The 54,037-nt window shown below is 43.6% G+C and overlaps 1 protein-coding gene across 2 annotated transcripts; it reads right to left on the reverse strand.

Moving 5' to 3' along the window:
* Window positions 1-23,486: 23,486 nt before the first annotated feature.
* LOC116004259 lies at window positions 23,487-25,111 on the reverse strand. 2 transcript variants are annotated; one of them, XM_031244230.1, is made up of 4 exons: window positions 24,989-25,111; window positions 24,614-24,736; window positions 23,947-24,063; window positions 23,487-23,777 (listed from the first exon to the last, which is right to left on the reverse strand). In XM_031244230.1, exons 1-4 carry the CDS (start codon window positions 25,005-25,007, stop codon window positions 23,767-23,769), a joined length of 270 nt encoding a protein of 89 aa, XP_031100090.1. In that variant the 5' UTR covers window positions 25,008-25,111; the 3' UTR covers window positions 23,487-23,766. The 2 variants fall into 2 exon arrangements, with proteins under 2 accessions (XP_031100090.1, XP_031100089.1); XM_031244229.1 differs by having other exon boundaries at window positions 23,487-23,802.
* Window positions 25,112-54,037: the final 28,926 nt, after the last annotated feature.

The following is a 54,037-nucleotide window of genomic DNA, read 5'->3' on the forward strand; positions in this document are numbered from 1 at the left end:
TTTTAGGGAATAAGACCGACTTTGGATTGGTGCACCTTTTGACCGTTTGTGGTGGAAATCTGACGTGGCATCCACTTCCGCCCATTTTGAAATCTCACGTTCAGCACCTCTTCATTATTTTATCTCCATGATATTCTTCTTCTCCAATCTTAGAATATTTTATCCACACATGTTGACTGCCATTCAGCCTCTTGGAGAAGTACCGGTTTATCGAGACCAAGAACGATGTCTCGACTGCTTGATGTTTCGATCCCATGTATCGAGAGGTCTATCTCTCGAACATTTCTTACGTCTCGAACTGGATAGTTATATCGAGAGGTCCTTATCTCTCGAACTCGGCTTATGTCTCGAGACTTAGTTGATGTCTCGTAGACCTTATTCCTCCAGTGTTGTCTCGTGCCTTCTTCTGATCTATCTATTAGCTTACAACACGAAAACTTCTAAGTTGTTCAAACAAGTTTACCTTAAGCTTAAATATTTTCCGAGTTGAGCTCAAGTTACCCGGTTGTATTTTCGCTCTTAGTTTACTTGTTGAACTTACAGCGTTTTGCCTATGTATCGAGACTTGGGGATTTCTACTTAACAGTTGGTATTATCAAAACCTATTACATGATGTTTCTAACAATTCCCCCTTTTTGATGATGCCAACACTTATACTTACTCTATATGGCTGATTTGATAGAAAGAATTATCATAGATTTTATTTTTCAGCGCATATGGTAAGTTTGACAAATACTCTACTAAAAACATGAATAATAGAACTCACGCAACACCCCCAGCAAAAGATATATATATGATTATAAAAGGGAATGTTTACATGATTGAGTTTAGTAGAAAGATTTAAACAAAACAAATAAGATCAAGAACAACATAAACAGCAATAGACTGGAATGAGATGGAGTTTGGACCACGAGAGCTTACTTCTTGTTGGCTTTCCTCTTCTTGTTGATGGCCTCTCGTGTCTTGATGGGGTCTTTTGGATTTACCAGGCTTATGTATTCATCCGTAACATCTAGATGCCTGTAGTTCCTGTAAGCTTCCCCCACGAACTCACCATCAATTACTCCATCTTTCCACCAGGCAATGCATTCTTCTGGAGACATATTGCTGTGAGTAGATATCCCAGTGATTTTCAGAAGATTGAATATCTCCAGAGTCAGAATTTGTTCAGTGTCTTCTCTGTTCCCAAACTTAAAGTTTGTCATGAGAAGATCTATCTTCCTTTCTTCTTCTGACTGTTGTTCTTGTCTTTTTCTTCTTCTTTCTCTGTCCTCTTCTCTCCTTCTCTCCATTTCCAGTGTACGCTGGACCCTTAGATTTTCTGTTCGTTTAGCATCCTCCACTGCTTTGCTCATGATTCTTGGTATTTTTGGAGGTGGTCCAGCCGGTTCACTTGCTGCCCTTTTCTTGCTTATTGATGTCCTTCCTTGAGTGTTTACCCCCTTTCCTGTATTTTCCCCCTTGTTGGCATCATCAGCACGGGAAAGGAGGATGGACATACCTTCGAAGATTGCTTGAAGTTGGGCAGGCACTTGGTTCGACAGGTCATCGAGTATGGCCTTCATCACATCCTGTCGAAGTTCACTGGAATGTTGAAATGCTCGAAGCTCTGCTCGCATCTCAGCTAATTCAGCCCTCGCACTTGCAGCCTCTGCTCGAGCTACAGCAGCTTCATCAGTGGCTTTCCGTGCTGCATCCTCTGCCCATACTGCCTGTTCGAGAAGTTCGGCATGACGGCCTTGGGATTCACTTGTGCCAGCAGTAGGCATTGCAGCATTGCGGACAACAACGAGTATTCTTTCGAGCTGAGCCATCTTCTGAGATTGATCAGCCATGAATTGACGCACTTCGCCAATGAAGACTTCTTCGGCCTGTTGATCATAGTTAGAAGTAGGAGAAGGGAAGTGAGAAGTACCTTTTGTCGGAGGGGACTTGGGTGCTTCCATATTTCCACCCATGACTTGCAGTTGCGAGTCCACCTCTCGAATAAGTGTCTGAGGAGCTACAGGGACATCGGGTTCAGAGCTCGAAGGTAGCTCCATGTCAGGCGCTTCCCGGTTTCCACCTGAGGGATGGATCACTTCTTGCTCTTCACCTCTCGAACCTGGAGCCTCAGCTTCAGCAACTGTGGAGATTGGATCAGCCGGGGAGGGTTCTTCGGTATTGGACGCTTCCCGATTTCCATCCAATAGAAGTTCCCCCTCAGCATCACTTCTCGAATCAGTGCTGGGAATTTGGTCATCTGCTGGTGAGGTTGGAGACGAGGTGTCGACAGGTGCTTCCCGGTTTCCACCGTCGATGGTCGCATCATCCTCCTCAGTACTTCTCGAACCAGCAGGACTTGGAACATTCTGCTCATGTTGCTCATTATGCTCCTTCTCAGGTGAGTTATGGATCATTATAATTTCAGGAGCACTCCATCGCTGTCTGTCAACCATCCTGGCAGCAAAGGTTGATGCTGTATCATCTGGTAGCAGGAATGGTGATGGCATTTCCATATCGATGGGAAAGCCTGGAAGTTGGAGCAACGGAACTTCACCCTCTCGAACTGTGTGAGCTTCATCGTTGTCAATCGAGGGTGTGGACGCAGGTGGTGGCAAAAGTAGAACGGTGTTGGGTGCCACTTGAAGTGCTTCAGAGGTCTCGGATTCACCTCTCGAAGCTTCTACCTGTTCGTCCAGAGTAGAGTTACTGACTTGGGACAGTGGGATTGCGGCTGTTGCAATATCATCGTGAGCAACCCCAGAGGTCTCTCCTGGACCTCTCGTGAATTCAATGTTTTGTCCCAAGGACATAGCAGTGGCGAGCCTGATATCTTCTCGAAATTGGGCATCAAGTTCTGGATCCTCCTCAGGCTCAACCTCGGTTTCTTCAGCTATGCCTTTACCCTTATCAGTTCTTCCACTGTTCAGCTTAAACACTCTTGTTTCGTGGGCAAGGTCTAGGAGTTGATGAGCTGGGATCTCTGAGATACCCAACCACTGGAGTGCAAACTGTTCTTCTGCCTCCATTTCAGCTGCTTGGGCCATCAATTGAGTGAAAGGACTGGTTCTCCAGTTGATCCACCTGATCACCCTAGAGAAGTCATCAAGAATAGGTGCTTCCAACTGAGTAGTGACCTCTTCTTCTCCATCATTCTGTCCGTCAGACAGAACCTCTGTAGTAGTGATCTCTCGACCATTATCCGAGAGATCATCTTCCAATCTGACATCTGCTATTACTTGAGCAACTGATCTATCAATCTGAGCAGATTCAATGGGTGTCAACTCAACATTCAGAACATTTTGCACTGGGTCCCTGACCACAATGCCCTGATCATCAGCAGCTACCATGTAATCCTGAGCTTCAGCTGCTGGAACATCTATCTCTCGAACCACCTGTCGTGGTTCCACATCATCACCCTGTACTGGATCACTGATCCCAGTACCTTCAACCTCTCGAACCTCCTCTCGAGGTTCAAACATAGATTCACCAGTACCCTCAGCAATAATATCATCATGAAAATCATCACACAAACCTCTTGACAGGGACCTGGTAGGGGGCACTCTCTCAACCTCAGTGGCCAGTGTAGCCTGAGGTTCCCCCTGGGCTTGTGCCCTGTCCTCGAAGGGTACTTGTATAACTGACGGTGTCACCTCTCGAACCTGGGTGACAGCAATATTTTTGGCCCTTTTGGCCCTCAAAGCAACTCTCTGAATCAGAGTATCCAAAGGCTCATCATCAGAGTCCTTCTCCTTGGCTGGGGCTTTCCTTTTGCCCCTTCCTTTTGGCTGTGAGGGAGAAGGTGCAGCCTTAACACCTTTAGCTTTGGGGACCAGAGATTTCGTCCTACCCATATAGGTATTTCGATGAATCTCTTTTCCTTCCCTCAGTTCAAAGCCCTTCAGGCTTAGGAGAAATTGAACAACAAAGCCGAAACCAACCTTTTTACTTATCGACAGGTTGGTGTTGGAGACTGAGCGCATCATTTGCTGTTTGAGGAAGTTGAAGATAACGTGTGCCCAATCCAGTTTGTTGTTGTTCCAAATGGCATGGAGGATTTTGAGGAGGTCTAGACTAACCTCGTCAGTTCCAGACACCTTGCCGAGCACAAACTTCATGATTAGGTCGGCAGCGAGAGCAAACCTCTCCTTTAGGTGGTACTTGCGGAGGGCTGAGGATGCTCTTGGTGGTGCAGTCGTTAGTCGGATCTTTTCCCAGAAGGCTTGCTTATCTAACTCGTAGTCCGACAGGTGCTTGACTGCGTCCTCCGTTGACGCGAAATCGAATGCCGCTCGGAGGTCACCTACGGAGGTTGTGATGGGAAATTCATTGAATCGGCTTTCGATTTTCCCTTTCGTGACCTTGGCATTCGCGAACCATTCTGTGAAGTCGAGGGGGTGAATGGTCCGGTAGTCATGCGTCATGTATTTCATCAGTCCTGCTTTCTCAAACTTCTTCAGGACCTTTTCCGCCATTTTTGGATTTGAAGAGTTGGTGATGAAGCCGTTTCTGTCAAGGATACTCCCCGCCTTGACTTGTTTGATCTGAGAGCGAATGTGTAGCAACTCCCTCTGATATGCGTCGGAAGATGAGGTTGATGTGGAGGATTCGGACGCCATTGTTGACAGGTTTGAGGTTTTGGAGGGAATGTGTACAGTGCTTAGAATTTGGGGGTTTTGGGTATTCGGTTTGAGCTTGAATCCGGGTAAGGAAGAAGAATTTGGCTTTTATATCACGTGGATTCGGGTTGGATATATGGGTAGGGTTGAGAGCTTGACCCGATAACGGATCCCGGTTAATTTAAAAGAATTTAAAGGTCAAAAATACCCCTAATAACGGTCATCGTATATATAAAAAATAAGGGTATTTTTGGTAATATACAGGGCGGTTTTAGGTTCAGGATAGTGGGGTATTAAAGGATAATAACTATATGAGCATGCTCCCGCTTATCAAGAAAAGATTTTAAATATGGAAAACCGTCATTAACCGGTGACCACGTGGCTAATATAACCGTTCCACTTATGTTGAACCCATCAGTTTTACCTCTCGAAGGTGAACTGTCTTCCAAATGAGTTTAAGGATCTTCCCCCTGAGTGATTGATCCCTAAACCTCCTTATTCCTCCGTCTTGATCTGGTTAAGGATCTTCCCCCTGAGTGATTGATCCCTAACCCTCCTTATTCCTCCGTTCAGAGATATCAGTTTGTTATCTTTCGAAGTGACCTCTCGAACTACCCTTCTTCGAGATATAACGTATATAGACAAACTGATCGGGTATCTCTCGAACTACCTNAGAAGAACAAGTTTGATTCATCTAAAAGATATCACTTGGAACATATCCTTAAGTTCATTTAGTGATTTCCAGATACATTACATATGAATCAATATCCTATTAGATTCCCTAGAAACTTTTGTTTGGCCTTGGAGAGCCATGTAGGAATCTATTGTTAAAGCAGGAACTAGCCATCTAAAGTCCTAATTTTCTAATAACAGAACTAGGGGTGGCTACTCCCTTTCTTGTTCTTCTCTCCGGAGCTGCTTATTGTAGTTGGGAGTGACCATCTTCATCGCTAATCCTCTTAAGGTCTTTGGATTAGGTATGATCACCCCTTTGACTGCTGCTGACCTCAGAAAGTCCCATCTGGTCTTCCTCTCCATTTCCCTTGGTTCTCCATTTGGTTGAGGAAGGCTCTTTTTTCCAGAATGTGCAGCAGTAGGAATCCCACTTATACGGGACTCTTCTCCTGACTCCAGTATCCCATCATTGTGGATCTCCTCGTATTTGGGAATCCATTCACCTTGGATGGGAATAGGATGCTTGTTTGGATTATCAGGAAGCTCCGCAATCTGTTCACCCTTCGTCAGTTCTGGATAGTTTTCTCCTTGGAAATCTTTGGNGCTGTGTTGATTGCTTCTGCCCAAAATCCTTGAGATATGTTAGCTTGCGAGAGCATGGTCCTTGCGGCTTCTTTGAGAGTTCTGTTCCTTCTTTCAGCAACCCCGTTCTGTTGAGGCGTTCGAGCAGCTGACAACTGATGATGAATACCCTTCTCGTTGCAGTAGTTCTCGATAACTTGATTAACGAACTCTCCACCTTGATCTGACCGAATCTTTAGTATCGAGACATCCTTTTCAACTTGAACTTGCTTCAAAAGATTTGGCAGGGCAACTTTTGTCTCGCTTTTCTTGGTTAAGAACACGGTCCATGTGAATCTTGTGTAGTCATCTACTACCACAAGAGTATACTTCTTTCCCTTCAAGCTGGGTGGATCTACTGGGCCGAATAAGTCCATGTGAAGAAGGCTTAATGGTCTAGTGGATGATGTCTCGGCTTTGCTCTTGAAAGAAGATTTGATCTGTTTGCAACGTTGACATGCCTCACAAATTTTATCCTTTCGAAACGTCACTTTGGGCAGTCCTTCCACTAGGTTCCTCTTAGTAAGCTTGTTGATAGTCTTGAAGTTCAGATGACTAAGCTTACTATGCCAATCCTAGCATAAATCTTCCTTGCTCCTTGCTAGCATACATAGGGATGGTTTTGCAGACCTCCAATCCACTATGTACATGTTTCCTTTCCTTGCTGCTTCCAAGACGACTTCGAGAGATTCCTCGCTCATAATCTGGCATTTGCTTTTGGTGAAGACAACCTTGTAGCCCTTGTCATAGAACTGGCTTGTACTAAGGAGATTGAACTTGAGCCCTTCAACGTAGGATACTCCCTTAATAACCAGCTCATTCTTTTGAATTTCACCAACAGCTCTTGTGCGTCCCTTCTTCTCGTTGTCGCCAAATGTCACCAAGGGACCTTCGATAGGTTGGATGTTCTCTAGCAGTGTTAGATTTCCCGTCATATGTCTCGAACATCCACTGTCAATGAACCACACGTCCCTGGTGTCCTGCAAGGAAATTAAGCAAGTTTAGGTACCCAAACTTTGGGTCCTGGTGGGTTAGTGCGTTTAGGCATCCATTTATACCTTGTGCCCATTATTCCAGGCCTAGGCGCAATGTAGCCATTATACGTTTGATAATCATAAGGAATGCTAGCAGAAGCTCGAGGCCTCTTGGGTGCATAGGTCTGTTTTGGTTGAGGCCTGACCTCGGATTTACGCACCATGCCCTTCATTGCATTTTTGGTCATATGAAATTGCTGAAAGTGAGGTTTCTTCCAGAAATTATGATTCGATGACCAATCCTCACTGGATGGATAGAGTCTGCCTTTCTCCATCCGTGAGTTCCTAACTATGTGGATCTCAGACCTTCCATATTTGCCTTGAGGCGCATTATATGGAATGTAGCTCTTTTTGTACTTGGAATGGCCTTGCGAGAGATAGCAAGGTGATCTCTCGATATTGTTTACCCGGCCATTCTTCGTAGCTTTCCTATACTTTCCATTGCTGGTGTATAGGGACGGTTTATGAATAGCTACTCTGGTCTTTTCTGTTGGTAACTTTCCTATACTTTCCATCTGCCTTTCTCCATCCGTGAGTTCCTAACTATGTGGATCTCAGACCTTCCATATTGCTGTTTTCTTCCCTGATTTTGGCATGAGTGCTATTAGCGACTGCGAGATCCCTTTTAAATGTTTCAAGCATCTCAAAGGGATCTTCATCGCTTCTGAAAGAAGAACAACGAGAGGTAGAAGTAGAGCAGCGAGATGTGGAAGTAGAGGTTACCTCATTGTCAATGGCCATTAGGCATTGATTCTCTTCTTCCTCGGTGTATAAGCAGATGAGTCCCCTCTCATCTTCTGAGCTGCTGCTGCTTTCACTGGAGCTCGACGTCTCGGACTCCTCGATTGTTCTCTCGAGTTCCTCAGCAACAAGCGCCTTTCTGCGCAAATGTTTCTTTGTATCTCCCTTGAAGCCACTTTGTGCTGGCTTCTCTTTGGATTCCTCCTTTCTCCTGGAGTCCCTGCCTTCTTGGCCTTGATACTTGCTTACCTTAGGGTAAGGACAGTCAGCCTTGAAGTGCCCCGGTCTCCTGCAGTTGTAGCAAAGACCTTGATCTTCCTCCTCCATTCTTCTGAATGTGTATCTTTCATTTTTCCTTCTTGAGGAGGGAGGTGAACTTGTATTGCTTTCCGGTGTCTTCTTCATGAACTTCCTGAATTTTCTCATGAAGAAGGCAAACTGTTCGTCAGATAAAAAATCAGAGGGGTTTGGGTCTGACCTTGAGGATGTGGATGGTTGATCAGCAACAAGTGCCACGTTTCGTCGATCCACTACGTCCTCATCTCTCGGGAACATCTCAAACTCGAAGGCTTTGAGGTCTCGAAAGAGTTGGTTTGTGGAGGTATTCTTCAGATCTCTGTGATCACGCATTGTGATCACCTTCATCTCCCACTCCTTGGTTAGGCCTCGTAGGACCTTCAGGTTTAGTTCCTTCTGTGGGATATCCTTATTGAGATCATTGATCTCGGTTATCAGCTTCATGAACCGAGATTCCATGCTGTCGACGCTCTCTCCTGACTTCATCTTGAAGTCTTCGAACTTCTTCATGGCCACAGTGAGCTTGTTCTCCTTCTCCTGTTCGTCACCTTCACCAATTAACATTAAAGTGTCCCATACCTCTTTGGCTGTGTTGCACTTCCTTACTCTAGGGAAGATGGTTTCGTCTATGGCTCTGAAAAGGATGTCCTTGGCAATGTTGTCAAGGTTGTTCCTCTTCCTATCGTCACTCGTCCATTCTTCCTTGGGTTTGGGGATGTATTTTGGTGAATCCCTGGTTTGCTCAGCAGCCGTATTTACCATCATGATCTTGACTGGTCCAGATGTTATAACTTCGGCCATCTCATCATGGAGGGCTGATAGATACGCAAGCATGCGTGTTTTCCAGTCATCGAACCTGCTAAGATCAAAGAGAAGGTGTCTCGACANGAATAAGACCGACTTTGGATTGGTGCACCTTTTGACCGTTTGTGGTGGAAATCTGACGTGGCATCCACTTCCGCCCATTTTGAAATCTCACGTTCAGCACCTCTTCATTATTTTATCTCCATGATATTCTTCTTCTCCAATCTTAGAATATTTTATCCACACATGTTGACTGCCATTCAGCCTCTTGGAGAAGTACCGGTTTATCGAGACCAAGAACGATGTCTCGACTGCTTGATGTTTCGATCCCATGTATCGAGAGGTCTATCTCTCGAACATTTCTTACGTCTCGAACTGGATAGTTATATCGAGAGGTCCTTATCTCTCGAACTCGGCTTATGTCTCGAGACTTAGTTGATGTCTCGTAGACCCTTATTCCTCCAGTGTTGTCTCGTGCCTTCTTCTGATCTATCTATTAGCTTACAACACGAAAACTTCTAAGTTGTTCAAACAAGTTTACCTTAAGCTTAAATATTTTCCGAGTTGAGCTCAAGTTACCCGGTTGTATTTTCGCTCTTAGTTTACTTGTCGAACTTACAGCGTTTTGCCTATGTATCGAGACTTGGGGATTTCTACTTAACAGTTGGTATCATCAAAACCTATTACATGATGTTCCTAATAGGAAGACGTACGGTCGGGGGGTCTGTTGGTCGGCAGGCCGATGTTGGTCGGCCGTCACGGGCCGAACAGTGCCCCGATGGGCCCTGGCGCGGCGTGCCAATGACTGCCACATACTCCTCCCCGCTTGGGCGTAGAGTGGGGCGGGCGCATGAGCGCCACGTTCCCGTCATGCCGGAGGTCCGGCAACCGTACCTTTTCCTCCCTTATAAATAGCGCATTTATGAGAAGAGAGGAGATCTTTTGGCTCGGACAATAGGGAAGCCCACTACCGACCTGCCGAGCACTTTGAGCATTTATTGACTTGCAACCGGGTTTGGATCCTTGAGTTAATAAAAGATCGTAGTTTCCGGTTTTACTTGGTGCACGTATTTTACTACATCAAGTCTATAAAAAGGCATGAATTTAATTATTCAAGATACTTCAATGAGTTAAGTGCAAAAAGACCACATTGGAAAATGAGAAAATTTCCAAACAGTGGAGTTAGGAGATTTTATCCTACAGAGTCATATTGGGTTGAAAATATTAAAACTTGGACTAAACCAAGAGTTAATAAGTTCAAACAATATATTTCCCAAGTGCCAAAAAGTAGATTAAATTTTCAAAACCCGGCACAGAAAAAGTTTTCAAAAATTAGCTTTGATTATAAGGTTAACAATGGTTACAAATCACCTATTCTTGGTTTTGTGAGAACAAGGTGGATTTGGGTACCAAAAATTACTAACCCCCCAGGACCCAAGCAAAACTGGGTACCTAAAAATGTTTAAATATTTTGCAGGAAGTATGGTACTTCGATAGTGGATGTTCACGGCACATGACTGGAAACAAATCTAGTCTTGTTAATTTCAAATCCATCAAAGGACCAAAAGTCGTATTTGGAGGAAACGATCGATATGGTTCAACAAAAGGAATCAGATAGTACGAAACAGATTGAAAATAGAAGATGTATCCTATGTGGAAGGTCTAAAATTCAACTTGTTGAGTACAAGTCAATTTTGTGACAAAGGATATCTAATAGAATTCTTCAAAGACAAATGCCAAGTGAAGAACGAATCAACCGGAGAAGTCGTACTTGAAGGAACGAGAAAGAGAAATATGTACGTTGTGAATTGGAGCACTACAAAAGATACAGTGTGCTTAGTGGCAAATAATTCAAGCATTACGTGTTGGGAATGGCACAAGAAGTTAAATCATTTGAAGTTCAAGACCATCAACAAGCTAGCAACGAAAAACCTAGTCAAAGGACTACCCAACATCACATACAAGAAAGATCAAATCTGCGATGCGTGTCAAAGAGGAAAGCAAATCAAATCTTCGTTCAAGTCCAAAACCCACGAATTAAGCTTAGGACCTCTTAGTATACTACACATGGATCTATTTGGTCCAGTAGACCTAGTAAGTATAAGTGGTAAGAAATATACTCTTGTTGTTGTTGATGATTTTTCCAGGTACACATGGACAATATTTCTCAACAAAAAGAATGAAGTAGAGAAAAAGCTGCCAGAACTGCTCAAGCAACTTCTGGAAAAATCATTTTGGCGCCGTCTATGGGGACCGCGACTTAAAAGCAATCGTTTGCGGTCTTACCATGGATTTTTACGACAACCAAGAAGCCGACGACAATTATGATCTTCGCTCTCACCTGAGCTCCCGGCTAGATCCCAACAGCATGGCTGGAGTGCCGCCACCGGAACCAGTAAACGCTATCCACCAAGAGGTCCCTTTCCCGATCCATGGGGGCTCGGTACCCTACTAATACCCCATGCCCGGGGGACCGATGCCGTACCAGTATCCGATGGACCCAACTATGCAATGGTGGCCAACTTCTCTGAGGTTTTACCCGCAGCCGTTTATGTACCCACCTGTACAGCCGATGTATCCTGCCATGCCTATCAGGCCGGATGTGACGACCGCCGAGACAATCCCCGTTGTTCCACCCGCTCTGCACCGTTCCCAATCCAAGCGACGATCCCGTGGGTATGAAACTATGCCCGCGGCACCGGCTCGGAGACCGGCATTGTCTCGGCTTAGTACGTCTGACCGGCCTAGGGGGGTGCCACAGGCGGAGGCATCGCACGCGCGGACAAGCGCCTTCGATCGGATTGACCATCCCAATATCCGATCGCATGGACGCGTCGCCCGAGAACCTCAACCGATGAGCACCTCGACAACCAGTCATTCTAGCGAGACAAGTTCTTCATATACCAAGCCAAAGAAGGATCGTCACGATGGAACCAGTCGGGGCTTAACTCGGGGAGTCTTGGACCAAGTGCGAGCTGAGTTCAACAAATGGAAAAAAGAACAGGCTGAGGCTGGCTCCGGAGGGATGGAAAGCAATCTGTTCCGGGCCCCGTTCACTCAGGACATCATGGATCAGCCGTACCCAATGGATCTTCGTGTGCCGGGAAATAAAGATTACTCTGGGCGAACTGATCCGGAAGAACACATTAACTCGGTGATGTGCCGAGCGTTCTATTCGACCCTGACTAGTAGGGCGGCTGAGTGGTTCGCCTCACTCGAACCAGGATCCATTGCCGATTTCGCCGAGCTGGCAAGGAAATTCATCCACCGTTTTGCGATCTCTCGGGCTGCCAAGAAACACTTCACTTCCTTGGAGAAGGCCAAGCAACGAGAAGGCGAGTCCTTGACCCTTTTTAGCGAAAGGTGGAAGGCCGCTGTGGCGGAGATAGAGCCGGTAGACGATCGCACCGCGGTCAACCTACTGCTCTCTGCGCTACGGGCGGGGCCTTTGTATCAGGACCTCGTTCTTCATCAGCCGAACACTTATCAAGAAGCCTTGAAGAGGATGGCCGATCACGCGGTGGCCGAAGAAGCCAACGCTGCCAAGCGCCTGTTGGAGACCGGAGGACAAGGTCGGAGAGATATGAGACGACAACCCGATCCCCGAAGGAAGGATCAGGATGGGAATCCGATCTACACTCCATTATCAAGGCCAATCGGCGAGATCCTGGAATACGCCCAGTCCTGCAATATGATCCAACTTTCGGCCCCGGCGAGAGATGGCCCTGACAAGGACAAATACTGCGCCTATCACAGGAACCGGGGGCACGAGACTGATGAATGCCATGTCCTCAAAGGGCTTATCGAAGACCTCTTGCGCTCGGGAAAATTGGCGCAGTTTGCGGCCGAGAAGAAGAAGAACCGACGCCGGGGGTAGAAGAAGTACTTCAAGAAATCTGACAAAGAGAAGAAGGACAAGGGACCAGAACCCGACCATGACCCTCCTGCCGCCGGGTCGAAACAAATCATTCATGTTATCTTCGGCGGGCAGGAGGGGGGCGACAACTCGGAGCGCCGACGAGCTTGGTCGAGGAACTTGCCCGTATGTTCGATCAGCACCAGTCAACTTGGGAAGAGAATGAAAGATGAGCCGATAACCTTCACCGACCGAGACCTTCCCCAGGGAGGAGATCAATCCGCCGAAGCACTGGTCATCACTGTTGACATCTGTGGAGCCGAGGTCCGACGGGTGATGGTGGACACTGGTAGCAGCGTTAATGTGCTGTACTTAGAGGCCTTCCAAAAGCTGAAAATCGAGAGATCAGCACTAACGCCGGTCCGAACACCGCTGTCGGGATTCACGGGCGATATGGTCCACCCTAAGGGAATGGTCGTTCTCCTGGTGGAAGTCGGAGTCTACCCGAAAATGTTGAAAGTAGAGATGGAGTTTATCGTTGTCAATCTGGCATGCGTACACAATGTGATCTTAGGACGCCCGGGGATAGCACAGATTAGGGCAATCATCTCCATGCCCCATCTGTGTATGATGTTCCCGACCCCGGAAGGCGTCGGAACGGTCCGGGGAGATCCACGGTCGGCTAGATTGTGCTACGTTCGGGCAGTGGAAAAGCAAGCCGCGAGCACATCCCTTGTGAACACCATTGCTCGACGGAAGGATGAGGAAAAGAAGGAGCAGCTTGGGCCCTCCGAGCCCGTGGAAGAAGTGCCTTTGGAGTTGGAGCGACCTGAACGATGCATCAGAATCGGAACATCCCTTGACCCAGACCTAAGGCGATCGATTCTTGTTGTGCTGCGAGAGTTCGCCGATATCTTTGCTTGGGGCCCGGAAGACATGCCCGGAATTGACCGAAGTGTCATATGCCATCGGCTATCCGTCAGCCCAACCTCCAAGCCTGTTAAACAAAAGCAAAGACACTTATCCGTCGATCGACGTGAGTTTGTTAAGGGGGAAGTCAAGGCCCTGCTCTCAGCAGGACATGTCCGAGAGGTTACGTACCCGGAATGGGTCGCGAATGTAGTCCTGGTCCCCAAGCCACCGGCTTGGCGGATGTGTATTAATTACACCGACCTCAACCGCGCATGCCCCCTTGACCCGTATCCGCTCCCGAGCATTCACTAGATGGTTAACGAGACAGCGGGGGCGGAACTCATGAGCTTCATGGATGCCTTCAAAGGGTACCACCAGATCATGATGGCCGAGGCCGATGAGGAAAAGACTGCCTTCGTAACACCGGACGGGCTATACTGTTATCGAGTGATGCCGTTCGGATTGAGGAACGCCGGGGCTACGTATCAGTGAATGATTAATTCGGTGTTCGGGGGACTGCTCGGACGATCTATGGAGGCTTACATCGACGATATGCTCATCAAGAGCACTATTCGGGCCGACCATCCAGGCCATCTCCGAGCTTGTTTCCAAGTCATGCGCGAACATCGATTAAGGTTGAACCCAAAGAAGTGCACTTTTGTCGTATAGACTGGGAAGTTTTTGGGCTACATGATGACCAGACGCGGAATAGAGCCGAACCCGGCCAAAATTCAAGCCATCCTGGATATGCGGCCCCCGACCAGCATTAGGGAAGTGCAACAACTCACCGGCCGATTGGCCGCGCTCAGCCGATTCCTCTCTAAGCTAGCCGATCGAGCTCATCCCTTCTTCAAAATCTTGAAAAAGGCCAACGGCTTCACTTAGGATGATGACAGCCGGGCAGCTTTCGAAGACCTCAAAGCCTATTTGGCGTCCCCGATTGTCTTGTCAAAGCCCGAGCCAGGAGAGGATCTTGAGGTATATCTTGCTGTTTCCGATCGGGCCGTCAGTGCGGTCTTGTGCCGGGTTGATAATGAAGGAATACAACGACCGGTATACTACGTCAGCCATGCTCTGCAAGGGCCGGAATTCAGATATACTCGGCTAGAGAAGGTGGTGTTCACGCTAGTCATTGTGGCGAAACGACTAACGCCTTACTTTCAAGGTCGGAATGTCCGAGTGTTAACAGATCAGCCGGTTGGGGCCATCCTTAGGACCTCAACCTCTTCAGGACGCCTGGTAAAGTGGGCCATGATGTTGACGCAGTTCGCCTTGGAGTATAAACCCCGACCGTCCATCAAGGCCCAAGGCCTAGCTGATTTCATGGTGGAGTGTACCGCGCGAGACACCGAGGCGGACCAAAATAGTCCTCAGACCCCGGAATGGTGGGAAGTTAGTACAGACGGGTCCAGCGGGAAGAAGGGGGCAGGGGCGGGGATAGTCGTCACGACCCCTGAGGGCTTCAAGGCTTACTATGCTATCTTGCTCCACTTCTCGCCGACCAACAATGAGGCCGAGTATGAGGCCCTAATATCCGGACTGCAGCGAGCGAGACAACTGGGGGTGAAGGCCATCCGAGCTAAAACAGATTCCAAGGTCAGACAACGCTGATGCCGACATGTTATCTCGGTTGGTACATGAGGCTCCCGAGCATATATCGAAGATAGCCCACATCGAGGAAGCAACTGCGCCTTGCATCGACGCCCTTGAGGTGGAGCCGGTCGGAGCGGAACAGGACCTATGGATAACCGACCTCAAGGAATACCTCCAAGATGGAAAAATGCCCGACGAAGCAGATCGAGCGCGGAAAGTGAAGCTCCGAGCCCCCAGGTTTCAGGTCGTGGACGACCGTTTATACCGACAATCTTACGGGGGCCCGTTGATGAGGTGATTGAACGCATTCGAGGCAGATATCGTCATGAAGGAGCTGCACTCAGGCCTATGCTCGGCACATCAAGGAGGCCGATCACTCGCACGCCGGATCATGGTTATGGGATATTATTGGCCGTCCATCCAACTGGATTGTGAAAGCCTTGTCAGAACGTGCGGGCCGGCTACCTTTTACCAACCAATCAGCACTACTATCCCATTCGCACGCTGGGGGGTGGACATCATAGGTCCGTTCCCGACGCTGGCAGCTCGGAAGAAGTTCGTGATCATCGCTATCGATTACTTTTCAAAGTGGATTGAGGCGGAACCCTTGGCGGCCACAACGGCCCAGCAGTGCGCACGCTTTGTATGGAGGAACGTCATCGCCTGCTTCGGAGTTCCCATGCACCTGATCACGGATAATGGAAGGCAGTTTGAGAGCCAATACTTTCAAAATTTTCTAGCTACGGTCGGCACGAAGTCCATCCGATCATCTGTGGCATATCCCCAAGGGAATGGACAGGTCGAGAACGCGAACCGGACGATCTTAGATGGATTGAAAAAGAAGTTGTTTGATGCCGGTCGAAGCTGGGTGGATGAATTGCCTTATGTATTGTGGGCGTATCGGACAACTCCTCGGGAGGCCACCAAGGAAACCCCCTTTGCACTAGTCTATGGAGCTGAAGCTCGGCTGCCGATCGAAGCTTGGATCCCGACGTCCCGAGAACGAGGGTACGATGAGGGTAGCAACGAGCGAATGATGATTGCCGAGCTTGACGCCGTGGAGGAAAGAAGGGAGGCCGCGGCTCGGAGAATCGTTGAATATCAAAACAAAATAAAGCAGACCTGTGACCTTCGAGTTCGACCAAGATATTTCCAGGTGGGAGATTATGTCCTTCGAGAGCGAAAGGCTAGCCGACCAAATGAGGGCGGAAAGTTCGCACAGACTTGGGAAGGGCCATATGTCGTCTCCGCGGTGATCCGACCTGGCACCTACAGGCTGGAAACAACCACGGGGAAGCCAGTGGATCGGATTTGGAACTCAGAGCATTTGGTCTTGTTCCGCCATTGAATAGGGCGATGAATGATGTAATCGGGCAAAAAGAAGCCCCCCTAATGTAATGAGTCTATGAGGGTTAAATGAAGAGCTTCGGCTCAGTTTGTTCGAACATCGTTGCTCTAAGCTAGGGGTCGGCAGGTTGATGGGAGCAAGGTGCCCATCTCGGGAGCAAGGTGCCCGATTACGTAGGTCTGCCGACCTTATGGCCTTCGAGGCCGATGGGAGCAAGGTGCCCATCTCGGGAGCAAGGTGCCCGATTACGTAGGTCTGCCGACCTTATGGCCTTCGAGGCCGATGGGAGCAAGGTGCCCATCTCGGGAGCAAGGTGCCCGATTACGTAGGTCTGCCGACCTTATGGCCTTCGAGGCCGATGGGAGCAAGGTGCCCATCTCGGGAGCAAGGTGCCCGATTACGTAGGTCTGCCGACCTTATGGCCTTCGAGGCCGATGGGAGCAAGGTGCCCATCTCGGGAGCAAGGTGCCCGATTACGTAGGTCTGCCGACCTTATGGCCTTCGAGGCCGATGGGAGCAAGGTGCCCATCTCGGGAGCAAGGTGCCCGATTACGTAGGTCTGCCGACCTTATGGCCTTCGAGGCCGATGGGAGCAAGGTGCCCATCTCGGGAGCAAGGTGCCCGATTACGTAGGTCTGCCGACCTTATGGCCTTCGAGGCCGATGGGAGCAAGGTGCCCATCTCGGGAGCAAGGTGCCCGATTACGTAGGTCTGCCGACCTTATGGCCTTCGAGGCCGATGGGAGCAAGGTGCCCATCTCGGGAGCAAGGTGCCCGATTACGTAGGTCTGCCGACCTTATGGCCTTCGAGGCCGATGGGAGCAAGGTGCCCATCTCGGGAGCAAGGTGCCCGATTACGTAGGTCTGCCGACCTTATGGCCTTCGAGGCCGATGGGAGCAAGGTGCCCATCTCGGGAGCAAGGTGCCCGATTACGTAGGTCTGCCGACCTTATGGCCTTCGAGGCCGATGGGAGCAAGGTGCCCATCTCGGGAACAAGGTGCCCGATTACGTAGGTCTACATACCTTATAGCCTTCGAGGCCGATGGGAGCAAGGTGCCCATCTCGGGAATAAGGTGCCCGATTACGTAGGTCTACCGACCTTATGGCCTTCGAGGCCGATGGGAGCAAGGTGCCCATCTCAGGAGTAAGGTGCCCGATTACGTAGGTCTACCGACCTTATGGCCTTTGAGGCCGATGGGAGCAAGGTGCCCATCTCGGGAGCAAGGTGCCCGATTACATAGGTCTACCGACCATATGGCCTTCGAGGCCGATGGGAGCAAGGTGCCCATCTCGGGAGCAAGGTGCCCGATTACGTAGGTCTACCGACCTTATGGCCTTCGAGGCCGACGGGGGCAAGGTGCCCGATCTTGTAAATTTAAGGAAAATAAGCAATGCACGAAGCTAGAACCAAAAGTTTTAGTTAAAACGGTTTGAGGTACTCGGCACATAGCGGGCCGAGCTCCGCGCGTTCAAAACGTTACAAAACCCTCCTTTTGGCCGTTCATTCCGAGGGGCTTGGCTTAGAGTAAGGCCTGGGGCTGGGGTCGGCCACTTCGCTGGGGAGCAGGGCCAGCACGGATGGGAGATCAACCTCCTCGAGGCCCTCGGTCAGGGCCGTGTGAACCTGCTCCTGGATGGCGCGGCAGTCCGAGGAAAATGCCCATTGCCCATAGACCCAAGTGAGCTTATCCCCGACCTCCGTGTTGATGAAGGCGGTGAGGAACTCCTTGGCTATGGCCTCATCGGTGCAGATAATACGAGCAAGGCTGCTGGCGTCCTTCATCTTGTCGATAGCCTCTTTCTCGGCCTTCTCTGCCCTCTCGGCTCGGCCCTCGGCTTCGCCGAGCTTCTTCTCGGCCTTCTCGGCCCGATCCTCGGCGGTTGCGAGCTCCTTTTCCAGCTCTTGAATCCTCCGCTCGGCCGCGGAGACTTGCTTTTGGAGCAGCACGACCTCTTTTTCTCGGATGCCTTCCAATGCCCGAGCCCGACTAAAGAAGTCGGTCGTCGTGTGTGTGAGCTGAAGAAGACAAAGAAGGTTAGGCACCCGTACCCGTTCGAAGGATGATAATATTCTGATAACAGAAACTTACCCAGAGGATATCCTCGGCGATCTGCTCACCGAGCCGGTTGCACGACCACCCCATGATGGTCTCCATGCCGGGAACCTTGTCCCTTATCTGGTCGACGACGGTGGAGGCTAGCCCGTCCCGCTCTCGAAGGCCTTCGTGGAGATCGGAAGATCGGGTGTTGGCAGGGCGCTTGGTGCGCTTCAGAGTGAGGACCTCTTCGATCTCCGCCTCTTGGCGCTTTTCTTTCCCTCGCCGACTCGGGCCGAGGGTAACTGGAAGGTTGGGGGCTGCGCCTCCACCCGACGAGGCATCAGTGGGGGCGGAGTCAAGAACATCGATGATCGGGGGATCGGCGGTTGTCTTGGGGGCGGCTCTCTTCGCGCCAAGGGCCACTTTCGTCTTGGGGCGAGGGGCGGCGGCTGGGGTGATGAATGTTCGGTCGTGCGACATACCTGCACGAGTAACAACGGGTTAGTTCGAATGATCGGACTGTAAAGCCGATTTGGAGGAGTTAGAGTCTGGCGAAAGCAGTTTCGACGACCTTGACTCGGCTCGGCCAAAGAACCTTTGGCAACTAGAATGGCGGTCGGCACTGGCTCGTACTTCTCGTCATGGCCATAGTCGGGGGGTTCGAGGTTGGCGTTCTTGAAACTCTCCGGGGTGTGGAAGATAAGGTAGTCATACACCTCCGAGGAGAACTTCGCGGCCGCATCGGTGAGAGCTCGGGTCCGCTTGGGGAAGTGATGATCGGTGAAGTGCGTAGACCACACTCGGGGAATCGGTAATCTCCACTTATACTCAACCGAAAGTATGCGGTTCTTCCACCCCTTGTTGTTATCGGGCACGTTGGAGAGAGTGCAGTGATGCCCTCGGGACTGAAGCATCAAATAACCCCCGCCGTGTTTGGCCGAGAGAGCCCTGACAGCGTAAAGGAAGTTGAACAGTTCCATCGTGCACATCAGCCCATGCCGAGTGCAGATCTGGGGAAAACACGCGATCATCCGATGGGCATTCGGAATGATCTGCCCCGGAAGGACTTCGTAATACTTCAAGAAAGCAAGAAGGAAAGGAGAAAAGGGGAAGGTCAGAGGCGCCTTCAGGGAGTCCAGATGGATCCCGAGCCAGTCGCCGACGTGCCGATCGATAACGTTGCCGAGCGACCGGCTGACCTTGTAAGGAATCCGACCGCGTAACAACGCGTGGATTTCGTCGACCTTAGCTCGGGTGAGCAGGCAATTCTGCTGTTGAACGACCTCGCTGTTGAGAAAGAGCATCTTCTTCCGGGTCGCGGAAGGTTCGTTGGCGGTCTGATCGGTCTCTGCTGGGGTCGGATCCGACGAGCTGGCTACCGCTGATGACCTACACCAAAATTTGTTGAGTATGGGGTAGTTGTTAGAAAAAGGATATAAGATAAATATTGCATAGGGGTGTTGTACCACTGAAGATGCTAAAGGAGTTTTGATTGCAAAGGTAAATATGTCCCAAAATCGACTATTTCCTTTGAAAATCAATCATGCACTTCTTGGTTGCTTTAAATATGAAATTTGTGATAATAATTGGTTATGACATATGCAATTTAGACATTTTCGTTTCTATGGATTAAACTATCTAGCAAGAAAAGAATTTGTTTCTGATTTACCTGTTGTGAATGTCCCTGATCGTATTTGTGAGATTTGTTTTATTGGGAAGAAGCATAGAGATCCCTTCCCCGTGGGCAAGTCAAGGAGATCCACAAAACAGTTAGAGCTGAGATTATTCACTCAGACCTGTGTTCGTTGGAGGTTTCCTCACATGGAGGTTGTAAGTACTTTGTTACTTTCATTGGTCATTTTAGAAGCAAAAATCTGGTACACGTGATATTTTCAAACAATTTAAGACTTTTGTTGAAAAGCAGAGTAGTTATGAAATTAAAATCTTGAGAACTGATAGAAGTATAAAATATATTGCTTGTGATGATTTTCTAAAGGAGAAGGGTATTCAGTAGCAGATGACAACTAGATACACTCCACAACAAAACGGAGTGGCTGGGAGGAAGAATAGATCTATCATGGATATGGTGAGATGCATGTTGAAATTTAAAAATCTGCCTAATTAAGCCTTTTTGGGCAAAGGTTGTTGCTTGTGCTGTTTATGTGTTGAATAGGTGTCCAACTAAAAGTGATTTTATGAGATGTCCTCATGAACACACTTTGTATGTCAAATGCACTAATTCTGGTGATGTTGTTATAATCTGTCTATATATATGTTGATGATTTGATTTTTACTGGAAATAACTTGAAGCTAACCTCAGAATTCAGGGAGGCACAAATTAAGAGATTTGAAATGACTGATATGGGTCTTATGTGTTACTTTCTTGGCCTGAGGTTCTTCAGATGGATGGTGGAATCTTTATTTCACAAAAGAGATATGTTGCTAATATTTTGAAAATGTTAAAAATGGAGAACCCCAAACCAGTTTCAACTCCGATAGCTGAAAAGTTAAAGCTGTCCAAAGATGAGTGTGGTAAGAATGTTAATGTTACAGCTTACAAAAGCTTAATTGGGAGTTTGAGGTCGTATCTGGTGACAACAAAGCCGGATATTTCTTTTGGAGTTGGAATACTTAGCAGATTCATGGAGGAACCAAAAGAATCACATTAGGTTGCAACAAAGCGAATTCTGAGATATATCAAAGGTACAAGTAATGATGAAATTTTTTAATCTACTAATGAAGTTGTGGAACTTGTTGGATATACATACAGTGATTGGGTTGGAGATGTTGAGACCAGAAAAAGCACATCAGGATATGTCTTCTATCCTGGTTTAACAATATTTTCTTGGTCTTCAAAGAAACAACAGATTGTAGCACTTTAAACCGCAGAAGCTGAATATATTATAGCAGCAAATTGTGCTACTCAGACAGTTTGGCTGAGAAGAATTCTGGAGTTTTTACAACAGAAGTACGAATCACCTACAACTATTTTCTGTGACAACAAATCTGAAATTTCGTTGTCCAAGAATCCTGTCTTTCATGGTCACAACAAACATATTGATATCAAGTATCACAAAATCAAATAGTTGGTTGTTGAAAAACAACTCAACATTGAATATTGTTAAAGTGAATGTCATGTTGCAGATATTTTTACGAAGCCGTTGAAGACAGAGACATTTTTTAAATTGAAGAAGGATATTGGGATGACCAATATATCCAACTTGGTTTAAAGGAGGAAATGTTATAATAATAATATTATTATAATTATTAAACCAAGTAAAAATAAAAGTTAGTAATTAGTTTATAAATAGTGGGTGTGTGGTTTGTTAGAAAGAAATGTTAGTGGGTGTGTGTGGATATGTGGGTGAAATTATTTAGCATTCTTGTTTTCATATATATCTTCCTAGTTCCTATAAATAGCTTTTGTTACAAAGCATTTTAAATCATCAATTAAAACATTCTTATTTCGTATCCCTCTTTCTCTCTTAGAATCTAACCTGGCCTTTAGATTGTTTTTTTTTTTAATTTTTTGAAAGGGGCCTTTAGATTGTTTAATATTGAAGAATGATTTGATATTTAGATATTTGGCTTTTTTTTTTGTAAGTATGCTAATGTTATTTGAAAATTTTAGCCGTAGTAACTATCGAGGGATAGGTTTTTTGAAGTTAATTACACCTAATCATTCAATAATTTAATCTAAGGTTACATGGATATAAAACACAAGCTGTAATTATCCTTTAGCATTTATAGTTAAATCTCATATTCTTATATATATTTGTTTTGATAAAGTAAAGCCAAGTAACATAATTAAAACTTATCCATTTATCTAATGCTCCCTCTGTCCCATTTTACATGTCCTATTTACTATTCATTAGTCAAACCAACTCTTTCTTGCTTATTTTCGTTATAGTAATTTTTTATTTTTATTTTTTAATTTAATTTTTTTGTGTTTAATAGTACTTTTAATGTGGTGTCTAAATATATAAATTTTATATATTAATACTAAACTTAATATTATGAAAAATTGAATTAAAAATTACTTCAGTTGATCTCGTTAAACGAATCAGACAACTATTTTGGGATGGAGGTAGTATATTTCATCATATATTAGTGACCATTAACAATTAGAACTATTCATCATCACCTATACTTTCTCATTTCCATTAATTCACCGAAAATATGAATCTTTAATTTTTTTTCCTCTCTCATGATTATATTTTCTATTTAAACTCCAAAATCTGATGCATTCAAAATCACCCCATTTCTCCACATATATATATATATTATCTCCGGTGCCACACCAACAACCCATCTATCTAATAACATGGCGGCCCCCGCCACCGTCCTTCTCTCTATCCTCATGATCCTCTCCGCGGTGGTGAAGGCTGCCCACCCTTCACCTCCCTCCTACGAGGCCCGGCTTGTGAAGGAATGCGCGGAAGCCCTGGGCCCGGGCGGCGCCTCCTTGGTCACCTTCTGCGCTCGTGACTTCCTCGGCCACAAAGCCGCCGCGCTGGCCGACTTAGGGAACCTGGAAACCACGGCGCTCGTCCTAACGGAATCCTACAATAGAGCGCAAGCCTTCGAGGATTTCGGGATGAAAATAGCCTCCGGCAAGGGAAAAGACGCCGGAGATTTGAAGAGGTGCTGGGAATTAATGAACGACGTTGTGAGTTCTGTCGGGAACATTTACGGCAACGTTGCCTTGGAGAAGCTTTCAATGGATGCGGTGCTGAACGGGGCGTACGAGAGAGCGGCGGTGGCGAAGGGGAAATGCAACTTCTCCGCCGCCGGGAGACACGGCGGTGTTTGGTTAGAGTTGCAGTTGAAGGTGAAGGATACTGTGAAAGCTGAGATCGTAGCGTTAGCGTTTATGAATCAGTTTCATCCAGTGCTGAATTAATTGAGTGGGGCCCGGGGTGTGTTTAGTGGCACAAGAGTAATTACAATCGGGAGTGATGAGGGAAACTTGATTTTCTTCATTTCTCCATTATCATCATACATATTTTTGTACTGTAATTACTCTTAACTTATATAATATATGTGGAGATAAATGGATTACATTTTCAATTTTTTCACCCATATACCTCCTTTAAATGTGTTTAGTATTAATTACTCATTTATTTGTTATGGAGATACAAATTAAAGACATTATGAAAAAGAAAATGGAGTATTGAATTGGATCATTGTGAGGTTTTCTCCTCCCGTGAAGCTGTAGGTTTGTTGCTAGCTTGATTTTTGCAAGTCAACTTCTTCCTATTACCAATGATCATATCATTATCTGAGTAAAAAAAAAAAAAGAAATTGAAACTGAATTTAATTTAACCTCTTCATAAAAAAATGAATTTGAATTTAATTTACCATCTTCACAAAAATGGGTTTTATCAATGCAATATTTAAAAAGAAAGAAAAAAGAGTAACTTACCCGGGCTAGATACGACTGCTCGTGGACGAAAAACTATATTATTAGGCCTTTGTGAATTTGAAGTTTTGTTCTTCTCTTGATTAATGTTCTTTCCGTTTTTTATATTCTTATTTCTACCTGCAAATTCAAATTTGTAATAGGAATTGTTATGGGGTATTTCATATTTCTATAAACCAATCTTTTTTTTAATAGAATGATTTGGTTTTTTTCAACTTAGAAGGTAAAGAGAAATGTTATGAAAAGTGGGGAGGTGTCTTTTATATTATATGAAACGGATTAAATAAAAATGGGGAACTAGGAACCAATCACACTCACACCTGTCCAGAAAATATCAAATGGTGAGGCGTTGATTATATATATATATATATATATATATATATATATATATATAGTTCAGGTGTGGCCGTGCTCTCTCGTGCGGTCACACACCACTCAATGTTACGAAATACACCACTCAATGTTAAGAAACACGACTGTCTTAACATTGAGTGGTGTATTTCGTAACATTAAGTGGTGTGAACCGCACGGGAGAGCACGGCCGCACCTGAACCTGACCCTATATATATATATATATATCACATAGAGGTCAGAGAACAATTAGAAAGATTTTTTATTTTTTTGATTAATTAGAAAGATATTTAGATATAAGAGGATGTGAAGAACTTACCATGGTGAAGCTGGTGAGCATGAGAGGTAGTTTTGAAATTTAAGGTTGCAGGTGGTGAGACTTGGCAACCCATTTCTGCATTAACACCCTCATGATCAACCTTAACCTTTATCTTGGGATACACTGCAAATGTTCAGGGAGAGAAAATCAAAATGGAGAAAATCAGATTTCATGCTTTATACAAACATTAAATTGTCACATATGTTTTCGTTATAAGAAAACTTTACAATAAATGTCAATTATTCATTACAAGTTGTACTCTCTCTCTATGTATCTCTAGCAAAGCTAAGCATGCATGCACAAGGTAACAAAACACATGGCATTGTAAAAATTTTGGTTTATATGTAGGAAAATCCTTATCCTTTGGTTACGTGCCTCTCTCCCTTTCAGACATAATGACACCGGAGTATGTAGAAGTAGAATTGAAGGTACCAAAATCTTTCTCGCTCGCATAAACTGAAGTACGTTACGTTGTAGAGCTAGGATGCCTTGTTTTCTCAAATTCCAACTTTGGTTTGTAAGTTTGTGTGTGTGTGTATATGTATGTGTGTGTGATGTGATATAGAAGCAAAGAAATGTTGAGGGCTGACAAAGTTAAGCTAGCCCGTACCCCTTTGCTTGGCTTATAAATCTATCAAGAACAAGAAATGAATGAATTCAAGTATGTTCTTCTGCGGAAAACATTTTTGCAGTTTCCATGTATACGCAACACTTGGTTGTAATGTTGCGTGCAGTGGAAACCAGCATGCAGGCATTCATTACGTCAAGTCTTATATAGTTAATTTATGTTTTGCAAAAAATGATGTTTTTTTTAATATATATTAATATTCTGTTTTGAAAATTTTGTAAGTTTTCATTATATTGGTTGACGTTAATTTTTTAATTTAGTCTTTTTAAGGTAAATGTAGCTATTCCATTAATTCATAACATAAAACGTTTACATCAACGATAAATGAAACGGTAAACCATTCCTTACAGTCAGACATAGAAACAACTTTTCTAACTATGCTATAGAAAACTTGAATCGCAGACGGTTAGGAAGCTATGTTCCTTTAGGGAGTTTAAAGTTTCATATAAAAAATCATATATGCCTTTGTGAACTAATTATTATATTTCTTAATATTTATCATATTTTTTGAAGTTATTATTATCTCATCTAATATTTTATTTTACCTAAACTATGTTATCATTTAATTCAAATAATTATTTAAAAGATCTATTTTGATAATGTTATTATCATATTAATATATTAATGGATGTTTGGCAATGGGCTTTTAGTTGACAGCTAATAATTGTATTAATTGTTTTGACTAGGTAGTTGGTAGCTAGTATAAGTGATTTGTAGAAAAGAGTTCGATAAATTAGATGTTTACAATCAACAGGTAGGAGTAAATTGCACTTTTAGTCCTATGACTATAGAGGTCTTGTTAATTACAACACTTGACTTTAAAAACAAACAATTTAGTCACTTAACTATGCATTTTTTAATACATTTGTCCTCCCGGCCAAATCACCGGAGAAATGTCGCCGGAAATGTAAACATTTTTAAATTATTTATAAGTGGGGGCAAAACGGTCATTTCACATCATTTCTTCTTCTTCCCGTCTGAACCGCCATAGTCGCCGTCTCAGCGCCACCAACAACCTCTTAGGATTCTCCTTTGCCCGCGCCAAATTACACACAACTAGCACCGTCCTGAGTGTGTGCATAAGCGACGGTAACGAACCCAAGACACCAATAGTCGTCTTGTTGTTGTCCTTGAGCGCCAAACTGAAAATCGTGCCGGCGGCGTGCTCCTGCGACTCCTCGAACCAGTCTTTAGTGCGACTTCAAGTAGTTAGGAACAGACAGACTCGATCTCAGAACTGTTCTTGTTCTTCTTCTTCATTGCCCCTGCTGGTCGAAATTGTTCACGAAGAATCGTACAAGTTGCGAAGCTTTAACAATTACACTCTGACATCTCATCTTCCAACTCCTTTTCACCGTATAATTTCGCCGGTGGTAACGGTCATGCTCTGATCATGCTTCTCTCTCTTCAACATACATTAATGTGGTTCTGTCTCCATATATCTGTGTATATATATATATGTGTGTGTGTGTATATGCACACATTTATTTATCCATACTTCCGTTTGCCCTGTTTCTATAACCTGCTTGTGCTGGATTGTTTGAGTTAGTTTATGGGGAATTGGGGTAATGAAGTGGGGAATAAATTGCGTGGGATTGTTTCCGTCCGACTGCGATTCTCAACCCTAAGAGGCGACCATTGTTTCCGTCCGAAGCTAATAATGGTTTATATTATTTCCGGCCAGCAGGGGGCAATGATGAAGAAGAAAGTGACATGAAATGACTTATTTGCCCTCATAATTTAATAATTAAAAATGATTTATGATTTTCCGGTCAAATTTGACCGGTGATTTGGCCGGGAAGACCAAATCTGTTAAAAAAAGCATAGTTAATGGACTAATTTGTTATTTTTTAAAGTCAAGTGTTGCAATTAACCAGAGTCCTATAGTCATAGGACCAAAAGTGCAATTCACTCCAACAGGTAGCCTATAAAATGACTTTAAAAGACATTAGTTTATTATTATTTTTATTTAATATATATCCTTAAATTACTTATAGCACGCTTGGTTTGCGAAATAGGCTAGAATAGAGTAAATAACATTTCCGAGAATAGGCCTATTCCTTTGTTTGTTAATAGTTTTTATTCCCCATAATAATATTTTTGCGAATGAGTTTTTCCCCTTGCAAAGGGAATAACTATTCATGTACCTTTGTTATTAAGTTATTCTTGAGTTCTAAGGAATAGCCTATATTTTTATTTCGTATTTTACTTTAAATTAACCTAAAATTTGTTTACGCTATATTTCTCCCTATCACAACATGTACTTCTCATCACTCTTCGATCACAGAACGCTACTTGCATATGTTGCAGGTTCAAACTCTTTTTCAAGTTTCAAATGGTATATTTTTCTAAACTTTATTTAGGATTCTTAGAATTTTATTTATTCACATTCTCGGGAATTGGCCTGGTCTGGTCTAAAGCCTTTTTAAAATCATGTTTAATATGTAGGCCATTAATAAGGCTTAAAAGTAAGTCTTGCATTAAGCCTACTTAAAGCCTACATGTTGGTCTTTGTAAAAACTTTAATAAGTATTTCTAAATAATTTAAGAAATATACCTAATACAAAACTAATATATAACTGCATAAGCATATCACCACAATGCAAGCATAATATCATTAAAACATAAAATAAAATAAAACAAGTCAAGACTTCATCATGCTCGTTAACTTGTTTAGGAATAAATTCAATTGTATTATTGCTTGTCATCCAATATAATTTTATAAATAGTTAACAATCAACTCACATAATTAAGTCGCGACACTTCATTAAATATTATAATAGTAATAATAATTAATAAACAATAAAATAATAAAAACACTTATAGCAGGGTTAGCGTGCATCAATGTTTATAGTTATTGAATCAAAATTTAGAATGGAATTTTGGAGGTAAAGGGTTAGGGCTTGGTAATTATATATAGAGTTAATACCTAATTCGGTACCTCGACTATTAGGATTTCACCACTTTGGTCCTCCAATATCAAAGTTGCTCAATTTAGTCCCTAACTATGTGATTTTTACCTAAAATAGTCCATCGACTAGTAGGATTTCACCACTTTGGTCCTCGACTATAAAAGTTTCTCAATTTAGTCTTTAACTATACAATTTTTACCTAAAATGGTCCCTCGACTATTAGGATTTCATCGCTTTGGTCCTCGACTACCAAAGTTACTCAATTTAGTCCCTAACTATGCAAGTGTAATTTTATTGTGGATTTAGAGACCTTTTTGCAGAGTCGAGGACCATAGTGGTAAATCCTAATAGTTGGGGACCAAAGTGGTGAAATCTTAATTGTTGACCAACCATTTTAAGTAAAAATTGCATAGTTATGGACTAAATTGAACAACTTTGGTAGTCAAGGATCAAAGTGGTGAAATCCTAATAGTCGATGGACCATTTTAGGTAAAAATTGCATGGTTGGGGACAAAATTAAGTTTGGAAGTTGAGGACCAAAGTGGTGAAATTCTATTAGTTCAGGGACCAAATTGAGTATTTTCTCTTATATATATATGTGTGTGTGTGTGTGTGTGTGTGTGTGTGTGTGGGTGCGCGCGCGCGCGTGTGCGTGCGCGTGTGTGTGTGTGTGTGTGTGTGTATGAATAAGTTTGGAAGTTAAGGACCAAAGTGGTTAAATTCTAATAGTCAAGGGACCAGTGTGAATAAGTTTGGAAGTTGAGGACCAAAGTGGTGAAATTCTAATAGTCGAGGGACCACTAACTTTATATATATATAGTAGAGTTCAAGTTTGACCGCGTCTTAACGTGTGAACAGTGCGACCTCACGACTATGTATACAGATATACACCACTCAGTGTTAGAAAATGCACCACATAAATATGCACTGTTAGGTACACATCACCAAAAAACACTCCACTAAGTATGGAAATATACACCACAAAGTGTTTCGAAATGCACAATTAGGGGCAGGAGAGTTATGGTGCATTATTTTGAGTGTGTGGTGTGTTTTTTGGTGTTTTTGTGTATTTTCATGTGGTGCGTTTTCTAACATTAAGTGGTGCATTTTATAACATTGAGTGGTGTGAACCGCACCGACCGCACGGGAATGCGCAGTCACATTTGAGCATATATATATATATATATATATATATATATATATATATATATACTTTCCTACAAATCACTAATACTACCAACTAGCTTGTTAAAACAACTAAAACAATTATTAGCTACTAACTAACAACTTATTGCCAAACATCTAAGGATGGGAATAGGCTAGACCCCTTTGTAGAGGCCTATGGCCTGGCTTGTTTGGTAAAAAGGTTAGGCATGGGCCTATTTCAAAGCCTATTAAACGAAATAGGACAGACCTATATATACTAGACCCGACCTACACACACACACACACACACACACACACACACACACACACACACACACACACATATATATATATATATATATATATATATATTACTGTATATATGTATATATATAAATAGACCAGGCCCGTAGGCTTGAAGGTCGGGCCTGATATATATAGGCCTAGCCTATTTAATTTAATAGGCCTTGAAATATGTCCAAGCCTAGCCTTTTTACTAAACAAGCTAGCCTGGCCTAATTAGGCCTTAATTAGGCCAAGCCATAGGGACTTACAAAGGGGTCTGGCTTATTTCATCCTTAGATGTTTGGTAATTAGTTGTTAGATGATAGCTAATAATTATTTTAGTTGTTTTGACAAGCTAGTTGGTAGTATCAGTGATATATGTAGGAAAGTATTCAATAAATTAGATGTTTACGGTCAATAGGTAACCTATAAAATGACTTTAAAGGACATTAGTATATTATTTTATTTATTGAATTATCCTTAAATTTCTTATAGCACGTTCAGTTTGCGGAATAGGCTGGAATGGAGTAACATTCCCGGGAATAGGCTTATTCCTTTGTTTGATAATGGTTTTTATTCCTTAGAATAATGTTTCTATGCATGTGAATGAGCTTTTTCCCGACCTTGCATGGGGAATAGTTATTCCTGCCCCATTGTTATTAAGTTATTCTTAAGTTCTAAGGAATAACATATATATTTTATTTCTTATTTTACTTGCAATTAACCTAAAATTTGTTTACGATATATTTCTCCCTATCACAACACTTTTCATCACTCTTTGATCATAGTACGCTACTTGCATATGTTTAAAGTTCAAACTCTTCTTCAAGTTTCAAAAGGTATATTTTTATAAACTTTATTTTAGGATTCTTATGTATTTTTCATATATTTTATGAGTGATTGTTGTTGTCCTTGGAGTGTGTGTGTTAATTTTATAATTTAATTTGCAATAATGACTTGATTGTGTTTAGTAACTCATACTCAAAGGAGAAAAATAATTCGTAGATGTGTTGCATGTGTGGTTGTATATGTGTGCTTTTGTGAGTTTAGTATTCATAATGATGAAGTCTACCTTGGCAATTTTGTGTTTTAAGAAACAATAATGAATGAAATCTTATATTATTAACGTTTTAGGGTCTAAAAAATACATGTAATGGACTGTGTATTCTAGTGATGAAAAATGCTTATCTCAACTTAGGATAAACATACATGCTTTTGTAAAGTGTTGGTCCCAAGGGGATGGGGTACAAGTCTAGAGGGGGGGGGGGGGAATAGACTTGTATAAGATTTTGCAAATCTTTTTCGACCTCTCGTGTGTATTGGACTTAGGATGTTTAGGTCCGATACCTCACAAGATGAAGACAAAGTTTTATGCGCAGCGGAAATGTTATCCCCTTTTTAATTAGCACGAGTTTGAGTTAGTTCGAGAGGTGTGATTATATGCAGTGCAGATCGAGAGATAGTTAGCGAGAGATAAAAACAGAAAGTAAATGCGAGAGAGATTTTTAAGTGGTTCGGCTGTAACCCCTCGGTTTTTACGGCATAGTTAAAATTCGAGAATAGCGATATAAATTTTTTTTTTTAAGCTATGACATTTAAGAGAAGACTATTCGGTGCTTGAAATAATTTTTTCTCCTAAGGATTTATTATCAGTAAGTTGCGAACTACGTATCGGTTACAAACCGAGAAAATTTTAAGGACGTAGATTCAATTCGGATTTTCCAGAATTAGGATTATTAAGTATCATGCGATTAGGCCCGAATTTTAATTGGTTCAAGAGAATTTCTAAGTGGACCGTAAGGGATAAATTGTCACAGACTCTGAACATAAATTTGGCGGAAGACCGGAAAATTCCCAAAATTGGCGTTTTGCGACGGGAATATTTTTACGATAATTTTGGTATTAGAATCTTCCCGAATTAAGTTATGATCCTCCGAACATTCATCTGATTTAAGCTTAAACTGGCCAATTAGACTAATGTCTTCATAAGGGATTAATAGGGTGTTGACATGTGGCAATCCAATCCTAGAACTAAGATTTCATCTTGATTGTAACATTAATGAGGTATGGTGGCTTGTACTTGGTTGCTTGATTTCCAAGAGTAAATCTAGCCTAATCACTCACATCATCCCACTCCCTCACTCCCATTCGAATTCACCCTAAGGAAAGGAAGAAAGAAAAGATTAGTCTAGCAAATGTGATCATCTCTCTCTTCTCTCCACTCCATTTTCGAAAATACACAAAGGTAGAAGAAGGAGGAAATTTTCTAAGTCTTGCCCTTGTGATCTAAAGCTCCCACTCACTTATTCCCAACTCAAGTGACCAAGTCTAGGATTTTTTTTGGAGAAGAATTCCAAAGGGAACACCCTCAACTTTACGGTTTAAAAATCTTCTACGGAGGTAAGGAATCCCTTAAGTTGGCTCAATCACTTGGATATAGACAATTGCTAGGAAATTATACGGTTAGGAATTTTTACGTGATGATTATGTGTTATGTTATGGATCTATAAATTGGCTTCAAAAAAATCCTTGCTTTGATTTTTGATAAATTTGTTATGCATGTTCATAGCTATTTTATGCATGTATATGTTGGATTTATGCCCATATAGGCTTATACTTGTGAAAATATTGAAGTAAAATCAAGTTAGTCTCTAGCAGTGACTTCCGTGAATTTCTGGGAAAAATCGGTAAGGTATGCAGTGACTTCCGTGAATTTCTGGGAAAAATCGGTAAGGTATTCAGTGACTTCCGTGAATTTCTGGGAAAAATCGGTAAGGTATTTTGATCCAATTTTTTTTATACATGTAGTTCTATAAGTGTAGAAGCTGCATATAAACTTTCATAATTTTTGGAGTAGTATAAGTATGGTTTTCGATTTTTTTTCCAAAACTGGTCCAGAGAGGAAAAATGCTGGACAGCACACTGCCAAGGGCAAAAATGGAATTTTCTGTGATAATTCGTGAACCTTGATGACCAAAACTGTTTATGAACATCAAGTACTATGAGTTAGGGTCCTACCATAAAAATTTCAAGTGAAAAAGAGTTCGGGAACTATTTTTACCGGCTCAATCTTTCGGACTGCGCCAAGCTGAAATTTTCTGAAAAAGAATGGTTAGAAACAATTTTGACAAATATTATTTTTGTGCATTATATTAACATGGAAAATAATTATATTTTGAAAATTATTATGACTCTATACTTGATTTTCTGTGACGTGACTAATACTAACCTAAGCATGCGGGTTGGGAAAATATATCTGAGTGAGTTATTGGTGATGGAGTCGTATGATGAATTAATAGTGGATGTGTTTCGTACCCCACTCGTGAGTTAAAGGTGGATGTGTTTCGTACCCCACCGTGAGTTAAAAGTGGATGTGTTTCGTACCCCACGTGAGAGTTGGAAAGGTGGATGTGTTGTGTACCCCACCGAGATCTAATAGTGGATGTGTTTCGTACCCCACTCGTGAATTAAAGGTGGATGTGTTTCGTACCCCACCGTGAGTTAAACGTGGATGTGTTTCGTACCCCACGTGAGAGTTGGAAAGGTGGATGTGTTGTGTACCCCACCGAGATCTAATAGTGGGTGTGTTTCGTACCCCACTCGTGAATTAAAGGTGGATGTGTTTCGTACCCCACCGTGAGTTAAACGTGGATGTGTTTTGTACCCCACGTGAGAGTTGGAAGGTGGATGTGTTGTGTACCCCACCGAGATCTAATAGTGGATGTGTTTCGTACCCCACTTATGAGTAAGGCGAGAATTTTGTACCACGAGTGATGTGTGAGAGCTAACCATCGGGTGAATCAATGACTGTGTTATATGCTTGAATTACTGAAATAAAGTGAAACTGCTTGTTGTTAGAATGTTTGCAGGTTGATTGCGACTGTTGGGTAATGTTACCTTACCTTATTATTATTGATAATTATTTTTTGAAAACCTTTGTTTATTTTCAAGTGACCTTGGATCTCCTTACTTAGCCGTCGCGCTAACTGCACTTCATTGTGTACCTTATCAGATGAAGGCTAGCGTGGGTATGCTCAGGTAGCCGATGAGCTCTGAATAGGATGGAGGTTGAGGTTGAGATCCTAGAATAGCCACCTTGGAAGACTTATGTCCACTTGTATTAAGTTGGACTTTGGATGTATTTTGATGTTGTAAGTTTAGCCTGTGCGTTTAGGTATAGGAGAGATACCTAAGCGTGGCGGTAACACCCAATTTTCTGCTTTTTGAATTATTAGCTTCCGCTGTGATGTATACTATTAGGGATTTCGTAATAAATCCTAGATGTGAAAAATTGGGGTGTTACATCGGCCAACCTGCCTACGTCCACTCTTCTTCTAGAAACTCCCTAGAAGGATTGCACTAAAACTTCCCCTTTTAGTACAATATCGAACGCTTGAGCTTTGATCACGAAGCCCGCCTCAAGCCTCAGGTTTTTCGCCCCGCTTCTTGTTACTCCACCTCTCGAGCACTTGAGCTTTGATCACCAAGCCCGCCTCAAGCCTCAGGATCTTCACAAGACAGCTCCCAGGTTACTCCGCCTCTTCTTGCCTTCTCCAAAGCAAGGTTGTTCCGGTTGTCACAGATTGTGTGTAACAATCTCCAATCTGACCAAAAGCTTTCGTTGAATGATCTTCCTTGTAGAGCAGCTTTGGTCACCTTCTAGATGTGTAGTAGTTGAAGCTTTGTAACTCTCTCAAAACACTAAGATGTGTTTTCTCGCACTTGTGAATATCAAGGATGATATTCCAGATTAAGCATTTTGCACTTTGAACGTTTGAATCAGACACCTCTTATATAGCTTAGAATTCTCGAACCTCTTTTTAACTTGTGTCTTCACGTCCTTATATATGAGAGTTGAGGAATAATTCCGTTGGAGGGAAAATNTGTGTTTCGTACCCCACTCGTGAATTAAAGGTGGATGTGTTTCGTACCCCACCGTGAGTTAAACGTGGATGTGTTTTGTACCCCACGTGAGAGTTGGAAGGTGGATGTGTTGTGTACCCCACCGAGATCTAATAGTGGATGTGTTTCGTACCCCACTTATGAGTAAGGCGAGAATTTTGTACCACGAGTGATGTGTGAGAGCTAACCATCGGGTGAATCAATGACTGTGTTATATGCTTGAATTACTGAAATAAAGTGAAACTGCTTGTTGTTAGAATGTTTGCAGGTTGATTGCGACTGTTGGGTAATGTTACCTTACCTTATTATTATTGATAATTATTTTTTGAAAACCTTTGTTTATTTTCAAGTGACCTTGGATCTCCTTACTTAGCCGTCGCGCTAACTGCACTTCATTGTGTACCTTATCAGATGAAGGCTAGCGTGGGTATGCTCAGGTAGCCGATGAGCTCTGAATAGGATGGAGGTTGAGGTTGAGATCCTAGAATAGCCACCTTGGAAGACTTATGTCCACTTGTATTAAGTTGGACTTTGGATGTATTTTGATGTTGTAAGTTTAGCCTGTGCGTTTAGGTATAGGAGAGATACCTAAGCGTGGCGGTAACACCCAATTTTCTGCTTTTTGAATTATTAGCTTCCGCTGTGATGTATACTATTAGGGATTTCGTAATAAATCCTAGATGTGAAAAATTGGGGTGTTACATCGGCCAACCTGCCTACGTCCACTCTTCTTCTAGAAACTCCCTAGAAGGATTGCACTAAAACTTCCCCTTTTAGTACAATATCGAACGCTTGAGCTTTGATCACGAAGCCCGCCTCAAGCCTCAGGTTTTTCGCCCCGCTTCTTGTTACTCCACCTCTCGAGCACTTGAGCTTTGATCACCAAGCCCGCCTCAAGCCTCAGGATCTTCACAAGACAGCTCCCAGGTTACTCCGCCTCTTCTTGCCTTCTCCAAAGCAAGGTTGTTCCGGTTGTCACAGATTGTGTGTAACAATCTCCAATCTGACCAAAAGCTTTCGTTGAATGATCTTCCTTGTAGAGCAGCTTTGGTCACCTTCTAGATGTGTAGTAGTTGAAGCTTTGTAACTCTCTCAAAACACTAAGATGTGTTTTCTCGCACTTGTGAATATCAAGGATGATATTCCAGATTAAGCATTTTGCACTTTGAACGTTTGAATCAGACACCTCTTATATAGCTTAGAATTCTCGAACCTCTTTTTAACTTGTGTCTTCACGTCCTTATATATGAGAGTTGAGGAATAATTCCGTTGGAGGGAAAATAATTCCGTTTGAAATCTGTCTCCCATGCTGATCATGGGACTTGCATATTTTTAGCATGTTTCATGGAGTGGTGGTCTTGTAACTTGAACCTTTTATCTTGTAGTGAATATCCCATATTCCACTATCTTGAGTCCATGCTCCACTTACTTTTTTTTTGGTAAAAGTTACTCTTTTTATATTCCCATTGATCCTCGTTTTAGGGAATAAGACCGACCTTTGATTGGTGCATCTTCTATCCGTTGGTTGTGGAGTTCTGACGTGGCATCCACTTCCGGCTGTTCTATGTTCCCATAAAACTTTGTCAGCACCTCCTTAATATTTTATCTCCATGATATTCTTCTTCTCCAAACTTAGATTACTTCATCTATGCGTGTTAACTGCTATTCAGTTCATTGGAGAAGTTCCAGTTTATCGAGACCATGGTTGATGTCTCGATCCCATGTCTCGAACTGGATTGATGTCTCGAGAGATTCCATCTCTCGAACTCTGCTTATGTCTCGAGACTTAGTTGATGTCTCGCAGATCCTTATTCCTCCAGTGATGTCTCGTGCCTTCTTCTGATCTATCTATAAGTTTACAACACGAAACTTCTAAGATGTTCAAGCAAGTTATCTTAAGCTTAAATATTTTCCGAGTTGAGCTCAATTACCCGGTTGTATTCTCGCTTTTAGTTTACTTGTCGAACTTACATGTATTTCCTATCTATCGAGACTTAGGGGATTGAACATTACATTTGGTATCATCAAAACCTATTACAGTATGTTCCTAACAATTTCCCCCTTTTTGATGATGCCAACACTATACTTACTTATATGGCTGATTTTCAAGAAAATATTAACCTTGATTTTATTTTCAGCACATACGGTAAGTTTGACAAGGAAACTAATCTGCTAAAACATGAAGAACAAACTCACGCAACACCCCCAGCAAAAGATATATATATATTGAGATCAAGGGAATGTTTTACAATGAAAGTACTTAGCAGAAAAGTTAAAAGAGAGCAAAGAACAACATCAGAAAAGTTAAGAATGCATAAATGACAACGAGAGCTTACTGCTTGTCCGCTTTCCTCTTCTCATTGATGGTTGCTCGTGTCTTGATGGGGTCTTTTGTGTTTACTAGATTTAGGTAGTTATCTGATACATCAAGATGAAGGTAGTTGATGAAGGCTTCACCTATGAAACTCCCTTCGATTACCCCATCTCTCCACTATTCGATGCATTCACTAGCAGTGAGGCCACTGTGAGAAGATAAGTCAGTTTTGTTGAGAAGACTTACGATGATTCCATTTAGAAATTCTGTAGAGTCTTCCTTGATTCCCATTCTGTATTCTCTCATGAATTTCTCATCTTTCTTCTCCTTGGCCTTTTGTTGTTCTTGCCTCTTTCTTCTCCTTTGTCTATCTTCTTCTCTTCTCTTCTCCATTTCCTGTGTGCGCTGAACCCTTAGCTCCTCCTGCCTCTTGGCTTCCTCCATTGCCTTGCTAGTTATCTTTGGGACTTTGGGAGGACGTCCAGTGGTTAAGGGTTCACTGGCTGCCCTTTTCTTGCCGGTTGATGTCCCTCTTGCCCCCTGATTATTCCCCTGATTTTCCCCCTTGTTGGCATCATTCAGACGGGAAAGGAGAGTGGACATATCTGCAAAGAGCGATTGAAGCTGAGCAGGTACTTGGTTCGACAGGTCATCGAGTAGGGCTTTGATCACGTCCTGTCGAAGTTCATTGGAGTTTTGGAAGGCTCGAAGTTCTATCTTTAGCTCTGCAACTTCCGCCCTTGCTCCAGCTGCTTCTGCTTGAGCTTCTGCAGCCTCATTTGTGGTTCGTCTTGTTGCATCTTCAGCCCACACCACTTGTTCGAGAAGTTCCTCATGACTGGCTTGGGATTCACTTGATCCAGCAGCAGGCATTGATGCGTTGCGAACAATAGTAAGTATGTGTTCAATTTGAGCCATCTTTTGAGATTGATCGGTCATGAACTGGCGCACCTCGCCAATGAAAGCTTCTTCGGCCTGTCGATCATAATCAGAAGTAGGAGAAGAAGGTTGAGTAGTACCTTTAGTCAGAGGGGACTTGGGTGCTTCCAGATTTCCACCCGTGATTTGCAATTCAGAGTCCACCTCTCGATTGTGTTTCTGAGGATCAGCAGGGACCCCGGTTTCCACCTGAGGGATGGATCACTTCTCGCTCATCACCTCTCGAACCTGGAACCTCAGCTTCAGCTTCTGGTAGGAGTGGAACACCTAAGGAAGGGACTTCTATGTTGGATGCTTCCCGGTTTCCATCCAAGTGAAGAGCCTCCTCAGTGTTACCTCTCGAACCAGAGCTGGTAACTTGATCATCTGCCAGAGGGATTGGATTTGAAGAGGAAGGCTGTGCATCGATAGGTGTTTCCCGATTTCCACCATTGATGGAAGCATCTTCCCCCTTAGTACCTCTCGAGCCAGCAGGATTTGGAACTGTCTGCTCAGTTTGCTCATCTGGCTGTACCTCAGACTGCTCAGGAGAGTCAGGAATCACTATGGTTTCGGGAGCAGTTGGTGCACTCCACCTTTGCCTATCAAACATTCTGGCCGCGAAGGTGGACGCCGTGTCATCTGGTAGCAGGAATGGAGATGCCTGCTCCATGTACATTGAAAAGCCTAGCAGTGTGAGCAAAGGAATTTCACCCTCTCGAACTGTTTGTGCCTCGTCGTTGTCAACAGAGGGTGTGGACTCAGGAGCAGGCAGAAGTAAGATGGAGTTGGGTTCTGCCTCAAGTGCTGCAGAGGTCTCGGATTGACCTCTCGAAGCTGCTACCTGTGCGTCCAGAGCAGAATCACTAACTTGGGACAAAGGGATTGCTGCCGTTGCTATTGGATTTTCAGGATCATCCCTTGCAACCCCTGAGGTCTCCCCTGGACCTCTCGTATCCTCTACATGATGTCCCAAGGATAGAGCAGTAGCGAGCCTGATATCCTCTTGCAATTTTGCGTCTAGTTCAGGATCCAACTCAGGCTCGTCTTCTTGTTCATCAGCAGCTATGCCCTTTCCTTTGTCAGATCGTTTAAGATTCCTCTTGGTCACATGCATTTCATGGGCTAGCTCTTGTAGTTCAGTGGCTGGGATCTCGGTAAGGTTTAACCAGTTCAAAGCAAAGATCTCCTCAGCCTCCATATCTGCTGCTAGTGCTATCAGTTAGTTAAAGGGGCCTGTTCTCCAGTTGATCCATCGGAGTACTCTGGAGAGATCATCCAAACTAGACACTGCTTCATCATTTTGAACCAACTGAGTGGTGACTTCGTCATTCAAATCATGAGACTCAGCAGATAGGATTTCTGTCACTGATGTAGCTTCCACTGTTTGTGCATCGATTTCTCGATTGTGTTCCGAGAGATCATCACCCGACCCAACATCTGCTATGGCTCTTGCTATTGATCCTTCAACTTGAGCAGATTCAGTGGGTGTCAACTCCACATTATGAGCACTTTGCACAGGGTCCTTGACCACAGTGCCCTGATCATCAGCAGCAGTTACCACTATGTTGTCTCGAACCTCTACTGCTGAAACTGTTATCTCTTGAACCACCTCTAGTGGTTCCTCAGCATCACCCTGCACTGGATCACTGATCCCAGTGCCTTCAAACTCTCGAGCCTCCTCTTGAGACATACCCGCAGACTCATCAGCAGCACCAGCACCATCATCAACATGCAAATCAACAAAAATCTCACCGGAGATGGACCTGGTAGGGGGCACTCTCTCAACCTCAGCAGCTATAGTAGCCTGAGGTTCCCCCTGGGCCTGTGCCCTGTCCTCGAATGGTACTGGAATAACAGAGGGTGTCACCTCTCGAGTCTTGGTGACAACATCAGACTTGGCTTTCTTAGCCTTCTTTGGTAGAACAACCCTCTTAATCAGTACATCCAGTGGTGCATTATCAGAATCCTCCTCTACAGATTGGGCTTTCCTCTTGCCCTTTCCCTTAGGCTTTGAGGGAGAGGGTGCAATCTTTACACCCTTGGACTTTGGAGCTTGAGATTTCGTCCTACCCATATAGGTATTTCGATGAATCTCCCTCCCTTCCCTCAATTGCAAACCCTTCAAACTCAATAAATACTGAACAACAAAACCAAAACCAACCTTTTTATTAGTTGACTGGTTGGTGTTTGAAACTAAGCCTTGCACTTGCTGTTTTAGGAAGTTGAAGATGATGTTTGCCCAGTCCATTCGAACGTTGTTCCAGATAGCATGGAGGATTTTGAGGATGTCCAGATTGATCTCATCGGTTCCGGACACCTTGCGGAGGACGAACTTCATGATGAGGTCAGCTGCAATTGCAAACCTCTCCTTTAAATGATACTTGCGGAGGGCAGAGGTTGCGCTTGATGGTGCATTTTCCAATCGGATTTTGTCCCAAAATGCCTGCTTGTCCAGACTGTAATCCGAGAGGTTTCTGACTGCCTCCTCCGATGAAGCAAAGTCGAAAGCAGCTCTAAGGTCGCCCACGGAGGTTGTGATGTCAATCTCATTGAACCGGCTCTCAATCTTGCCCTTTGTGACCTTGGCATTCGTGAACCATTCGGTGAAGTCGAGGTCGTGGATCGTTCGATAATCATGCGTCATATACTTCATGAGCCCTGCCTTCTCGAACTTCTTGAGGACCTTTTCTGCCTGCTTCGGGTTCGTCGAGTGATTGACGAATCCATCTCTGTCAAGGATACTTCCCGCCTTGACTTGCTTGATAAGAGTTCGTATGTGGTTCAATTCCCTCTGGTAAGCTTCGGAAGATGAGGTTGACGATGATGATTCAGAAGCCATTGTTAAAAGCTTGATGTTTTGGAGGGAATGTGTACAGTATTTGGAATTTGGGGATTTTGGGTATTCGGTTTGCGCTTGAATCCGGGTAAGGAAGATGGGTTTGGCTTTTATATCTTGTGGATTCGGGTCGGATATATGGGTAGGGTTGAGATTTTAACCCGAATTAGGATCCCGGTTAATTTAAAAGAATGAAAGGTCAGAAATACCCTTCTATAACGGTTAGGTGTATAAGATATGATAAGGGTATTTTTGGGAAAGTATGGAACGGTTTAAGATTTAAAAGTGGGGTTATAAGATAAGATAACTTTATGAGCATGCTCCCACTAATCAAGATAGTGCCCTTAAAGCTTGGAAAACCGTCAGTAACTGAAGACCACGTAGCTAACACTAATTTCCAAATTAGCCGTTCCACATATATCCGTTGAACACATCAGTTTCACCTTTCGAAGGTGAACATTCGGTTGTACTAGTTTAAGGATCTTCCCCCTGAGTGATTGATCCCTAAACCTCCTTATTCCTCCATCTTGATCTGGTACATCCAATAACAACGCATTCAAATGGTTAAGGATCTTCCTCCTGAGTGATTGATCCTTAACCCTCCTTATTCCTCCAGTTAGAGATACACAGAGAACCAGTTTGTTATCTTTCGAAGTGATCTCTCGAACTCCCCTTCTTCGAGACATATCTTATATAGGCAAACTGAGTGAGTATCTCTCGATCTACCTTTCGAACACAGATTGCAAGAAGAACAAGATTGATTCATCCAAAAGATATCAATTGGAACATTTCCTTAAGTTCATTTAGTGATTTCCAGATGCATTACATATGAATCAATATACTATTAGATTCCCTAGAAACTTTTGTTTGGCCTTGGATAGCCATATAGGAATCTAATGTCAGAGCAGGAACTAGCCATCTAAAGTCCTATTTATTCTAGTCACAGAACTAGAGGTGGCTAACTCTTCTTGTTCTTCTCTACCTCTCCGCTACTGCACTCCTCACAGGCTCCTTCTCCCTTTCCCTTGGTTCTCCATTTGGTTGAGGGAGATCCTTTTCCGGAATGTGCAGCTGTAAGAGTCCCACTTATACGAGACTCTTCTCCTGATTCCAGTATCCCACCGTTGTGGATCTCCTCGCATTTGGGGATCCATTCACCTTGGATGGGAATAGGATGCTTGCTTGGATTATCAGGAAGCTCCGCAATCTGTTCACCCTTAGTTGATTCTGGATAGTTTTCTCCTTGAAAGTCTTTGGACTTAACTGCTGATTTCCTTCCTCTATACCAGAATGGTACATCATCTTTTCCTTTCTTCTTCTCCATGAAGAAGTTGATGACATAAACTGCTGAGGAAACACCTCTATTTATAGCTCAAAAACTTAGGCACTGTTGAGTCACGAGATGCTAAATGAATGACCATTCAATGCTGTGTAACTCCAAGGCTGCCATAAAGTTGATGAAACTGCCCCTCACATGCGAAACAGTTCATGGCACTAAATACAAGGAGATAAGATTTGACCGTTCAACTCAATTCTATCATTCCCAATTCTAACCTTAGTTGAGAGAATCTATTTTCACATAACGCCTTTGTGAAAATATCCGCTAGTTGCTCCTCCGTTGCAACATATTTCAAAGTTATATCCTTTTCTCAACATGGTCTCGGATGAAGTGATACTTGATATCAATATGTTTTGTCCTTGAGTGTAACACTGGATTTTGAGTAATGGCTATGGCACTAGTGTTGTCACACATGATCTTCACCTCTTTACATTCAACACCATAGTCCAGTAATTGTTGCTTCATCCATAAAATCTGAGCACAACAACTTCCAGCTGATACATATTCTGCCTCAGCCGTACTTGTAGCTATCGAATGTTGTTTCTTGCTAAACCATGAGACAAGTCTTCCACCTAGAAACTGACATGTCCCAGATGTGCTCTTTCGATCAATTTTGCAACCGGCAAAGTCCGCATCTGAATATCCCATAAGTTCGAAAGATCCACCTCTCGAATACCAAAGTCCAACACTTTGCGTACCCTTGAGATATCTAAGAATCTTTTTAGATGCATTGAGGTGACTTTCCTTAGGACTTGCCTGAAATCTAGCACATACACCTACTGCAAAGGATATATCTGGTCTACTAGCAGTTAAATAAAGAAGAGATCCGATGATACCTCGATACGTAGTTTGATCGACCTCTGGACCTTCATTGTCCACGTCGATGCGTAGAGAGGTTCCCATAGGCACTTTGAGTGAGGATTTCCCTTCTATATTGTATTTCCTGAGCAGATCCTTGGTGTACTTCTCCTGGTTGATGAAGATACCTTCCTTGAGTTGTCTCACTTGTAGTCCAAGGAAGTAGTTGAGTTCTCCCATCATGCTCATCTCGAACTTCCCTTTCATCAAATTGGAGAATTTCTCGCACAAGTCTGGATTGGTGCTCCCAAAGATGATATCGTCCACATAGATTTGCACCAATAAGATATGATCCCCATCCTTAATTCTAAACAATGTTTTGTCCACTAGGCCTTTGGTGAACCCACACTGAAGTAAAAAAGAGGATAAGGTATCATACCAAGCTCTCGGAGCTTGTTTCAAGCTGTAAAGTGCCTTCTTCAACTTGTATACTTTGTCAGCTCCCACGTCCTTCAAGAAACCCGGAGGTTGTTCAACGTACACCTCTTCTTCAAGAAGTCCGTTCAGAAAAGCGCTCTTGACATCCATTTGATACACTTTGAAGTCTTTGAAGGCAGCATATGCGAGAAAGATGCGAATGACTTCGAGACGTGCCACCGGAGCGAAGGTTTCATCAAAATCTATTCCTTCCTCTTGGCAGTATCCTTTAGCAACAAGTCTAGCCTTGTTCCTAACAATGACTCCATCCTCATTCATCTTGTTTCTGAAAGCCCACTTTGTTCCAATGACATTCTGATGATGAGGTCTCGAAACTAGTTCCCAAACGTCGTTCCTTTCAAACTGATGAAGTTTCTCTTGCATGGCTTGCACCCAATTTGGATCACTTAGAGCCTCATCAATCACCTTAGGCTCTATTTGAGATAGAAAGCAAGCAATCATGCTTTCTCTGTATGCTGATCTGGTCCGAACCTTGTCACGCACATCTCCAATCACTTTATCAGTGGGATGGCTTCTAAGCCATCTTAGATCGGGTTGTGGCTCCTTAGTTGACTCCTCGGTAGATGGTTGGGATGTGAGAGGATCATTTATGATCTGGATTGAATCAGATGAATCAGAAGCATTCTTCTTTGTAGCATATTCATCATATGATTCTGACTGGAGTTCTGCTACGTCTCGAACTATCGACTGCTTCCCATCGAGAGGTAAGTCTGATCTCTCGATTGTTTCCGGCTGAACTTCCTTAGAGTTTTCAGCTGCTTCTATTGACTTTGATGGTTGATCTGTCGATACTCTATCATCAAAAGAGACATGTATGGATTCTTCAACCACCAATCTCCGCTTGTTGAAGACTCTGAATGCTTTACTTGTCGATGAGTATCCCAAAAATACTCGATCGTTTGCCTTTTCGTCAAAAGCCTTTAACTGAGTCTTTCCATTGTTGTGGATAAAACATTTGCATCCGAATGTGTGGAAGTAGCTTACATTCGGTTTTCTCCCGTTCCACAACTCATATGGAGTCTTTCCAGCTCCTTTCACGATCAAAGATCGATTTTGGGTGTAGCATGCTGTGTTGACTGCTTTAGCCCAAAATCCCTGAGATATATTAGCTTGTGAGAGCATGGTCCTTGCAGCTTCTTTGAGAGTTCTGTTCCTCCTTTCAGCAACGCCGTTCTGTTGAGGTGTTCGAGCAGCTGACAACTGATGATGAATCCCGTTCTCGTTGCAGTAGCTCTCGATTACTAGGTTAACGGACTCTCCTCCCTGATCTGACCGAATTTTGAGTATCGAGACATCCTTTTCAACTTGAACTTGCTTCAAAAGGTTTGGTAGGGCAACTTTTGTCTCGCTTTTCTTGGTTAAGAACACGGTCCAGGTGAATCTTGTGTAATCATCTACTACCACAAGAGTATACTTTCTTCCTCTCATGCTGGGTGGATCTACTGGGCCAAATAAGTCCATATGAAGAAGACTTAATGGTCTAGTAGATGATGTCTCGGCTTTGGTTTTGAAAGAGGATTTAATCTGTTTGCAGCGTTGACATGCCTCATAAATCTTGTCCTTTCGAAACGTAACTTTAGGCAGTCCATCCACAAGGTTCCTCTTAGTAAGCTTGTTGATAGTTTTGAAGTTCAGGTGACTAAGCTTACTGTGCCAATCCCAACATAAGTCTTCTTTGCTCCTTGCTAGCATACATAGGGTTGGTTTGGCAGATCTCCAATCCACTATGTACATGTTTCCTTTCCTTGCTGCTTCCAGGACGATTTCGAGAGATTCCTCTTGTATGATCTGGCACTTGCCTTTTGTGAAGATAACTTTGTAGCCCTTGTCACAGAATTGGCTTGTGCTAAGGAGGTTGAACTTGAGTCCTTCAACGTAGGATACCTCCTTGATCACCAATTCATTCTTGTGAATCTCACCAGCAGCCTTCGTGCGTCCTTTCTTCTCGTTGTCGCCAAACATCACCAAGGGACCTTCGATAGGATGGATGTTCTCTAGCAGCGTTAGATTTCCCGTCATATGTCTCAAACATCCACTGTCAATGAACCATATGTCCCTGGTGTCCTGCATGCAAATCAAGCAGATTTAGGTACCCAAACTTTTGGTCCTGATTGGTTAGTGGGTTTAGGCATCCATTTATACCTCGGGCCCATTACTCCAGGCCTAGGTGCAATGTAGCCATTATACGATTGATAATCATAAGGAATGCTAGCAAAGACTCTGGGCCTCTTAGGTGCATAAATCAGTTTAGGTTGAGGCTTGACCTCGAACTTACGCACCATGCCCTTCGTAGCCTGTTTGGTCACGTGGTACCGTTGAAACTAAGGTTTATTCCACGGTTCATAATCTTGTGACCAATCCTCATCGGATGGGTAGTGTCTGCCTTCCTCCATCCGTGAGTTCCTATCTCTATGAATCTCAGACCTTCCATATTTGCCTTGAGGCGCATTATATGGAATATAGCTTCTCTTGTACTCGGAATGGCCTTGCGAGAGATAGCTAGGTGATCTCTCGAAATTGGTAATCCGGCCATTCTTTGTAGCTTTCCTATACTTTCCATTTCTGGTGTATAGGGACGGTTTGAGAATAGCTACTTTGGTCTTTCCTATTGGTCCTTTATGACCTTTATTTGGTTTGGGTTGAGATCCTCCATTGCTTGAAGTTCCCAAACCGTTCGTCTGTTTATCTCTCGAGAGACAGTTCTGACGGAACCCTAGTCCGGTTCTATCATTTGTAGGTCTATGATCATTAACCATTTTCTCCACAGCTTTGGAGGAATTAGTATATGATGCAATAACCTCTCTAAGATTAAGCTCTCTAGTCTCTCGAGCTTTGCATTCTTCCTTAAGTTGGATGATCTCAGTTTCTAAGTTGCTTACTTTAAGAGTTAGCTATGAATTCTCGTTCGAGACATTCTTAAGCATCTCTCTTTCAGCAATTAGTCTGCTGTTTTCATCCATTACTTTAGCATGAGTGCTATTAGCGATGCTGAGGTCCCTCTTAAGTAATTCCATGGTCTCAAAGGGATCCTCATCGCTTCTAAAAGAAGAGCATTGAGAAGTAGAGATAGAGCAGCGAGATGTAGAAGTAGAGGTTACCACATTGTTAATAGCTATTAAGCATTGGTCCTCCTCTTCTGTAGTGTATAAGCAGATGAGCCCCCTCTCATCCTCTGAGCTGCTGCTGCTCTCACTAGAGCTTGATGTCTCGGAATCCTCGATTGCCTTCTCAAGTTCTTCAGCCACAAGCGCCTTCCTGCGCGAATGTGTCTTTGATGAACTTTTGAAGCCTCCTTGTGCTGGCTTCTCCCTGGATTCCTCTTTCCTTCTGGAATCCTTTCCTTCTTGGCCTTGATGCTTGCTTACCGGTGGATAAGGACATTCGGCCTTGAAATGCCCTGGTCTCCTGCAGTTGTAGCATAGACCTTGATTTTCTTCCTCCGTTCTCTTGGATGTATATCTTTCATTTTTCCTTCTTGAGGAGGAAGGTGAACTTGTATTGCTCTCCGGTGTCTTCTTCATGAATTTCCTAAATTTTCTCATAAAAAGAGCAAATTGTTCGTCAGATAAAAGATTTGTGGGATTATGATCTGACCTTAAGGATGTGGTTGGTTGATCAGCAACTAGTGCCACATTCCGTCTGTCCACCACGTCCTCATCTCTCGGGAACATCTCAAATTCGAAGGCTTTGAGATCTCTAAATAGTTGGTCGGTTGTGGTGTTTTTCAGATCCCTGTGATCGCGCATTGTGATCACCTTCATCTCCCACTCCTTGGTAAGGCCTCGTAAGACCTTCAGGTTTAGCTCCTTTTGTGGGATATCCTTCTTGAGATCACTAATCTCGGTTGACAACTTCATGAACCGAGATTCCATGCTGTTGATGCTCTCTCCTGGCTTCATCTTGAAGTCCTCGAACTTCTTCATCGCCATAGTTAGCTTGTTCTCCTTTTCCTGTTCGTCACCTTCACCAATCAACATCAAAGTGTCACATACCTCTTTTGTAGTGGTTCATTTTCTTACTCGTGGGAAGATGGTTTCATCTATTGCCCTGAAGAGGATATCCTTGGCAATGTTGTCAAGGTTGTTTCTCTTCCTATCATCACTCGTCCATTCTTCCCTAGGTTTTGGGACGTACTTTGTGTTAGGAACATCATGTAATAGGTTTTGATGATACCAACTGTTAAGTAGAAATCCCCGAGTCTCGACGCATAGGCAAAACGCTGTAAGTTCGACAAGTAAACCAAGAGCGAAGATACAACCGAGTAACTTTGAGCTCAACTCGGAAAATATTTAAGCTTGAGGGAAATTTGTTTGAACATCTTAGAAGTCTCGTGTGTTGTAATCATATAGACAGATCAGAAGAAAGCATGGGACAACACTGGAGGAATAAGGGTCTGCGAGACATCAACTAAGTCTCGAGACATAAGCAGAGTTCGAGAGGTAGGACCTCTCGATACAGTTATCCAGTTCGAGACATAAACAGAATTCGAGAGATAGACCTCTCGATATTTGAGTTCGAGACATCAAGCGATCAAGATATCAACCTTGGTCTCGATACACTAACAATTCTCCAACAAAGCTGAATGACGGTCATACTTAAAGTCTGGAGAAGAAGAATATCATGGAAATGGAATAATGAAGAGGTGCCGAACGTGAAGATTTCAAAATGGGCGGAAATGGATGACACGTCAGATTTCCACCACAAACGGTCAAAAGATGCACCAATGCTGAAGTGGTCTGATTCCCTACAAACAAGGTATAATGGGAATATAAAAAGAGTAACTTTTACCAAAAGACGAAAGTGGAGCATGGACTCAAAAAAAGTGAACTATGGAATATTCACTACAAGACAAAGAGGTTCAAGTTACAAGATCACCACTCCATGAAATATGCTGAAAATACGCAAGACCCATGATCAGCATGGGAGACAAATTTCAAACGGAATAATTTTCCCTCCAACGGAATTATTCCTCTACTCTCATATATAAGGACGTAAAGACACAGAAGAAAAAAGGGGGAACAGGGAAGTGAAGTGAAGGAGTTCGAAATTCTTAAGAAGTGTCAGTCTAAAACGTTCAAGTGCTAGTGCTCAACTTGGAATATCATCCTGATATTCAAAATAGCGAGAAAACACATCTTAGTGTTTCAAGAGAGTTACAAAGCTTAAACTGTTATACATCCAGAAGGTGACCGAAGCTGCTCTACATTGAAGCTGATTCAACGATAGCTTGTGGTCAGATTGGAGCCTGTTACATTCAACTGTGACAAACAAAAACACTTTGCTTTGGATTAAGCAAGAGAGGTGGAGTAACCTGGCAGCTGTCCGAGTGAAAGAAACCTGAGGCTTGACGCGGGCTTGGTGATCAAAGGTCAAGTGCTCGAGAGGTGGAGTAGCTGGAAGCGAGGAGAAAGACCTTGGAGAGGCGGAGTAACCTGGGAGCTGTCTTGTGAAGATCCTGAGGCTTGACGCGGGCTTGGTGATCAAAGGTCAAGTGCTCGAGAGGTGGAGTAGCTGGAAGCGAGGAGAAAGACCTTGGAGAGGCGGAGTAACCTGGGAGCTGTCTTGTGAAGATCCTGAGGCTTGAGGCGGGCTTCGTGATCAAAGCTCAAGCGCTCGATATTGTACTAATAAGGGAAGTTTTTAGTGCAATCCTTCCAGGGAGTTTCTGGAAGAAGAGTGGACGTAGGCGGGTTGGCCGAACCACTTAAAAATCTCTCTTGCATTTACTTACTGTTTTTTATCTCTCGCTAACCTCTCGATTGCACTGCATATAAACGCACTTCTCGAACTAACTACTCGTGCTAACTAAAAGGGGATAACATTTCCGCTGCGCATAAAACTTTGTCTTCACTTCGTGAGGTATCGAACCTAAACATCCTAAGTTCAATACACACGAGAGGTTGAAAAGATTTGCAAAATCTTATACAAGTCTATTCCCCCCCCCCCCCTCTAGACTTGTACCCCATCCCCTTGGGACCAACAATTGGTATCAGAGCAAGTTCTCTGATCGATATAAACCTTTGTTTATATTGCCTAGAGATCCTTCTTTGAAAAATCCTTTAAAAGTTTTCAAAGCACGAGATAATTCTTCTAAAATGGATAGCATGTTGTCGAGACATCTTCTCTTTGATCTTAGCAGGTTCGATGACTGGAAAACACGCATGCTTGCGTATCTATCAGCCCTCCATGATGAGATGGCCGAAGTAATAACATCTGGACCAGTCAAGATCATGATGATAAACACGACTGCTGAGCAAACCAGAGATACACCAAAGTATGTCCCCAAACCTAGGGAAGAATGGACAAGTGATGATAGGAAGAGAAACAACTTGGACAACATTGCCAAGGACATTCTCTTCAGAGCTATAGACGAAACCATCTTTCCAAAAGTAAGAAAGTGCAAAACGGCAAAAGAGGTATGGGATACTTTGATGTTGATTGGTGAAAGTGACGAACAGGAGAAGGAGAACAAGCTCACCGTGGCCATGAAGAAGTTCGAGGACTTCAAGATGAAGCCAGGGGAGAGCATCGACAGCATGGAATCTCGCTTCATGAAGCTATCAATAGAGATCAGTGATCTCGAGAAGGAGATTCCACAAAAGGAGCTAAACCTGAAGGTCTTACGAGGCCTTACCAAGGAGTGGGAAATGAAGGTGATCACAATGCGTGATCACAGGGATTTGAAGAACACCACAACCGACCAACTATTCAGAGATCTCAAAGCCTTCGAATTTGAGATGTTTCCAAGAGATGAGGACGTGGTGGACAGACGGAATGTGGCACTGGTTGCGGACCAACCAACCACCTCCTCAAGGTCAGATCCTAATCCCACTGATTTTTTATCTGACGAACAGTTTGCTTTCTTCATAAGAAAATTCAGGAAGTTCATGAAGAAGACACCGGAAAGCAATACGAGTTCACCTTCCTCCTCAAGAAGGAAAAATGAGAAATACACATCCAGAGGAATGGAGGAAGAAGATCAAGGTCTATGCTACAACTGTAGGAGACCGGGGCACTTCAAGGCTGACTGTCCTTACCCTAAGGTAAGCAAGTATCAAGGCCTAGAATGTAGGAACTCCAGGAGAAAGGAGGAACATAAAGAGAAGCCAGCACAAAGTGGCTTCAAGGGAGATACAAAGAAACATCTGCGCAGAAAGGCGCTTGTTGCTGAGGAACTCGAGAGGACAATCGAGGAGTCCGAGACGTCGAGCTCCAGTGAAAGCAGCAGCAGCTCAGAGGATGAGAGGGGGCTCATCTGCTTATACACAGAGGAAGAAGAGAATCAATGCCTAATGGCCATTGATAATGAGGTAACCTCTACTTCCACATCTCGCTGCTCTACTTCTACCTCTCGTTGTTCTTCCTTCAGAAGCGATGAAGATCCCTTTGAGATGCTTGAAACATTTAAAAGGGATCTCGCAGTCGCTAATAGCACTCATGCCAAAATCAGGGAAGAAAATAGCAAGCTAACTGCTGAAAGAGATATGCTTAAGAACGTCTCGAAAGAGAATTCAGAGCTAACTCTCAAAGTAAGTAAGTTAGAAGCTAAAATAATCCAACTGACTGAAGAGTGCAAAACTCGAGAGATTACAGAAAATGATCTTAGAAAGGTTATAGCATCATACTCTAATTCCTCCAAAGCTATGGAGAAAATGGTGAATGATCACAGACCTACAAGTGATAGAACCGGTCTGGGGTTCCATCGAGACCATCTCTCGAGAAATAAACAGACCAATGGTTTGGGAACTTCAAGAAATGGAGGATCTCAACCCAAACCAAATAAAGGTCATAAAGGACCAGCAGAAAAGACCAGGGTAGCTATTCATAAACCGTCCCTATACACCAGAAATGGAAAGTATAGGAAAGCTACAAAGAATGGCCGGGTAAACAATATCGAGAGATCACCTCGCTATCTCTCGCAAGGCCATTCCAAGTACAAAAAGAGCTACATTCCATATAATACGCCTCAAGGCAAATATGGAAGGTCTGAGATCCACATAGTTAGGAACTCACGGATGGAGAAAGGCAGACTCTATCCATCTAGTGAGGATTGGTCATCGAATCACAATGTCTGGAAGAAACCTCACTTTCAGCCATTTCACATGACCAAACAGCGTATGAAAGGCATGGTGCATAAGCCGGTCGAAAAGTCTCTACCTAAGTTGAGTTATGCACCAAAGAGGCCTAAAACTTTTGCTAGCATTCCTTATGATTATCAAACGTACAATGGCTACATTGCACCTAGGCCTGGAATAATGGGCACAAGGTATAAATGGATGCCTAAACTCACTAACCCACCAGGACCCAAAGTTTGGGTACCTAAACTTGCTTAATTGCCTTGCAGGACACCAGGGACATGTGGTTCATTGACAGTGGATGTTCGAGACATATGACTGGAAATCTAACACTGCTTGAGAACATCCAACCTATCGAAGGTCCCTTGGTGACATTTGGCGACAACGAGAAGAAGGGGCGCACAAGAGCTGTTGGTGAAATCCAAAAGAATGAGCTGGTTATTAAAGGAGTGTCCTACGTTGAGGGGCTCAAGTTCAATCTCCTTAGTACAAGCCAGTTCTGTGACAAGGGCTACAAAGTTATCTTCACCAAAAGCAAATGCCAGATTATGAGCGAGGAATCTCTCGAAGTCGTCTTGGAAGCAGCAAGGAAAGGAAACATGTACATAGTGGATTGGAAGTCTACAAAACCATCCCTATGTATGCTAGCAAGGAGCAAGGAAGATTTATGCTGGGATTGGCATAGTAAGCTTAGTCATCTGAACTTCAAAACTATCAACAAGCTTACTAAGAGGAACCTAGTGGAAGGACTGCCCAAAGTGACGTTTCGAAAGGATAAAATTTGTGAGGCATGTCAACGTTGCAAACAGATCAAATCCTCTTTCAAGAGCAAAGCCGAGACATCATCCACTAGACCATTAAGTCTTCTTCACATGGACTTATTTGGCCCAGTGGATCCACCCAGCATAAAGGGAAAGAAGTACACTCTTGTGGTAGTAGATGACTACACAAGATTCACATGGACCGTGTTCTTAACCAAGAAAAGTGAGACAAAAATTGCCCTGCCAAATCTCTTGAAGCAAGTTCAAGTTGAAAAAGATGTCTCGATACTAAAGATCCGGTCAGATCAAGGTGGAGAGTTCATAAATCAAGTAATCGAGAGCTACTGCAACGAGAACGGGATTCATCATCAACTGTCAGCGGCTCGAACGCCCCAACAAAACGGGGTTGCTGAAAGAAGGAACAGAACTCTCAAGGAAGCTGCAAGGACCATGCTCTCACAAGCCAACATATCACAAGGATTTTGGGCAGAAGCAATCAACACAGCGTGCTATACCCAAAATCGGTCCTTGATCGTGAAAGGAGTTGGAAAGACTCCATATGAGTTGTGGAATGAAAGAAAACCGAATGTAAGCCACTTCCACACATTCGGGTGCAAATGCTATATCCACAACAATGGGAAGGCTCAACGAAGAACTTTTGAAGAAAAGGCAGATGATGGAGTATTTCTAGGATACTCATCAACAAGCAAAGCATTCAGAGTCTTCAACAAGCGGAGTTTAGTGGTTGAAGAGTCCATACATGTTACCTTTGATGAAAGGGCATCGACAGATCAACCATCAAAGACAACGGAAGCAGCTGAGGAAGATCAGCCAGAGTCTATCGAGAGATCAAACTTACCTCTCGAAGACAAGCAGTCTAAAGTTCGAGACGTAGCGGAACTCCAGTCAGAATCAGAAGATGAAGAGTCTACCAAGAAGAAAGCACCTGACTCAGTTGATCAAATCCAGATCATAGATATTCAACCCACATCTCAATCTTCAACGGAAGCATCAACTGAGGAGCCACAACCCAACCTAAGATGGCTGAAGAGTCACCCTGCTGATCAAGTGATTGGAGATGTACGTGACAGAGTTCAAACCAGATCAGCATACAGAGAAAGCATGTTTGCTTGCTTTCTATCTCAAATAGAGCCTAAGGTGATCGAAGAGGCTCTATGTGATCCAGATTGGGTGCAAGCCATGCAAGAGGAACTTCATCAGTTTGAACGGAACGATGTTTGGGAACTAGTTCCGAGACCTCATCATCAGAATGTCATTGGTACAAAGTGGGTTTTCAGAAACAAGATGAATGAGGATGGAATTATTGTTAGGAACAAGGCCAGACTTGTTGCCAAAGGCTACTGTCAGGAGGAAGGAATAGATTTTGATGAAACCTTCGCTCCAGTGGCACGTCTCGAAGCCATACGCATCTTTCTCGCATATTCCGCCTTCAAAGATTTTAAGGTATATCAAATGGATGTCAAGAGCGCTTTTCTGAACGGACTTCTCGAAGAAGAGGTGTACGTTGAACAACCTCCGGGTTTCTTGAAGGACGTGGGAGCTGACAAAGTATACAAATTAAAGAAGGCACTTTACGGCTTAAAACAAGCTCCGAGAGCTTGGTATGATACCTTATCCTTTTTTCTACTTCAGTGTGGGTTCACCAAAGGTCTAGTGGACAAAACATTGTTTAGAATTAAGGACGGGGATCACATCTTATTGGTGCAAATCTATGTGGATGATATCATTTTTGGAAGCACCAATCCAGACTTGTGCGAGAAGTTCTCCAAGTTGATGAAAGGGAAGTTCGAGATGAGCATGATGGGAGAACTAAACTACTTCCTTGGATTACATTCTCGCACTTGTGAATATCAAGGATGATATTCCAGATTAAGATACACCAAGGATCTGCTCAGAAAATACAATATAGAAGGGAAATCCTCAGTCAAAGTACCCATGGGAACCTCTCTACGTATCGATGTCGACAGTGAAGGTCGAGAGGTCGATCA

This window comes from Ipomoea triloba, chromosome 14 (assembly GCF_003576645.1).
Source record: "Ipomoea triloba cultivar NCNSP0323 chromosome 14, ASM357664v1".
Taxonomy (NCBI): Eukaryota; Viridiplantae; Streptophyta; class Magnoliopsida; order Solanales; family Convolvulaceae; genus Ipomoea; species Ipomoea triloba.

Coding starts and splice junctions, on each gene's coding strand:
- LOC116004259 (XM_031244229.1), bottom strand. Junction 24,064..24,613: donor TGCTCACCAGCTTCACCATG/GTAAGTTCTTCA, acceptor TTGAATTTGCAG/GTAGAAATAAGAATATAAAA. Junction 23,803..23,946: donor AGCAGTCGTATCTAGCCCGG/GTAAGTTACTCT, acceptor TTTTTTACTCAG/ATAATGATATGATCATTGGT.